We start from the raw sequence: 62,026 nt of genomic DNA on the forward strand, positions 1-62,026 counted from the left end.
CTTACATGTGGAAGAATCTCGTTGCCTTTTTCGCTCGATTTTAAGAGCTTTACGGCTCGCAAGATGCCACTGCCCTCTGCCGGGAAAGCACGAGCGGGCATGAGAGGCGAGTGGAGAAGAAAAGCAAGGGGGAATTTTGTAAATGTGTAATTTTATTGCATTTATATTAGATTATGCAAAATATTATTGCATTTACTGCACCTGGAACTGGAGCGCTGTGAAATGTAGCACGACAGGGATGGCGAGAGCCTTCCGCCCGTCGGGCAGGGCAGGATGCACTCCCCTACCCTGCCCTCTTCTTCCTCTGCTTCGGTGGGCTCCCAGGATGGGAAAAACCTGGCAGTGGAAGGAGAGATCAGACCAGAGGTATCAGCATTCGCTCTTTCTCCTCCGCTTCACATACGGAAATCAGTCAGGATTTTTGAGAACTCTCTTCTATCTAAAGCTCTGGTTTTTGAGAGCTCTCACTAGCATGGCCTGGATAGAAAGTGCCCAGTTTAGGCTAGCTATCTGCTCCATCCTAAAGATCCAACCTGGCGTTTAGTTTGCAGGGTAGGTCATTCAACACACCTCGAGAAAACCATGTCGTTCCAACTGCTGTCAGGTGGTTGTGGTCATACAATCCATACGGACATCACCACAGCGTGCGCTCCTCGTGAGTACTAAAGCTGGGCTTAATCTAAGCCCAACAGCAGCATTGGCTTTCAGTGAGAAGATGTACCTGAGGAAGTGCTATGTTTCCAGACAATTCCATAAGATTTATTTAGCTATCTCTGGTGTGGTGCTTGAACCTTATCAGACTGATTTCTCACCATGAGGGGCATTAGGTTCTTCCTGACCTACAGAGAAATTACTGCTGGGTTAGTCTCCAAGCATGGAAACACTGGAGTTGCTGCCTTGGGGAACCATGGCAGATCTTCAGCTTAAAGCTGGAGACTCCAAAGTATTAGTTTTAATTGACAGGTGCACAAATAGCCACGGCGGTTTGTTCCACCTACTGCAACGGCCCGCCTCCATCACGGGTCAGGGTGACGTATCCTGGGGAAGGGACAAGAAATCCTGTGGAAAGTGTAAGAAGATGCAGAGCAGGCCATGACAACTGCCCTTTCCCTTCCTTCTTTTTCAGTTTCCCTTTCTCTTCGTTCTTTTCCCCTTTCCCTAGCACTGCAGCAAATGACTGCCCTGAGGATGGGAGTGCCACGATGGGGCCAGGAGATCTGAAAACTAAACGGGCCAAGGAACCCAAGACGGGCTTAAGTGGAGGGCAGAGGGGAAAGGCTCCTTAGCAAGGCAGCGGCTGGGGCTCTGGGCATCAAACAGCTGCTCCACAGACTGGTTTGCATCATTGGTTTCCCTGACGTTACCTTCTAAGCCCTTTGCCTAATTTGCTGACCCATACATGGTTTTACATCTTTATACGTAGTAAACGCGTAACAGCTTTTTTATAATGGCTCGGTGAATGACACACTGCTGCCCTGTAACTGGGTAGCTGTCCCTGTGCTCACATAGATGTGCCTGATTATAGATCAGCCTTTCAAAAGTAATAAAATGAAGTGGCATTTTATGTAACTCAATGGGTTACAGTAGGAAGCTGTTAACAGTAAAGGATTAAAATAAAATTGTTCTTGGTATTTAAAAAGTGATGAAACGAGGAGAAAAATAAATCCACCCCCAAACGCTGCAAATCACTCCTTACAAGGTTGGCATCTGCCAAGATCCTACTTGGGAAAAAAACCTGGGCTCCTTCCCTGAGGGTCCTCCCACACCCTCCAAGGCCCAAAGCCCAAGGGTGGGTCCACTGTCCACAGACACGCGTGGACAGACCGTCCCCAAGCAGGCCCAGCATCCCCACTGATAAATGCCACTTAACACCCGGGGTTTTTTGGATTGCTTTCTAAAAAAGATTACTGCTAAATCTTCGTATTCTGTGCATTTTCTGTGACAAGACTTAAATACAGGGGAGCAGATCAGACACATTTCAGCAGGTTTCCATGTTCTTTAAAGGCAAACATTTAAAGGTGGGCCATTAGTGTGTCACATTTAATGTTTATACATTAGTCTGTATTCACCAAGTGATTGGCTCACTGAAATATTTCAGTAGTGATCAGGCAAAGTATGATTACAAGTTGAATCAAGGTATTAATAATGAGGGACTACACTCAGCTGGAAAGGAACATATGAATAGAAATAACACCCGAGTTTTAGATTATTCATTTGCATTACTTCTAAAAGATCATCCCAGCGTATTGTCTGTTGCCTTGATTTCCCTTGCATTTCTCTGACGTGACTGCTACCATAAATAAAAGAACTTGCATAACTTTCAGGTCATTAACTGGATGTGGCATTGAGTAAATCACAAAAAGGAAAAGCATATTCTGCAAAATGTGTTCCTCTGATGAGACGGAGTTAGTTCTGCACATTTATTCCCAACATTTTGGCTAGGCATGTACCTGTCTCACATACTTAATAAACACAAGAATATTTTCCAGAATTCCACTGAGTAATTTTTGCAATTAAACACTAAAAAAGAAAAAAAAATAAAATCAACCATTCACTATTAGAAGACTTTAATTATTTGGAACACTAACATCAAGAATGTTTACTTGAAAACGTTTCTTTCCACTTTAGTCCATCTTCAAGCCTGTTACACTGTATTTCACTGACTAGTATTAAAAATTACACTGACATGTTTCCTCACACTTGTAAAAAGAGAGAACTACAGTAAATTGTTTCACAAGGTGTTTGGAAAAAACGTATGTAAGAAATTACTCTTTCCTTCTTCTTCTATGATGAAGCAGAAGCTTAAAGAAACAAGAACAGTCATTATAGAGGTAAATATATTTGACATATTTAACCTCACAAATAAATAAATATATACAAGGGAGGTTACAGCATGTCACCTACAAAGTAGAAGCTTTACATTGTAGAATTGAGAGCATTCAAGAGCATCTAACTGACACAGACAGTTTAAGATTACTACATGGTAGTAAAAAAGGAGAAAAAAAATCTTAATTCGGCAAAAATATAGATAGTTGTACATTACACTGATAGGTTACAGCTCAGCTGGAGTCAGGATACTGTGTTTTTTATTTATATTTTACTAATCTACTATATCGGTTCCTCATTTTTTCAGGAATGTGTAGTTTTCCTTCTCTTCACCTCCAAACACCTTAATCAGGTAGAAATCTCACAGTAAGCTGCTATGTGAACGCTATTATCTACAGTAGTTAAGCATGTGGGATGATAAAATAGAAGTTCAAAATGCTTGTACATAATCTCTCCCTAAATTATTTCCCTTATTAAAGATACCTGACAACGCTCATCCCTGTTAATTTTAAGTGACTAGGGCTGACTTTCATTCATACCACCACGTAAGTATTTGCAGTAATGAGACTGAGGTTTCGTTAAGGTCCGTGTAGCGACCGCAGTGTTTCTGGACGGAATCCCGTCAGGCCAGCCTCCTCCCACCAGGTGTTTGCAGCCAGGGAAAATAGGTCGTTTGTGCGGTCACAGCGTTAAATGATCTCTGCACGTAAAAGCGCGCGCAAAGAGCAAAGAAAGGCACAAATCCACATCCCTAATCACTGAACATCCACCTGCTTGGCAACTGAAAAACCGCAGCACAACTTTCTGAATACAATTAATTAAATATTTGGCTAAAAATATTTTTGTTAAAAAAAAAAAGCCTTTTTTAAAATGAAAATTTCCATTAGGAGACATTCTCCTCTGAGAACAGTATCTGAAAATACCTTTGATGTTTCGGCCCTTACCTTCAGTGACACGTGCAGTTACAATTTTTATAAAACCTGCCATGGGGCGAGACACGCTTCGTGAGGAGAGGGACACTTTTGGCAGCCATGGCCACATGCTAATGTGTCACACATTTAGGGACATTAAAACAAGTAAGCATTTTATGCTCTTGTCTGTTCTCTGCACACCCCCACCCCCACCGCCCCCAATGTAATTATACACAATGTGGAGCAATGCAAAATTCCCTAATGCTGCCTGAACACTGTTTAAACTCTGTGCCTCCAACAACCTCAATCAAGTCAATGAACAGAGGGGCAGGAGAGGGATACTGATACTGGTAACGTTATGTGCCCGGAAAGATGTTATTTATTTATTACCTGTAAATTCCAGGTTATTCTGATGTTGCAATGCAATTTGATGGAGGTGTCTATACATACAGTATATCTGAAGTACAGAGACTGACAAATGAACCCATGGGTTTACAAAGTATTCCTCTTGTATTTAAATACTGAAGTTTTAGCACCGTTCATTGTTCTTAGATTGTCTGTGGTACACATTGTGGTTTCCACTGTCATATTTACTGTGTGCATTATAAAAATATGTGTGGACAGAGATCTAGGTATATAGTTATGTATCTATATATAGTTGAATGTCTTCTATTTTGTTTAATGAAAAGGAACATTAAACATTGAACTGCAGTGGGAAATGCCGCATTTCATACACACCAATCAATAAATGTTGAACCCTGACTTTGTGTAAACGTTGGATTTACCTGCGTACTTGTTCTGCACAGATGCAAACGATACGTACGACTGTCTGGTTCCACACATATCGATGGGCTTAAAATTTGAAAGAATTACTAGCAACCTGCACGCCCTTCTCAGCCAGCACATCTATGTAGTATGTGTTTCTATGTACATGGATACAAAATAGCCTGAATTTACAGCACATACTGTTTTGGTAAGCAAGGTTTGCATGATTAGGTCTATTTAGTCAAAAAATGGTTTAAAATAACCCTTTGACACTGGTGTTAGGGTTTTATTCTCTTCCGAATAAAGAACAGACAGCACTAGACAGTCAAGAAGCCAGAATCTAACAAGTGTCGTAGGGAAAATCCGTATTTTTCAAAAGCAAAATACCATCAGTAAGCTGTTCAATAAGAGCTTGCCTGTTCTGCGTGACATGTCTGCTATTTTCTCCAGGAGTCAAGACTTGCTTCTGTTTGGACTATATAATTTAGAGTTAGGCTTGTGGCTCTTCAATCTTAAAAAATATTTACACAGGATTACAATTAGCTGTCCAGGTATCATGTTGGCTGGCACACATTTAACAACAATGCCATGGTGGAAAACTGTCTTTTTCCACAACAGTAAAAACGTAGAGAAATTGGTCCTCAAGTGGAAGCTGTTAACAGGAGAACATTATAAACTGGGAAAAAATAACGAAACAGGTCACATTTTATGACATCCAGTATTCTCAATTCCAGGCAGACTTTTTGTCTTCCTTTGGGTTTAAAAAATTCAGAAGCCCAGTCAGAACTTTGTGCTGTGACTAAATGAGTCGGACATGATGATATTTTTATAGAAGTTGTCAGAGTGAGGATTGCAGTACCCCTTGACCTTGTCGATAACCTGGTGGACAGGGATGATTGATGTCTGTTCTCCATCCTCTTGGGCAAATTTGGAAGATGGTTTGTCAAGAAAAACATTATCTAGGAAGAGGAAAAAGCAACAACAAGAAGTTAGGGCTTCTTAAGCAAACTCATCGTTTAAGAGGTGTGTCACTCCCACATAGATATGCCTTCAATTACCACTACTGCTGAATGAAATTACTGCCCTAAAAGCCACCAAACAACTTTTTGGCTTGGCATTGCTTCTTCTAAATTCTTTTGAGACATCTGGTTTTGTGGGCAGACCTCTCAGGTCTCTCTTGAAATTATCCCCTTATTCTTTTGCCTAAAGAGTAACTGACTCCTACGACCTTTTAATATATTAATTTACTGTTGATGCTTTGAATCTTACAAACTAAAAACATTTTGATAGCACTGAAATAGGGGTGACCTCCATAACATCTGGAAAATAACATCTCCATGTCATAAAGTAGTGGAAAATGACAGCAAATGGATTTAATTATTACAACAGGGGAGGTTTTAAGCTATGCACAGAAATAACGTACTCCGCGCAGAATGCAGTAGAAGATGATTTGTGTCTTAAAGCAGATAACCAGAGCCAAAACTGGCTTCAACTTTGTGCTTGCCTTGCATCACTGTTTTTTCCATAATGTGGAGGGTACAGACTGAACAACTGTAGGGAGGAAAAGATGCATAAAACTGGCATCCCTTCAGAGTTCATGTGCTATAAGCCAAAGAGAAAAGAGCAAGGCAATTCCCAGTCAGGCCAGGAAAATCTGCTTCAGCAGCTAACACAATTGCTGTTCAGAGAACTGTCAGTAGGTAGAGCTCACGTAGTGAGCAATGAGAAGGAGAGAGCCTGTATCTCATTTTCTCAAGTACGTTGTCCTAACGAGCTTTCTTATCTCTGCCACTGCAGTGAATCAAGCTGGAATGAATTCTCTTAACCCAGGCAACGTTTGGACCACTGCAAGTCGACAGTAAGATGGAGTATTCTGTGAAGCAATGTTTTCTACAAGTGATATTTTTGATGGCTGTTTACATGACCTTGGTGAAATTACCTTCAAAAATTCCTTAGTAAAGGATCATTTAAAGAATTTAGCATATTACTTAAACTATGATTTCACACAAAACTTTTTTCTTATAGAAATAAATTAACTAAAAATAAACAGACAAGTAACCCACCCCTGCAGAAATCATGGTATCAAGCCATAAAAGAGTATGAAGGGTTGCAAAGGAGAAATGGATTGCAGAGTGAGAAATCAAAACAGTTTCACTCATGAAAAAAGAAACAGGCATGTTCAGGCATATCAGGATGATTTTTTCAAAGCACGCAAGAATATCCATGAATTGCAGCAAATAACTCCATGTCCAATAGCAAACTGCTGAGTACTGTATGCCTTTCAAATGTATGCATTTACTAGCCAACAGTTCTACATGTTGAAGCTTTTCTACATATTGAGTATCTTATTAATAGGATGAAAGGTTAATTCTCAGTCTTTAGGGGAAGTTTTTGAAGCTCTTGCAAATAGGTACACTTTTTTTCACAAGGCATCATTACACTGTTAAATACCAGCTATTTCCTTGTGAAATTTGCATGCACAGGAATGACATAAGGCCTCTGAAACCAGTGGGGCCTTCTTTTTTGTTTAGCTCAGGGTTAAAAGCCTGTATCACTGAAGTAAAAGGGAGTTGTACCACCAAATTCTCTGCAGAAATAATCTTAACTTCTAATTCACAGAAGTGTGATATATGGTATTTAAGTACTATCTACAAGTTTGTTTCAGACTCGTAGACAGCAGGACCACAAGATGCCGAAGTGATTTCTTTTGTCCATCCAGTAGGGTCCACCCAATATTCCTGTCCCAATCCATGCATGCTGCAGTCAACCAGCAGATCACAGCATGGGTTCCAGGCATATACAGTTTGTCATTCACAGTTATTTTGGGTGTGACTGGAGATGAAAAACAATGGCTAGAAGCCTAACTCCATAATGGCCATAGACAAAATAGAAATAAAGTATCTTAAAATTCCTGTAATAACTTTTATAAATACTAAAAAATTTTCCAGGACTCAATCAGATTTTTGCTTTTTAATATATGCTTTGTGTATGAGTATTTCAACTTAAGCTCCTTTCCACAGAGTACTGTACACAGGCATTAATGTCAGGACATGGTCTGTTTTCTAAAACGGTATCTTCCAAATGCTTCATGCCCATGCAGAGTGCAGAAACCCAAAATGTGAAGCACACTTATCCTTTGATTCAGCATCAATGGCGCAAGATGTAATAGTGAGAAACAAGCAGCATTTCTGATTAGCAAAGTCCTTTGTGTCAACGAGGACATCATGCAAGTGGCATCCCTCCACCCTGTTCAAACCATGCATTCAGCGAAAGCAATTCTCACTTTACCTGTAATGCTCCACCACTGAAGAGGAAAGGGCCTTAGAAGACATTATCTATACCACAAACACACGAACGCTTGTGTCAATTCCAGAGAGCACATTGTAACCATATTAACAAGAGCTGCCAACACATGTAGCTATTACATGATTTGCCTGCAATTCAGCTAAGACATCAAACTAAGAAGTTCAGCTGTATTAAAAATCAGAATCTCAATGTTATTTTCTATTACTTTAACACGTGAGAAGATATGTTAGTATTTAAAAACCTAATGTTAGTAAAAATTCCTTTGGAGCATTGCAATAAAATGTGTATTTTCAGAAGTCAAAGCAAAATGTGTTAAAATTTTTAAAATCTGGAGAAAACTGTGCTATTTCCTTAATGTCCAACAAACCACACATTACAAATTATAATTACATTACCAACTGCAGTCCCTTTTAGGAAACAATTTATGCATGGGATTAAGCTCACCACTTTTGAAAAAAGTATATGAGCATGTTCCTAACTGCAAGTTTCTTTTAACTTACTTCTTATCTGGAACTGTTTTATTGTTTTGCTACAAGAACACATTGCAAAAACTGCAGCACTAAAGTCTCTTTAATTGTCAGACTGATAAAAAGCCCTGACTCCAACAAAACATTTAATAAAGCGTATTTTTATCATTAAGCCCAATACCAAGGGCCTAAAGGGTGATCTGCCATGAGTACAAAAGGGAATTCTCTGTCTGCAGAATGGAGAATGCTCTGCAGCAGAACAGGCACAATGGTCTCTTCCTCTACTATCAAATTAATAGTAGCACTGTGGTCAGTGGGTATTACAGATGCTGTTGGTGAAAGACTGCTGACAGAAGTGTCTCTTCACAGGAGAGAGAGCTGAAGAGAGCTTGCTCAGGGCAGCTGGGTGCATGGCCCATCAAACCTAAGCTGGCCGCAGGGCCAGGCCCCAGCTGTGTGCTCCCAATGTGGCTGTGAACGGCAGTCCTGGGTGGAAGCTCAGGTACAGCCAGGAATTTCTAAGATACTGCTCGTTTTTGCTGTATACCAAGCAAATGTATTTCATGTACCTGTTCAATAACCAAATACGGTTTACACTCTGAAAATGTCTCACGCGCAATCCCTCATGCTAATGGATGACTGAATATTGGTTAGTGAGAAAATAACAATGTAACTCTTAAAACTGACAAAAAAACGTGTGCTTAGCTGAACCAGGTATTGATTATCAATAAAAATAGGAAGGTGTTTCCTGGAAACTATGCCACGTATCAAGAAAGGAGACTGTACCATCACAAATGAGACCTTGGGGCTTCTGAAAACAATTTATTCTTAAGAAACAACGGAACTTTCCTTCTGGTAAAATAATCTACTTAATTTCTAAAACATTGTTTCTAACAAGTATTTTAAAGCAAGAAAATACATCTTTGGGTCAAATATGTTTGCAGACTTTATGTTCACCATGGTTTAGAAGAGGAATTTGCAATCATGTTATGTGACTTTATACAGTACAAGAAATATGACTTCACAAAAAGCCAGTAACAAAAAAATCTAAACTATTTAAGTGATTTTCTGAAATGTTATATCAGACATAACCAAGCAGACTTGCAAATCATTCCATCGCCTCTCTTTTTGTGTTTATTTAAAATGTTCTTAAAATGAGCACATTTTTACAGCATGAGTGGAATACAGATGATGCATTTTATGACATACACTACTGACATCTAAGTAAGTAAGTGGTAGATATGGCATGCTATTTGTAGAAGGGAAAGACAATGCATATTCTGGGAACACAGTATCCATTTCCAAGTAGCCTCCATTTGTCACTTTACCCATAAATGTGTTACAGTTAAATGGAAACAGTCTGACCAAGTGAATCAGCTGTGGACTTGGATTCAGAACACTCGATTCCTATTTCCAGCTCTGTTGCTAGCTTTCATGTTACCTTGGGTGACGAACGTCATCTCTCTGTGCTTTGGCTACCCTATGTTTACAATGGGATAATAAGACTTGCCTTCTTTTTGCCAAAAAGGTCAAAGTGCTACAGAAAAAGAGAGATTTGCTTTTGTCACACCTACTTTGTTTAGTATGGGAACATACTGAGATCAGAACTATATGTTGGATGTATTGCATATTAGGTTAAGAGTCCTATTAAACAGTAATGTGTGCTTTAAAAATACTGAAACTGTATAAATTGGTGAAATTTTCTCACATTACCCTTTGAGTAGAAATCCCTACTGTACCTTTAACATGAAACTACGTATTTACAGATGCACTGTGTTACAGTTCAAGAACTCACCTGTATGGCTGTTTCGTTTGCAATATGTATTTGTTGTAGATTTTGATTTGGATGTTAAGTAGGTTGAATTGGAGCCAATGGAACTAGAGGATAAGGATTTCCCAAGATTATCAGAACTCTTCTTTATAATATTGGTTGCTGTTTTGCTCCAATCTAAAAATGATTGAAAAGTTTTACATAAATAATTACCATAGGTACTAAAGGCATGATTTATTCAATTATGAACATTTCAAGTATCAGATGCATTTCTTAATCTTGCTTGTAACAAACAGCTTATGCTTTTGCTGTCAGGTAGCCTCTTTGGTTCTTAAGAAACACAAGAATTACTCCAACTTCATTTACTTTGCTGTTTTCCACAGTAGTTAAAACTGCTGGCTCTAACTCTCTAACAATCATTTGGCTGGATGGCAGAACTGTAAGATTTGGCTTTCCAGGATGCAGGAGAGCCGTGAAGATCTGCAGCAGTATAAGGATGCCAAAGTTTCATCAACTGAAGAGACAAATCCAAAGGGATGGATAGGAAAGGGATGGATAGGAGCATTTACAAGAGGTGTTATCATTTGAGGGATAGATCTGCTGAGGTAGATACTACATACTCATGGATTTGCAGTTGCTGTTACAGGATTTAGCATATTGGTGCACTATTAATAACAATGAATAATAATGGTTATTCAGTAGTTCACATTTTTGAAGAGTTTTGTCTGAATCATTAACACAATAGGCTCTTATACTGGGACAACTTCCAAAATTAAATTAAATAACTAATACCAATAAACTTATTGAGGAAAACTGACACTGAAAAACTCATCACAAGTGTCCCAATACCAGTACATTAAAGCATCTGAGTACTTTTGTATCATATACTTGCAGGTAGGTACAAGTAGTTGCACACCTTAGTCTTGTTGCCATTATTCACTGGACTGCAATGATATTCACAAAATGGAAGAGAAGTCCGAACCAAAGACAGATGGGCCACTTTAGCCTTGATTTAAATCAAGACAAATATTTTATCCTAAATCATTGCTATAGGGTACAGTTTACTATTTCTCTGATCTAGCTATGGCAGTGTTGCAAGTCTTTGGCTTGTTTGTCTCTTTGCTTTATCATAGCATGCCCTAAAGTACACTTCAATTGCATAGGTATGTCAGTTCACATTTGGCTTATATTTCACTGTTCCACCCAAAAACTGTGTCAGGTTCATGGAGAATAAAACCAGGTGGTGGGGATGGACTGGCTAATGCTAGGCATAATGACAACACATTAACTATACCGCTGAAGTACTAAAATCCTTCAGGTTTTTATTTCTATCATATCCGCAAACTGCCCAACCACAGCATAAAAATCTGGAAATAATTTGATTATCTGTGTTTTCCAGTTCAGGAGTTACAGTGTGAACCACATGGAAACTCAACACGCGAAACAATCTGGATGCCCGATCAGAATGAATATGCATTTCCTAATTTGTATTAACTCTTTGAAATCACGAATCAGGTTTACTTACTACATAGTGAAAGCAGAAATGTTTTATAGTATATAATGAGAATGCATTCTCTAAACAAAACAGAGCAAGACAAAGAAAAAGTCTTGATGGCAAAGCAGTTACTTAAAACCTTGAAAAAAAACCTTGGATGCAAAGAGAGAAAGGACACAAGGGTATTCGGAGTACTGTTATTATCCAGGATCGACTGGCTTACCTTACTAGGCAATGAGCTCTAGGCTCGTGCCACCTTACATCAAGTGTAGATTTCAACCTTGGTCACTGAGCAAGAACCATATGAGTAAGAATTATATGGTCCAAAATCACTACATCAGGCAGCAAAAGCAAGATCCAGCTGCCTGAACACAGGAGTCTAATGCCATCCGACATGGCCAAAGGTGCAGGAGACTATAAATGCAGTGGTCCAAGTGTTGCACTTTGAAATGTCCAAACCAACTGCTCTCCTTTGCCTCCGAGAGTTGCAGATAAAGATGAACTTCAATTCTTGAACCTAATCAGGCTTCTGCTAAAGGAATTTTCTGGTTTTGAGTCTCTAATGGTCTCTCTGAATTATATGGTGACAGATAGAACAGTTTGCAAAGGCAAAGATAAAAGCAAAAGAAGTCAGAGTATTTCTATCTGTCTTTTAAGAATTGCTGCTACATCAACCTAACAGTCCACACAATTCAGTCAACATACTGTAACGTAGGAGAAAAGGAATAAGATTGGCTTTTGAATGACAAAGTTTGAATCTCTGGATCTTTATTTAATTTTTTTTTTTTCAGGGTCCAAAGGGCCTTCCAAAACCATGCTTATAGCACTACAAAATTTACCAGCTGCCTTCAGTGGAAAACTGAAAGAGAAGACTTGAGAATTTTTATGAAGTGATATCTGAAAAGTCCCTTGGCAATTGTTACGACTGAAGTGAAGTGACAGCCTATGATTAATTTGTTTTTCCACATCTCTGGCTTACATTGTATTATATTAAAAATAACATAGCACACTGTTCACCTGGACTTTTATGGACTACTGCAGCACCTAAGGAGGGGAGCTGTGAATTGCTTTTACCTGAATTGTCTGCCAGTCGGAATCTGCCACAACAGAGATGTCTCCTCCACTGTTTCTGCACATTTTCTTTCATAGCGCAATGGAATACAAATATAAACAAACCTGTGACAGAAGCAAATAAACAGCAAATTAAGCACGTATTTATAAATAGATAAACAGATTAACTAAAGTCTGCTAACAAAAGACTCTGAAGTATAAGCAAAGGAAAATAATCTTAAAGTTTTTTTATTGTCATCTATCCCTCATTTAAGAGGTATGGAAATTAATTAAAGCTTTCCTATCCTCTAGTTGCTATGTAAGTGTCTGGGATATCAGAAGAGAGAGAATAGGACCCCTTTTATTGACACTGTTGATTTAGATCCATCTCAGTTTGGATCTTTTAATTATTTTTTTAGCTTAGAGGAAAATAATTAAAAGGTTTTGTCTTTAAACCAAATTAATATTTTGCACTCAACAGGACTGCAAGAGCCAGACTGCAAAGTAAATACAGACCCTATTATATTAGCAAGGAGATATTTTATCTCCTCCTGTTCCATATCTACAGAATTGTGGGCTGTATTCTTTTAAAACCAGAAGTATTGTAATTGGCACTAAAAAGTGCCCTGAAAAAGCACACTTGAATTTATGTGCATCACATGCATACACTTGAAACGATTATGAAAACGGTAAGAATATGTTCACAAGTACTAATTAGGTGTCCAGCTACTTACTTCTAAAGAAAATTACCTGGTTTGTGCATGCAATTGCAATAAATGCGTTTAAGAATGTTTTTGTAGAGTTCATTTTTCTCATGTGACTGTATAATCTTTATTTTCAAGACAGAAGATAAGCATCTACCATGAAGTAAAGAAGGTCTTAACCGGGTGTATGGTATGATTTCATCATTCTACAGAGATATTTTGGAGCTAAATATAGAAGTTGGAAATCTCATATGCTCCTTGCTCTTCCCAGGCAGGCACTGGCTGTGGAATCTTCCGTCGCTCTCTGGCTTGGCCTGTTCTTGTTTTACTCTCATTCTCGGGGAGAGAGCCAACCTGAGGATGAACACCTGATGGCAAAATGTTACTGCCAAATCCCTCATGATTATATCTTAAACATGACTAAATGCTACATAATGTGGGCGAACGTGGTTAAGTGCCATTCTCTAAAACCGTTCCTGTATGATCATCATGAATAGTTCTGTATACTAATGCCTACTATGTTTGAGCTGGTAGAACACAATGGCAGGGTACAGCTTGGAAAAAAATGCTCTGGAGCACAGAATGATCCTCTCTCCAAAGTGCTGAGATCTAATTTTGCATGACTGCGTGTCATTGAACTGGACTTGTATTTGCTTACAGCCATCAGGCCAGGCTGAGACCACTGAGATCAGTTACCTTCAGGTAAAGGTTGTGTCATGAAACACATTTTTTGGAACATTTTTCAAGAGCTGATGAGGAAAAAAAAGGAAAAGCACAATTTAAGAAAGGAGAACATACCTTAATGAATCCCACTCGCAAGCTCTGTTGCATTATGGTTACTGTGTTTGCATTTAGTAAAATATTTGTGTGTGTGGTTTGTTTTAAGCACAGAGTAATTCCAATGCAATCACTAGCAGCTCTTATAGGCTTAGAGATACGCAGTTGTTTGTGGCCCAAAGTACCTCTTAGGACTTCTGCACAGCTACAAACTTACTAAATTGATGCTTAATTAAATTGTGGTGAATGTCTGGAACATTCTGAATGGTTAAAAAAGAAAATGCATATGTCTATAGTAATACCAAATGAATGTACTGCATTAAGTACTTTGCCTTGGCCCTGTCTGGGCTTGGTCTCTGAATTTTTTTTCTCTGTATTTCATTATTCATTAAGTTTACAATGTGCTTTAGTAATACAGCTTTGGTTTTGTTTCCCAGAGTCAAATCAGACCCTAGGTTTGGCTCTAGGTTGGCTCTGACTTGAAAGCATTTGGCTTGCCCAGGCATATATATAAAATGAGCAGCCAAAAAAGAGATGTTCCCAGATTTTTTGCTCTGAGCGTCAAAGACAGAAAAATCATTTCCTATGTAGGTGAAATAGCAAAGTACAGTAACACCAGTAGTTGCTGCAATTTACTTTTCCACTGCCAGTGAACAGAATACTGTTGATGGGGGCTGCTGGTATAGCTTAAACTACTCGTGCAGTTTTCAAAAACTTGAGAGAGAGAATAAACATATTTACTCAATAATTAAGCTCGCGCTAATACTGATGAAAAACTTGCCATACTGAACTGCTTTTTGCTGCGAGGAAATGCTTCTTGATACAAATCCTAGCTTTTTCTTTGCTCCATTTCATCCCCTTCCTGCTACAGTTACTGCATATAACTGCAGTAGTTACACATGATTTTAAACACCCTCTTCCTTGTTTCTTTAGCTTTGCCTAGCTCTTTCTGACACAGCGATAAGCATTTTCACATACAAGATCGTTATCTTCCTGTGCTTGATACGACATGCCTGAGCACATCCTGTGTCATCATTGCTACCACGATCGGTGAAAAGCTCATCACTTCTTCTGTTTGCATTTACTCCTCAGGTTTTTCAGTTTCATCTTCTGACTTAACTGCCTTCCAAATACTCATTTTCCATTGAACAGTGCTATTATCCCACAGAGACTTAAGCAGTGGTGGTCAACCTTGTGTGCACTCTGCACATACAAGCTTAACTGATTGCACTGGAAATTCCAGTTACAGAGAACTTGTTCAATTTGACTCCTGGCATGCTTTTCTGAGTTTTAATCTTTTTTCATGTTCTTCCCATACTTCTCATCTCTCCAGGCCCTTCTGAATTTCTCACACGGACACACTGCAGCAAATACCTCATTACGCTGCTAGGGGAGTATCAGAATGTGTCCTCTGAAAAATAGTCTTTAGTAAGAACATCACATCCAAAGAATTTTTGCCATTTTGCCTAGCATTTTAGGTTGAAACTGAACCAAACCAAAACCCACAACATTATTCTCTTTCCACGAAAGCTCAATAAATCTTTTAGCGCAGTAAATACATCTCAACTGTAACAGATAATATCCACACAGTGTAACATTAAGTACTTTTTCCAAAAAGGGAAGATATTTTGCTGACCCTGGGAAAATTTATTTTTTATCTCTGTATTTGAGTGGCATAACACATGCTCCTCCAATGACATTCTTGGGTTTGTTTTTTTGTTATGGTTATTTTCAGGTAAATTTATTTTTTATAGCAATATGTGTGTGGTATAACACATGCCTTTCCAATGACCTTCTTGGGTTTTTCTTTCTGTTATGTTTTTACTTGTTCTTTATTAGTGGGTAGGGCAAGCAGAGGTGGAGATTCTTATGTCATTTGGTACATACGCAAATTTCAGCTCTGAGCTGAAATTCTTTTAAATGTCAGCTATATAATTATGTAATTTATAACTGTTTGATTACAATTCACAGCATTTTTCAGAAGGATGAGCTACATTGGAAAGCAAAATACTCAAAACTTCAGTAAAAGAAACAAAAATAAGCTGACTATAACAGTCGCTGGGTTTTCCTTAAAGAACCAAAGAATATCCCGTCTTTCTGTGCTATCTCTCCACACTAGAACAGGACTGAATTTTGCATCATGAGCTTCTCATGCCTTAATAAAATAGTTATGAGCTTTACAGATTCCCTACAGGACCAAATTAAGGAAAGAGGCTTCCTATATTTGTTATAATCAGTGAAAGGAAATGCTGAAGGTCATACAGCATCTATCTCAACAGAGATCACTGCAGACTGTTAGCTAGGAATAGTAGTATTCATAATACAGTGCATTTTACAGGAAAGACCTTGAAACATTAACTAATTTAACTAAGATATTCAATCCATATGTAGCTGTTATCATTATTCCACATAAGGGGAAACTAATGATGGCTCAGGATCGAGGAAAAACCTAGAGAGTTTGGATCTGAGTTCCTGAGTCAAATCACCGGATATAGTATGTCCTAGAACAGCAACAGCTCAAATATTATTTGTTCACAGAACAGAAATTCAGCTTACCTTGCAAGGAATTGAAAATTGAGAAGAGGTACAGGAAAGGAAGAGTTAAGGGACCCCAGGCAAAAAAGGCAAAGCCCCACGTCATGCCCAGGAGGAAGGTCAGGCTGACCACGCTACGGAGATTCCTCAGGATCTCTTCTTTCAGGCTCCGATTAGTTCTTTTCCCATTCCTCCCACAGATCTGCACCATCACCACAATAAACATGGCAACATTCATCAGAAACATGATTCCAAAGTAGCCAGCACAAGTCACATAGAAGACAACTTCATTCTTGATCCAGCAGCTGTAAAAAAATAGGAAAATATGATCATTTTTAGATAATGCAAACTATCCTCCAATTATTTATATGACTACAAGAAAAATCAGTCTATGTCTGATGCCACTGATATAGGACTATACTTTAAAATGAAACCTTGTCCATTTTCTGTTTGTAAACAGGATGAAGCCCAGTGGCATCTTAAATGACCACAGTCCACAGTATTATCATGTCAGAAATCTGAGGGTCATACCACATTTTAGTTAAAACTAATGAAAAAGGAAATCCAAGCCCAGATACAAACTGTGGGAACTGCAATCCCATCATGGAAAGTTTAGACAGTATAAGTAGCTTCACCACTTTCATCCGTGTGAAGCATAGGACGCTTTAGTAACAGAATGGCGAAACTGGATCTTGAGTTTCTGCCACTTGAGCTAAAGGAGAACTCGTACATCTCTGGAGAAGCAGCAGGACGGGTAGTTCTTTGAGGTAGTCATTTCAGTCAGCCATGTGAGAGATCTAGCTTATTCCTCTAAGCAGCAAATGGACAGAATGCTTAGCCTGATACTATAGTAAAAATACAGAATGTCATTTTTATTTATCATGATGAAGCTTTGCCAGGCAAGGAACAGAAAATGAGTCATATAAAAGTTCTGGCATTTGGCGATTGTTACGTGAACATCAAGAGAAGACCATAGAAAGCTATTGAACTACATTGACAAAAGGTTGGTTTATTTACAAAGGAGACTATTTTTATACTATCTCTTTTTTTACTCTTACCTAGAAGATATAGCTTTCATTTCAGATAAACCAAAACAGGTATTTTTATTTTATTTTCATGACAAAACTTACGAATTATTCTTCTGGCAGAGGAGTGTTTGTACCTGGCACTGGGTAATGAAGATTTCCCTCCAATTTTTCTTTAAGCCTTCTTCACGCTTCAGGTTCAAATAATGTAGAAGACGATTTTGCGCACTTTGCTCCTTTAATACATCTCTGACTTTTCCAAAGCCATCTGATCGATGCTAATTTTTTTTTTTTTGCAGACTGTAAATACTAAATTGTAAGAGATTAAAATAAATACTTACAAATCGTCTCCTCCTTGCCCGTTAGCATCTTTGCCATATAACTCTTTGCCGTAAACATGACTTGCATTTGTATAAGCACTTGCTAAAATAATTGCTATCACCAGAGCTGGCAAACCTGTAAGACAAGAAAATCTGCAGTTTGCTTTCAAATCTCCTAAACCTTCAAAGTCACCATGCAAAGCTGAATTATTGATGTCTCCATCCCTATTGCTCTAGTACAGAGTATCCTGAGGTAGTTGTATGCCAGAAAATTGCACAGAGAAGTAGAAGAAAACAATTTTTCAAAGAGTACAAATGTATAAAACTTGCAAAGCACTTTATGAGCATTAAGGAATAAACCTCATAATGTTCTGTAAGGTAGAGAACGTTATTTTATGGATATGGAAACTAAAGTAAAATAATCGCCCTTAATTACCCAAAGTTAAATTTGCAATTGCACACAGACTCTCATAATACATTGAGAAGATTAACCAACTATTACAAAAATGAGATCTAATGGAACAATGGTATTGGGATTTTTTTGAGGGAAATTTTTCAGAGATGCTGGTATCACTTGATTAGGCTGGGGAACTGGGGAACATGAACTTGAACCTGTAATTTCTCCACTGTTTCTCTCAACTGTAAATGTCTTCCCTTTTCTTACAGCATTAAATATCCTTTATTTAAATGTGTCCCCAAAAAATGAAGCAAACCATGTATTTTTTAATAATAAGGTAAAGGGAATATTTTGGGAAAACAGATAACTACGCGGGAAAGAACTCTGTGCAGAGAGGTACAGCTCACACAAAAGAAACGTATGTTTCCTGACATGCCTTATTTACATGTCTTACCCTTGCTACGACAAAACAGATTCAAAGGGGAAGAGGTTAATTTGCTTTTCCGACCACGCAGTCCTTGTCCTCTGCTGAGGTTGCCAAAGAGGATGCTAGTTGCCAATGGAAAGACATCAATTATCAGTTGGACTGAGGTCAGTGCTCTAGCCATGAGGTTAATGGTTCTGTATTGTGTTGCATTATTTCAAACACAATATGTGCATTCAGACAGAAGGCACAGACTCCTGATATAGAAAAAAAATGAAGAATAAAAGTCTTGCTGCTTGAGCCTCGCAGTTATTTTTCAGTATTACATTTTCCATTTCAGTCCTGCTGTGTACACTGCTTAGGGCAGGCAGGATCTCTCTGTGGTTTAAACACTGTGCCGAAGCTCAGGAAATTTTGGTTGTTTCTGATTCTGCCATAACCTTTGTACTTGTTGGCAAGAAACTTTAACCTGGATTGAAAGGTTTTTTGAAAGTCAACACAAAGATCCCCATAGGCTTTGTAGCAACTGCAAGACTTTCTGAATGCATTGTGTGCCATGGTTCTCCACCTCTGATACGACACTAACATTTCCCCTCTCCCATTCTGGCCTCTCTGGAAAGTTAAGACCAGTTTATCTGGTCTCTCCGCTTCTCCTTGGGCTGTGAGATGCTCTGGGCAGAGCACGCCAGTTATGGTGTATTTGCACAGAATTATATAAGGGAACCTGGTGACAGAGAGGGCTGGCCACACGCCGGCACTGCCACGGGGCAGAGGGAAGGAAACGCCACGCTGATTTTGATTCTGCTCTGCATTTGCGATAGACAGTTTTTATATAGCATAATTTCAAAATACATGCTATGTAAATACTGCATCTACTGAACTCACCCCAGCCAATGATGCAAAACTTCAGTATGTATCGTCGTATATAAGTGTTGAACACTTTCACTAGAGCAATGTACATATGAACAGCTTCTAGTCCCATCCACGTAAAGGTGGCCAGAAGGAAAAAGTGCAAAAGTGCAGCTACAGCTATGCAGAGGCCATCTATGTCAAACGATGCGATCCAACCATCAAGCAAGAAGATCAGGTTAAGAAAGAGCAGGGCTGTGCTCAAATTCATCAGGATTTTTGATGGATAATCTCTTCGCAACTTCCTAATGAGAGAAATACAGGTGCATATGATTAATTGCCTTCAATCACGCAAGGCACTTACAGCAGCTGGCTTTACCAGTTTACAAAATAAATAAAAGCACAGGGATCTTGTTCTAGCTGCAAGCTTTTGTGGCAATAGGGTGTATTTCTGTGTAATCATTGAAGGTTTCTGCTGCATGTGGTGGGGGAAAGCTACCACTTCTTTGGGTTCTTAATGAGCTAATTAACTGCCACAATATTTTAGCAACTGATTTATTATTAAAAACCTTTCAAATGAAATATAATACAATGTGTTTTGAACTTTAAATGAAAACTGAAGAAAGAGAAAACTTTCAAAATATAGCTGATAAGAAGCTCATCTCTGACCATTTTATATGTAAATATTGCTTAATTTTTGGAATATATTTTCTAGTGTGTGTTCTTTTCTGTTTTTTTTTTTTTTAATAGGATGTTAGGAAGAGTGAAGATCAAGTCAATTTTCTTTTTTAACTGATACACATTGAATGTATGAAGTGAGAGGCAAGCCAACAACTTCTGCCATCTTGGACCAGAACATTATACCACAGGTAATGCAGTAAGACTGCAATCACTGGAGATATTTAGAACTCGAAAACCCCCTTCAACTCACCCCTCGGCAAACTATCTTTCTTTAGCAGCTACTCTGTCCTATCCTGTTATAGGCAGAATGGTTCCTTTGTGTTGACATGACTTCATTTTCCCTTTTTGCTCTTCACAGAACTGCATCACTTCAAAACTTTTGCATTCCCTTGAGTCACTTTCACATTTCAGTAGGACTGCTGTTGAAATGGTTATAACACTTCTCAATTCATATTCATTTTATTTCTCTTCCCACTTGTTCTGAAGAGCTCTAGAATGTAATTGTTCTAGTTGGAAATTTCTCTTTTTATACTTAGGATTTGTTATGCTTACACAGGCAAGTTTTGTTTTTACAAAAAGCTTGGTTGTGGATTTTAAAATAACACCTATCTGTTCAGAATATAGAGGATACTGTATTCCCAAAAGAGAAAATTATGAGACACATTAACCCTATTCCCAGGCCTGAGCAGCACAGCACAGTGGAAACAGGAGGAAAGAGTCTAAACTTCTGTTGCCTTGAAAAAAATTTCCACTTACAACTTTGACCATGATTTTGCAGGGTTTTTTTAAACATAGATTTCCCTTCCTAGACAGATAAACCACACTAACCATATGACTAAATAATTTTATTCATCACACACAGGTACTTTCTTTGTGAAGCTCTTCACACAACTAATACTTACTCAAATGCAATATATGTTAGCAGAGTTGCAGCTGAAAATATAGCAGATATCCCACAGCCTATGTACGTGATAAAGGTGAGGACCTTGGTATTCTGTGGGTCTATTTGCGTAACAGTTCTCTGCAGGTCCTACATGAGAGAGAAGGAAGAGGCATCAGTCATAGCAAACACGTTTTCCACGAGCACAACCCTTTCTTGGTAATTAGTCAAGTAAAACTCAAAAGCACTTTGGCAATACCACTATAACCCTGATGCTAGGGTTCATGTTTACTGAGTATACTTAGTCTACAGTTGTTATACCTCTCGCTTCCTTCCCATAGTTCTTCAAAACATTGTGCTTTAAGTATTATAACTGCTGGGATCAGCGAATAGACAGAGCCTGATACCGATCCTTATAATTCAGTACCAGGAATTCAAATGTCCTCCTCCGGAAAAATCTCCCCTTTTCAAACTTTTTAGTTCCATTGCTTATAGACAAATCTCTTTAAGAAGATGTAAGATTTAGGAAAATGTAATTTAGAAGTATTCATATGGAAATGTGCAACATTCTAGAGAGTTTTTAACATTACTTCTTGTTATTATTAGAAGTCTGTAGGAGTCAATGTCGCTAATCATCCACAGGTGAAAACAAGGGCAAGATATTGCTTTTTGGTTTTATGGTCTGTTTTGAAATGCAAACTACAGTCATAAATAGAATTGGTCAGAAAAATAGTGACAAAGACAACATTTAAAAAAAAAATTGGAAATGAAGCAGGAACATTCTGAGGATTTTTTTTTCCACTTTTCTGTCCAACTGTAATTGACACATAGTACTGTCTGAGAATAAATGCCAGCGTCATTTCCTTTTTTAAGGACAAAAAAAGAGAATGTTTGGATCTATATCACTGTGGAGTAAATGCAAGCAAATACTAACACATAATGGTGTCCATTCTGCAGTGTCACTGTTGTCCCTAGCAAATCTCTCCAGCAAAAGAAATGAATAAAATGCTACAAAACTTGCCATTCTTCACAGGAAACGGAAAGAGCAGTTTTTTTACACCCTCTCCAGCCTTATATGACAGTTTATATATAAAATGTGAGTGAGTGTTACTTGAAAACAATTTAATTCTAAATTAAAGTCAGAAAAGACTATTAAAATGGAAAAACAATTAGAACGGTCAAAACTGTGTAAAAATCTATTGGAACATAGCCCAAATTCAAAGAACTTCTGCCTTATTTCCTACTGTCACAAAAGCGTTCGGGGAAGAGAAGGGACTCATTGAATACAACCTAAAGAAAGCCCTTATTTTCTCCCTTCGAGGATGAAAGTGAAACAAGACCACAATTTAGCTTGCAAAAACACAAAAAGCTTGTGGCTTTTTCATATCTACATCTGAACATGACATGAAGAGAACAGCTCTATTAAGAAGAGTCTGGAAGGCCAAAGCTGAAAAAGTCAGTCATGCAGCTCCCTTGTGCAACGGTTAAGTCCTATGTGTAACTGCAAAGAGTTACACCAAAACCCAAATACTTCCACTAAGAGCACTGCTGTGATCAGGAGTAAACATCTTTTCTACAGGTAGATTTCAGAGGCCAAAGAATGTTAATATCAGGTGGAAAGAAATGTTTCAGCCCATTACTGAGCCTAAAAAAATCACCAAATGTTAAGAAAAGATAGCAGTATTCCATCTTGTTCACGTGGCGATTTTTTTTCTCTCAAAATCACTTCACACATGCAAATTGCTGGAGGCACCTGAATGCTTGAGGAATTACGCTACTAAGGCTGAAGTTCTCTATATGGTTCACTTTTTCATCTCCCTGATAGGCTATGCTCTACCTACCTCAGCCACCCAGTCTGGAGCCTTTGCTTAAGGTTCTGATAGAGTACAAATTACATGTTTTGTACCAGTAGACTTTTTCCAAGAGAAGGCCTGTACTGCAAGGCGTCCCTGAAGCTGATTAAAGCCATTTATAAGAAAACAGCAAGTATGGGTTAACACATTGCATGAAAGATGGCACTGCATTATACTTTTTGACATTAGATAAATATAAATCTAGTCATATTTGCAACCTAAATCTGCAAAAGGCAATTTAGCCTCTTGAATGTCAGGATGAAAGGGAATTATTGTGCTCCCTGGACTTTTCATCCTCCTTAGCAGTTTTACTGACTGTAGAACATTTCTCTTTCATTTCCCTGACAATACATCTCTCTTTTTGTTCTGAGAACAGCACCTTTAATTTTTCTCCTACTTTTTTTTTTTCTGCAACTTCCCACTTCCCTGATCTTGAAATTTCAAATCTACCTAGACTTGTTTCTCATTCACTTCCCTCTTGTTACACCCTCCTGTCTCAGCTGCAGGTCATTTCTGTCAGATTATATCATTAAGGGAAATTACAGGGACCCCTTGCACCTTAGGAATCATTAAGATCAATTTTTTCTGTTTTGCTAGTGGAAGTGTTAGTACTGGGCCTCAGTTTTACAGTCGCCGACTTTCTTTTTCACTCAGACATGTCCCAGCTTTGAAGCTGGATGTTGTAATATGCTATTTGTATTTTGGTATCGCTCACAAGTCTTTTGTACCCAGGTCTTTTGTGGTACAGTATTATCAGGATTTAGAATACTCTTATGCGCACATTTTGCTTTTTATTTTATAATATTTAGCCATTTGTAAAGAACATAATAATAGTAATATACTTTCATTACTAACTTTATTCGTTATCTCATTCCTGAATCCTTATCGCTAGCTATTTTGTTAGGAAAAGACAACGTTATGATAATAAAGGGGAAAACGATGTATTATTGTTAAAAATCATGTGCAAAAGGAATAACACAAGCAACAAAAACGAGATTTGTCTTGACACAAGACATTGTAGCTTCTAGGAAAGATAACTTAGTGAACAGTGAGTTTGCCTACCATTAGGACCCCAAAGTGCGTGAGGTGGTTGCATAAGCAAACCGTCTCATTTTCATCAGACTCTGCGCCCACTTGGCAGCCCGCAGGGTTCCAGCCACCATTGCCACCTGTGGAAATGGAACAGGAAAAACCATACTCTCCAACAAGCTCATGTCACCCTCTCTTTTAACAGATTTCTCACTTCACCTGGTGCAAATGCAGAAGTGCTTTCTCAAACTGAATGACTGAACATTAAGATTTCCTGGTTTCCTTTTCAGAAGCAATAGATGGGAGATCTATAATAAAGGTAGGGAGTTTTTTGGTTAATTAGGGATGAATAAGACCTACTATGTGGATCAGGCATTAAGACACACCTTGGTTTTACCCAACAATAAGACGGTTTTAGCACTCCCTTTTACCACACTGATGTGATGTCTGCACCTGCCTCCCTCCTACTCATACATCCCCAGGCACATGTAAGCATTTATGGCCCAGGAGCAGAGGGTCCCGCCCTTCCTCTCTGCAGCGTGTAAGGCAGAAGGTCAGCGTGGGTAATCCCAATGATCCTTTGTGGCCTTAAGAAAAAACATGAAGTAAACTTCCGAGTAAACATGAGTAAACTCCCTGACTCACCCCACCTGAAAAGGCAATTCTGAAAAATAAGTAGAGATATTTTATTTTTAAAAACTAAATGTTAAAAAGTAAAATTTGCATTTCTGATGACTTCTCCTTTCATTTTTCCCTGCTAAATTACGAACTAATTTTGTGAAATAGTTCATATTCTCTGAACTCCTAAAGACATTTTTGTACAACTGCAGGCAAAATCCAGCAAATTATCTGACAAGCCCTATAACTTTCCCCCAAATTCATGACAGAATCTCTCAAAAGTCTGTGAAGATAATCCAAACCCACTTAAAACTCTCCCCTACTCATGCAGCCACTCAGAATAGTTTCCTTCCAGTATGTTTGTCCTTTAATGTGTTTCTTAAGTTTAGCTTCCTAACTAGATTTTTTTTCGCTCATTTTTATCCTTCTGCATTCTCCTCAATTCTTCTGTCTGAATTTCCTGCTTGCAAGTTCAACTTTGGATGGTAAATTTTATTTCTTGCAAGACCCTCTGTACTAAACCCCTCTGCTCAAAATCCTTCTGCTAAGGACAGTTACTTCTTTGCTCTCTCTGTTCCATCATAAGGAAGAGTAACATCTCAGTAGCAATCTCTAAAATAGAAGGATCTGGAAAGTCATCCCAGAGAATGGCTTTGTCTGTGCAAAGGATGAAGGGCCTGAGTGTAACACCACACACAGGTGAGGCAGTAGCAATGAAGTAGCAACGGGCTAAAATGCTGCCCTGTTAATGTGTGTCTGCATATGGGACCTCATCAGGCTGACTGTCATCCATTTACAAGGTGGATGAAGTTTGTGTAATGTAGTTCCTAACCTTCCACGGAAGAAAAAACAGTTGAATATTGGTAACAGGCACAGTCTAACAACTGAATACCCCAACATTTTAAAAATGATCAGTAAAAAGAATGGCTAAGAACCATTCATGTGTCTGAGTAGCATTACTATTTAATTTGCACATACAGACACATCAGTGGAAAACTGCTATCAGATACAGAAAAGTGGAGAAGCTTCATTTACAAATTCAAAATGTTAAACAAATGTACATAAAAAACCTTTTTAAAAGAATATTTAACATCTGCTGTTACAAGCAACTGTACTAACCAGAAGAAATTATACAGTCTAAAGACTTCATCTAATTCTGCAACGATATGATTAAGAAGCAAAATAGCCAAGACTGACTGATTTTAAAACTTAGACACCTTTATTCCCCACATAAAAGAAATTACAGTATTTTTAAACTTACCATTTTTATTCATATCCCAGAAGACACAGGTAGGCTTAGGATCTTCCTAAGAATACATGCAAAAGTAGACTTTGTATACCTCTTCAGACATAAATCTCATTAACATATGCATTTACAACAGATGTTTTACTACATAACTTTTCGTTTAATGAGCAGAAGAATAAATATCATTTGGATTGTTGAAATTTTGTCTAGTGTCAAATTAGAATTTATTCTGCTAGAAAGACAGATCTGCCTAGATTATAAAATCTAGAGCACTGTTCCTCTGCACTGTTCCTTTTCCATATCCTCAGAATAACGAAGTTTTATTGTCTTGCTAAAGTTATCCACGAGTATGATGTCTTTACAGAGTCTAAATACTTTCTACTATTCACTTCCTTAGGACTTCTCAGTGGATCTTCTATGCAACTGCCCTTGAAAATGTGCAAAAGTCTGCTGAATCTAAGTGGAGGTTGTTTTGCCTGACCTCAACATAATCATTATAATGAAATGCAAGATAAAGTTAATCGAAAATTACAAACCAGGTTCTCATTACATAAAAAATTTACTTAGGTATTGCATTTTAACATCTTCTTTCTTAACTTCTATAGTGCTATTGTCTCTTTGGAGTAGCTACTGACAACATGTCTGAGAACAGAGTCAAGCTCACATGTTTTTTAACTGAAATAGTATGTGCCAAAAGGTTGCATTTGGGCTGTATTTCCTAAAATTAATTGCAGTCTTCTTTTAACAACCTGGTTCTGTCCATTCTTCCTTCACTGAAAACCACATAACAACAAAATAACTTGGGGAACTATTAACAAAGCAATTCATATTTGATCAAAGAATTTAAGTAATTTTAAAGTTCCAGTGTAATAAATCTTGTCCCTGGTCACTGGTCATGAATATGGTCATGAACAGAGATTTTGCCTACAGTTATTGGCACAGAAATTGTATCTGAGGGGCAGAATCAATAGTCTGTCAGATAAATGTTAGATCACAAATGGAGTAGGAACGTGTGAAGCTGGGAGAGGTTGTTTTCACTTTTTGCTTCCTTGCTTTTGTTCTAGAGTTTTTATTTCCATTTCAGTTTATGTTCTTACTCAAAATCCATCCAAATCAATCACGCTATATGCTTAGCCTTCACTATATATAATCTGCATTCTTGTTCCTCTGAATAATCAGTCCTGTTTTTACCTGAATTTTGGTATGCTTAATTGTAATCTTCACATAATCCTGAAGATCCTGAATGGTTGTGTTTCCAATACTGCATGCCACCACAAAGCTGGTCAAATTGGCAGGATTTTCTGCATCCTTTGAAAGATTCAGAAAAATCTAATAAATGCTTACATAGCACATAACATAAAAGCCAAAGTACACAGTTTCATTTTTGTAGCATGCCAGAATAAATAAGTTGTCAGCATTTCTACACTTTTGATCACGCAATCTAAGAAAATTATGTTTATAAAATCAAATTATGGGTTTGCCTCATGGAAGTTTCCCTATTTTTCTTATAGTCATAAACATAGACAGGCACAATTATAGAGAGAGGTTAGAAGGCATAAATTCCCCTTTTAATCATTATGTCTGATGCCAACAAAACTATAACTCAAACAATGTAGCAGATAACAACCCATGATATGATTAGCTCATTTCCCCAAACAAGAATGAACTAGCTTTCTTATCTTATTGTTGACACTATCCTTTTTTGTAGATGCAAAGTTTTTTGGAGAATAACCTGTTTTCTGTGTATAGTTGCTAAATCATCCTCCATCTAACAATGAATGACTAAGAAGTAGTAAACAAACTGAAAGTAATGTTACATACTGTAGGAGATAATATTTTCTACAAGGTCTTATTTAATGGGAATTTAAATAGCAGACTGATGTAATCACTGAGCAATACTATTTCTAACCTGCAATGAAAATGTCCCAGGTTGAGAATTTTCCAAAAGAGAAGCTTTCCTTGGAAACTGATGATTTATTAAAATAGAAGTGCTTTGGAAATACTGTTTTCTTTTGATGATCTTTGAGGTCTCTTCCAATCATAATGATTCTATGATTCTATAATTTCCTAAAAACCTAAAAATTGCCGAGGAGTGAAAATGCAGTTTTCTAGATAGTTCTTGAGCATTGATACAAGAGAAAACCTCTGGACTACCACCTCAATTTCAACACCTGACAAAGTCTATGAAAGCCTTTGGACAGATTTCTATAGGTTTCAGTAGATTCTGTCTCTAGCAGACAACAAAAACTAGAAATAAATATCAGATGGTCTCTTTAGGGAAGGCGATTGAATATATTCTTATTTGTCCTTAGAAAGGAATAGAAATAATGTGTGCATTAAAGTAAAATACAGCTAACCGTTTATTTAGCTATAAGGCTGTGCTCAGCTAAAGGCAGGGGTAAGCTTTTAGCTAGTAAAATATACAGAGCTACAAAGTAAAACAATGCTGAGGCTAGCATCAGTGACATAAATCTGGTCTAGTCTAGATAATCACTACAATTCATGTATTTATCATATTTGCACATTATTTTCACGGCCTCAGAACTCATGAGGAATATCCTTCCAACCCAACTTCAGACATGTAAAAAGAAGATTTCTACAACCGAAGCAGCCATTCTAGCATTTCTTAACCTAGTTAATGAAAGGCACATTCAATGCATAATCCATCTTACCTATTCTATACATCTAGGCCGAATATGAGTTGCCTCAAAATAAGTGTCCATTTTAGAGGCTTTAAGGTATCCTGCCCAGTCTCCAACTGCTACTGCAGAAGACCTCACATCTCTTACAGGTTCACTGCCACATCTGTTGGCCAGTAGAACCTTGGGGTGTCTCAAAGTGCATTATGCTCCTTTGTGCAGGGAACTGACGCCTGGTCCTGCACTAGGATGAGATGTGTCACACCTCAATGGTGTCCATTCTTCTCTATCAACCGGCTTTGAAGGCAACTTATGGACAACAGTTCAGGCATGGGTATGTACACCAGACACACCTGTCTTTGGTGAAATGAATTCCACCCTGCAGAGCCTACATCAGTTTTTCACAGTCTTCTAAGTAATGTAACCATCAGATTTCAAGGAATGACAAGATAAAACTTACTAGCATTCTCTCACTTGCAATAAATAAAACAACCTCCAGTGCTGTAAAGTATGATGGTTCACTGTTACGCTGAATGCTTATAAGAAATACAGCTAATAGCATTGAGAATTTTTTTTAAATTGCAATTGGAATAAATATATTTATTAAATACTTTAATACTAATGGATAAAGTTAGAAGGTTTGAGATGGCATGTGGATCAATTTATTTTTAGGCTTGCTTGCTTGATTTTTTTTAGACTTACTTTAGACTTACTAAAACGCGAGTTTTACATATTTTTGATTAATTGTGTTGAACATGTCACCCATGAATAGTTTGGAAAACACACAAAAAAATGGAAGGAATTTTAGTTGCAAATTTACATACAAATTTCCCTTGGTTTTGCTTTTCAATGACTTATTAAGTATCCCTTAGAAACACATTCTAGCACCATTAAAGGACGCATTCTGACTTTGTAAGATTTTATGCCATTATAACAAGCCTATATCTGTATTCTTCTGGTTCCTTTATTAAATATATCCATCCTGTTTTTCTCAAAAGCAGACGTAAAGTCAATACTATTTAAAATAGTTAAAGATACTTCGGCGTGTATTTCAAAAGGCAACTGAGGGTCATAGGTATTTTCTTGCCTAGATTATCTGAAGAATCTGGATACACTGCCAATAAAAACGATAATATAGGGACAATACAATACTACAGAGTTCTGCGGATGCGTAAGAGTCAAAGGTCACTTGAAATACTAATGGGAAAACAAACTCAAGTCTTCTGAGGCTCAGTCTACAGGTCACTATGAAACAATGTTTCCTTCTTAATTAACTCTTTTTTTTCAAAATAGGTATGTTTTTGGTTGTTTTTTTCCAAGCTGCAAACTCTTCCTAATTTTTTTGGCATCTACCATACAGGAACTACTTATAATTACCATGTGATGGGACACAAAGGATTAAAAAATCAAATCTACCTGAGTCCCTTTAGTTTTCAGGTACAAGCATTGTTGTCCTTATTCCATATTAAAATACGGTGTGCTTATGAGAACATGTGTATGAAAAGAAAAATAGTATGTATAGAAACAAATGTTCTCTGGCTGATGACCATCAGCCCAGAGTTTTCAACTGAATGTAAGTAGTCAGTTGGATATGAGTGCCAATCAACTCTTTTAAGGAAAAGAGAAAGAAAGAGTACTTGTTACACCCTTTAAGTTATACCCTTTAAGTGGCCTCGCTACCTTACTCTGATTATAAGCAGCTGGGATACAGTTTTCCATAGATGATCCTGAGGAAAAGTTTATCTTCTGCGTGACAGGAATTTGCAGTCAAATCATTGACTTGAATTCTACTTGGGCACTTTGACTATTTTGTCACTCTGAACATAACACTGTCCCTAGTGCCTACATCTGCTATCACCTTCTCACTCCTATAACTCATGAGATGCTGTGAAATCATCACACTACAGGAAACTTTTAGCAGCTGGCTTTGACTCACCCTAACTGACACGACTTCAAACACATTAAAGTTTACCTGAAAAAGACCATTTTTATTGAAGAAAGTAAATTGAGCCCTGGATATAACTTCAAACTCATCTTGACTTAAATTCTTCAGTAAACTTGGTGGCAGAACAACAGAAGCGAAGGCATTTGTCTGATCCTTGTCAAAATCAATCTGTTAAATAAAAACAATAGCAGAACATGTTCAAATAAAAACCAAACCATCCATTGTCCACAACTGGGTTTAGATCCTTACACAAAGATATCTAAACAATGTGACCTATACTTATGTGAGAGTTAATGTAATAAATAAATTTAAAAAAGGCTTAGGAGGTTCCCCACCCTTCTGGCATGAGATAAGCCTTCTGCTACAAAAAAGTATTAGGTAAAACAAACAAACAAACTCCTCCACTGCTATAATGATGATTTGGAAATAATGAGATGGCAATAATGGTAGTCATAATAATTTTCAGTAACCTTCAAGATACTTTTCCTCATACCAAATAACGATGAGAGCTGAAAAATACGCTCTGAATCTTTCTTTCTTGAGTTGTATTATTTGGCTTGATCTGCACATCTGAATTAACTCTCTTACGAGCTTTTCTAGTTTCTCTGTTACAGAAGGGAGATTTAAGAATAATGACTAGTGTCACCTCTCTCTATCATGCTATGTAGCACAAAAAAAAGACACTTTCTGCCATCAGTACAAGCTTAATCTATACTGGCAACATGTCAGACAGCTGAAAGCCCTCCATGGCATAGGGATGTAACCAGTGAGCCGGAAATAAATGAGGATGCAAACTTGCATTTCATTAGCCACCAGGCAGCAATTCTATGACTGCATGCTCTCCCACCATGGCATATTCATGTGCCACCCTACCCACCAAAGGAAGGGGAGCAAGCCGTCTCACAGTGGCTCTATAGTAAAAGCATGTAAGAATTTTACTGTGAGATAAGGAAACTCACACTCCTGACTTCTCCAGAGGCAACCTGGTCATGTATTTATGGCTCTCATGATTAGTCGTATGATTCTAAAAGAACCATTAGCTAATAGAAAGTTAAAAGCCATAGGCTACTGATACATTCATTTAACTTCTAAATTTTCACTGATTTACTGTGAATAACAGGCACCCTTGAAAATTAGTAAGAAGTGGTTCATAGATATCTCCTGACAGGGTGACATGCAGGTGAATAAAAGGTTTTCAAAGGATAATTCTGCCACATTAAACAGAAAGTATGTGTGTGATAAAGATGTCCCACTAGGTATTGTCTGCAAAAAGAGTTGAAGAGGCTTCTATGAAGAAGTATGGATATATTACAGGAACAATTTAATAATATGAATCACCAAAAGCTAACTTAGTCAAAGCTTTGGCAAGAAACATAAAGACACAGGAGACTGAAATAGAATCTTTCCAAATTGCCATGGATACATTTGCTTGATATCCACTTTAAGAAAAAAAAATGAAATAAAATCTGGAAACATTCTGGCATACAGCTTGAAGAGTTTAATGCTCCCTGATGAGCCTGGGATAGATTATCACGTCACTGGTGAAAAACCTGGGCTTTCACAAGGGAATCTCCCTCCAGCAGGGATAGCAAGTATCTTTCCTGATAGGCACGGAAAATATAAACGGTGACCACAGCTGCTGCAGACTTTTCTGGTAGGAAGGATGCTAAGAATTCTCAATCAGCTGTTGGAAATGTGAAAGTCTCAGAACAAACTTATGTTCCAATAGGAACATTATAAATAATTTGACAGAGTTTGGATTTTATGATTATTTAGACAGTGCTGTAATAAATGATTCCAGGGCAAGAAAATTCCTGGATGTCTTCAAGCCACAGATGGTAATTCTTATTATACACGCGAACATCCCAAACCTGGCTTCAGAATTTTTCCTTTCCTCTTTCCATAAATACAGGATGAAATCTGGAGGAGAAACGTTCCTTTGATAACGATAGCTTCATTAATAAGAGAGCTAAACAAAAGTAGATTTACAATCATCAAAAATTTCTAATAAAATTGATTCAAAGAAATTTTAGCCAAAATGTCTATGAATATAAATATGTGAAAACTCAATTACATTAAATCCATTTGTATCTATTTAAACCAGCATTTGAGTTTTGATCCAAAGTCTATATAAACAGCATGTAAAAGGCCTGCAGCCTATTATATTATTACTTTTTCTAGCACTGTGTTCATCACTGTTTTTCATTTTTACAGTACATAGTACTTTATAAAATGATCAGACATTTATTAGGATTGTTGTCTTGCCAATTTGCAGTGGGAATTAATTTGGTTCCATAAGATGCTTATACTCTAGTGATTATTCTTTAACCATTTTCATAACGCAATGTTTTGTTCAAATTCTGTTTTGGTTCCTCTGGCACAAATGATAGTAGATTTTTTATTTTTCTGTTTAATCTTTTCTGTGTGTTTCTCCAAGTAAAGCTCACTGTATTTGAATGGTTAGACTCCCAGGAAACTGAGATTACATTATCTCTGCCATAGACTTCCTATATAACTGTGAAAAAAAAAATTGCACTACATTTTTGAAAGCATTTAGGTGCCATAAGATGCAGACAGGCATATAGTGAAATTTAAAAAGTCTCAGCACCTCATTGCTACTGATTTCAACAGAACCTTTGGAAAAATCCAGCAGGTGCTCGTGTGCATCTCAAATGCTATTTCATAGCTTTTAAATTTCTGAGTTTTTCTATTTGTGAAAAAAAGAAGAAAAAATATTTTTGAGGTGATGACAAATATCTTAACTATAGCAGTCTGTCTAGATACTGTGGCACGGGAGACCATTCTGCACTTGGAGTGATTTGTGTTTATTTTTCATGTCTAGGTTGGTCAAGCTCCACATGAATGTCCTGATCCCCTCGGACATCCCAAATGACACAAGCCTATCAACCTGTGTGTGGACAAATGGATCAGCCTTAGGTCTCTGTTAGCAGTAGGTGTTTAAACTATACTGGAAGGTTGAAGACCTAGTGTATCTGCATGAATCTACATGTAGATACCTACATTTAGGTGTCTTATTCCAAACCTGAAATGCATCAATGGAGTTGTTAGCTAGTGTACAATGGGTAATACAGCAGACTGTTAAAGATTATTTTCCCTTTTCATTAGTAAAAAGAAACTAAAAAGGATAAAGTCTGTTCTGGATTTGTAAGCAAATTACTTTTCATCTGTATGGAACACGTGAGTTTATCTGGATTTCCTGTCACTCAAGGAAATACTACATTAATCTCTTTGGATGATTGCAGGAAAAAGGAAATAGAAAGCAGGGGGAGAATTGGGAGTTGTAAGTGGTTTTATAGGAACCACAGTACACATACTTGGAACAACAGGCACATTTCATGTTCAAATACAACTGCTTGTTCTGTACCTGGAAATCAGATGCATTATTCTGTGGACTGACACTGAAAGAACCACCTTTGAATGAAGTTGAGTTTATAGAAGACACTCCAAGTGCAAGGTTTCGTGTTGAAATACTCATGGATGGTCCAGTGAACTGGATCTTTAAAGCCAAGGCATCAATAGTTTTTAGAGCTCTAAAAACAGAAATAAAATTATTCTAAAAACTGAACACAGGAAAAAAAATACTGTGCTCTGTATGCTCTCCACGTTTAAGATGATCCTCTTATTACTGACTATGTTTCTATCTCCCATCTGTGTATTCACAAGGAGACTGTCAGGCTGTAAATTTATGCATCTCTGTTGAAGACAAAAGCTTTTAGTTGACAGAAACTATCTGACTACATATCACTGGTCCTGAAATAATCTTCGACCAATACTTAGATCTATGCTGTGTCATGTATCAGGAGACTTCTTTTCCATCCAAATGCTTCATCTTTGTCGTGCACACTAATTTTAGTACAAGAAGAAATATTTGTATATCTAATTTGGAAAATTCTTTTTGATGTAAATCAGAAAAGTTTGATTTTTGTACTGCAATTGTTTGTCTACGTATGGAAGGACGAATCCTTCCAACCTTGCAGGTTTCTCTGAAAATCTTGTCTCAAATGTAGAAATACTTACTCTGAAGACGATGCTGCCAATACACTGTCTGAACTGGTTAGAATATTGGAAAAAATTGTCACCACGGTAGAACCCAGAGATTCATCAATTTCTTCATCATTCACAATTTTTTTGAGCTTCTGCACAACATCATTTACTTTGTCTGAGGTTAGCTGCTGCCCTTCACCAGTGAGATTCAGAAGCTGATTGGCTATATCAGCTGCATTTTCTGTAAGTTTACACGTAAAACAAAATAGAAAGAGAAAATAATGCGTATCAGTCCTGAAGTAATTCAGAAACATAAATCTTTATCCTCATCGTTGAAAGCTAGAGGATATTCTGTGGTACTTGTAATGAATGTAGAATATTATGATTTTATAAAATCTATAATTTTATGAGAAAGTATATAGAACCTGCCGATTATTATATACTGTCCTCATTGGCTGTGTCTGTCTTTTCCTTACTTTGATCTGAGTTTGTAAATCAGAGCTATTATTGAAAGGGCTGACTGAAAGAAAAAAAGGGGAAGTAAGAAATAAAAAGTGTATTTTTCTCTTTTTTCCTCCTTATGCTATCCTTTCTTTTTTACTGGGAAAACCAGTTTCACTCTTGAAGTGAAAGAAATGCATCCAAAGTCACTATTACTGACACAATATTCACTCCTTTAAGCTTTGGGGAGAAAGTCTGACCCCACTGCAGATGTTTCAGTTCTTTCAGAGGATTGTGCTCTTACTCAGAGGGTTGGCAAGCACAACACACAACCCAATTTAATGAAAAGAATCTTCTTGGTAAGGAAAGTTTGACAGTATGTCCAACGGCAAAATATTAGTGTAAATCACATGTTAAACTGTAAGTTTGATGCCACCTGGATAGAAAACTAATGTAAACACTAACATTTTACAATATCAAAATATTTGAGATTTATTGGAATTCGCAAATGAGATTTTGAAAGAAGATCAGCCTTTAGTCTGCAACTGGTTGTGGTTTTTTTAATGTGGTGTTTTATAACATAGCTTTTGCCACATTTACTGTAGAATGTTCATTTTACTTGAAACGATGTTTTCATGTATCTTGACTGCAAATACTCAATCAACTAAATCAGGCAGCAGCCAGGCTCCCTAGGACCCCTCTATCAGTGGAGAAAGAAAAAAAGCCTTCTCCAAGAAAACAATTCAGAACAGGAGCCTATTGCAGGTGCTCCGAATTACTTATGACAGTATCATTCTCTTCACTAGCCCTGGCACAAATCAAAAAAGCCATAAAATTGTTGTCTGTTTATTTAACTACTCCTTTAAGTCCAGAATGACATCAAGGGGTATTTTTACCACTGAGAATAAATCTGAAAATGTCTGATCGTAAGACCAGTGAAGAGAGTGGGAGTCTTTCCACTGGGACCTACAGGCATTGGAAATATTTTAAAATTTGTCTGAATCTGAGTATCAAATTGAGGCAAGCTATCACCTGCCTCTATTCATGCCTAAATTACCTGAACAGTTTGATTTATTTCATTAATTGGTATCCAGAGCTTTTCATGGGTGGGCTGAATTCAACTTGGTGCATTTCCCTAGGGTTTAAATATTTACTTTGTACTGATTTTTTAGAAAGATTTTAAACAACTTAGCATAAAGGCTGAAGTTATTCTTCCTTAATGCCACTTCCTTATAGTAAGCAGTAACCAAAGTCTACAAAACTATTCCTTCAGCCAAAGACAAATACCAATATACCCACCTGTGCAATTTCTAAGATCAGGCTGGCCCCAGTATGATGTATAATTCTGCAGACCCAAATAGCTAAAGAGGGAAAATGACAAAATTCACATGAAATACAATAGCATAATTATGTAAATGTTTCATAATTCTTTTGTAGGTGTCACAGTGGTCCACTCTTCTCAAGTCACAATTTCTCTAGCAACAGGGCCCCTAGTGAAATGAAATATGTATGCTTGACAGTGGAAATATGTGATTAATTAAGTGACAGTGCTGAGAAAAACCCTAGTGTTTTGGGGCAAATTCACAGCTAGTTGCTATACTGATTTGATAAACTGCATCAGTGGAAATTCTGGCCTTGAACTTTCAGGAAAGTTTGTTGACACAAACTATTATGTTCTTAGTACGGCCTAATCAGATGCTGTTTCTATAATTTTCCTTTAATATAAACGGCTTTGATCAAGTCAATAGCAAGCTGTAATTCCTCTCAGAACATGCAGAGGAGCTATGTGGAGATAGAAACTTATGCCACCCATGAAAACTACAGTAGGTCACTATCAGATCCAGGTCCAAGGTGAGGGGCACATATAAAGATTTTTTTTTTCCAAGACGCTTTTTAAAAATGCCTTACCATAGCAAAATACCCAGATATGGCTCCAAATTTAAACACACTTTTTCCTCAGTTTTCTTTAAAGACAATCATGTTATCATAGCATGGCAAAGGCAGGATGGAGAACAGGAAAAAGTTATCCTTTCACTAGGCACATGATGGAATAAAGTTATTCCTCAGTTGATCACCTTTATTATAACAGCAGGTTATAATGAGCAGGTAACCTTCTACTGTGGAATGCATGGGACTAGATGAGACTATTAGAAGAGCTTCCTCTTCTCTCAAAACACATCCCACCTGTGCTCCAGATTGGCAAAAGCTAGTGGAGGCAGAGGCAAGGAAAGCATAGCACAGTGCAGAACACAGGAATTTTTTTTCTGAGCAGTGCTGCACACAGACAATCAACGGTATTGTGTAGACCACAAATGAACAATAAAGATAAGCAATACTGGGGCAGCAAAGGCCAGAAGCCTTAATTTTTAATGATTCTGAGGCTCTGACAAAAAAACAATTTGATTTCTGCACTACTCTTTCTACAACAAAAGTTGGTCAATCAGAATCCAGCAGTTCTTGTACAAGATTAAGAGGCTGAGGAAGTGAGTTAGTTAAATATAATGCTGGTTGCTTTCCTGTTTGGCACAAAACCTCAAAGCTGATTCACATCCATGTTGCCATATTGTTTTCAAAAAGTAAAAGATCTGGTCTTCTCAGAACATGTTCCAGATGCAATGTGGGCAGATAAGACTACTATATTGCATTTAATGGTGATCACACTAAATACTGAAGAAATTAATTAACATTCCATCATCGTAGCCATGTTCAAGGCACTCAAAGGAGATCAAAGCTATATTGTTTTGGTAATGTATCAAAGGAAGTAATAATATTCCCATTTTACAAATGGGAAATACAGTGTCTAAATCTTTTGTAGATGTTCACAAAGAAAGCCTACATTAGGGAATATTTATCCTAAACCTTAAAAACGTAAGTTCAAATCTTTAAGCATAAGATTATCCCCACCTTCAATTATTACTAACTACTGGCAAAATGCTTGTTTCACAGAATTTCTTTTACTTTCCCTTAATGAGATGAGAGGTTCTGGATTAAATCAAATACATGTCTCATCTCATAGAATTTTGTTGAGAATTTCTTATATAAGTCAGATAGTAGTAGCGGAGTGGTAACAAATGTGAAACTTTGGTTTCAGTAACATAAACAACATGACTTGAAGAAAGCAGTTTCATTCTGTAAGAAGGTGCTATTTTTAGAGTCACTTTGAACATGTATGAATTGTGGCCCTCAATATGCCCTACAGAAGCGGTAGATGAGCATTTGTTCCGTACCAATGAAGTACATACTCCTACTGCACACACATAATCTCATAGTATAGAAATCATCCTCCTGAAATACAGTACCAGTCAATGGCAACCATTACGGAGGACACAGTTTAACTATATAACCAGAAAGTTGCATTTGAAGCTCTCAGCTTCTCAGGTATTTGAACACCTACCAGGTTCTTGATGCAGTCTGAACTGAGCTCCCATGGCAAAATGTGTAGTTGGTCACTGTTGGTCTGGTATCTGGCCAAAAATAGTTTGGAGGGTTTTCTTCAGCTAAACATTTTTCTGTAAAAAGAAAAGTATATCAGTGTTAACGGTAAATTCCTTCATCTAATCATCTCCCATTTCTTGTCCTCAGCTCATCAGCCAGCCTACAGCATAAACCTGTCTTCAACTGAAATGCTTGGTTGTTGTCCATAGAGTAGTGGTAATGGAGGGGTGCACAACGGGGGACAATATACACTGCTGCTGCTCAAGGGAAAGGATTAAACGTGCGTGCTGCATCCACTTGCACTCCACCAGCCCTGACCTCCTCCCTCCCAAGGGAAGGGCAATCTCTAACTGGAAGAAGTTGAATGGGAAGAGATGAGAGCTAAAAGGAGACAGATTAAGGGCAGTAGCTGGCAGGAGCACAAACAACAGGGTTGAGGAGTGGTCATGAGGGGCCTTGGAGGTACAAGACGTCTCATTATAGCTCTGGCTGTAAATCATACTTCTTTATCCTCAAACTACTAGAGGAGCCGTCAGGAACTCTGTCCCAACCTCTTTGAACCAGACAGCAAAACACTGACTAAAGCAATCTGGACAACTGTGTTTGTGTTAAAAGAGAGATCTTGAGCACAGCTCTCTGAGATCAGTGGAACGAGGTTTAAAGGGACAATTTGAAATCTGAAACAGTCATACTGTTTGCAAATGTGTGATTATTTTAACACAGAAGATGCTTATTAATGGACAAGCAAACAAAATCTGTTGTGTAACAAAGTCAAAAACTACTTACCCACTGGATCAACATCCACAGTATGAAGCGTATATCCTCCTTCTATGGTTCCATTATTATTTATGAGCTTCTGTCGGATGTCTTCCTCTTCTAAATTGATGTTGTTGGTAGAATTATAAACCAGAAGAGCCAAAACCTCAAAACTGCAAGGAAAATTATCCGACTGTTTGAGTCAGAACAGCAGAGGCCAAATGCGTGGAAATAAAAATATCTGACAAACTCTGGTTTTCTGAGTATGGAACAGTGTCACCAAGACAATGTTGCTCATTATCTGTAAATTGTTATTTTTGTATATATAGGGCCACGAAAGAAAGTACGGTTGCAAAATGTCATCCTTTAGTTATCATTAAAGAAACATCTCATCAAAAGAGCGAAGAAATATTTTCAGAAGATTTAGATTATTTTAAAACATATTAAAAGATGAAAGCATAAAGTTGTGAATTCGAAGTTCTAAATGGGCCCTAATTGAATTTAAAAATCTGGTCAATGATGGCTTAGGAACTTAAGAGCTGACTCATGCCAGTTTACAAAACTTGTCAGGATGGGACGAGACATGCTCCAGAGGGTCTATCTCTCCACCGACTACAGAGAAAGACTAGAATATTAATAAAGAACAGATGCCTAACATTTAAATATCTGAATTTTGATGGAGTGAAAAACACCCTGACACATTTCTGAAACTTTTAGTCCTAATTAGGAAAGTCTAGTTGCTCAGATGAGTAATTCAAGTTTAAGCACTAATAGCTGTTTTGTACTATAGCCCACTGCTACTTTCTTGGGCATAAGAAGTAGTTCAAAGTGCCCAAGCCTCTTTCCTGTGAGAGAAATAAAACAGTCCCCACCCTTGTCCAAAAACATAGCTTTTCTGGAAGGGAAATAATGAACAGCAAAGCAGTTCTAGCAGGACACAGGAAAGAAGCCCAGAGTGGAAGGCTCAAAAAATTTCCTCCTGGGACACAGAAAACACATGTTGGAGAAGAGAATATGTCGGTACCCAAGAGCATTGCTTGGCTCAGGCTAGTAGGAGGTGACGCCACTGAAGCATGGAACATTGGATCTCCATGGGAGCCAAAATGTGGAAAAAAAGAAAAAGCAAGCCTGCTTTAGGCTGTCTTCATCTTAGCCTTGCCCTTGGATACCCAGCAGCTTGAATAAAGACAGACCTTTGTGGTGTGGGAGCAGTTCCTGGCAGGCTGGGAAGTGGCAGCCCTGCCAGCACACATGCAGTGAGCAGGGCACACACCGAACAGGGCTGCTTTCACTGGTTGCCCCCAGTGCAAGAACGCAGCAGTGAGCTCAAGGGTCTTGTCATCTACCTGAAGAAGAGTAGGAGAAAAAACGTGTAGGGGCCCTATATGGGAGAGGGCTAGTAGGGTTTTCAGGTACCCCTGCCGAGACAGACCAGGACTTCATTTCCAAAAGTCTTCCAGAAAGACATCCCCATCGTGACAGCTCCGAGTTGTACTTTCCAGAGGTGCCTACTCTAGTACAGTTTAAAACTACAGCTTAGTGTAGAGATGTTGCTCTTAGATGGTAGATTTAACCCTCTTTCTGTCAGACATCATTCTGAAAACTGAGTAACTCCAACCAGTAATTCTGAAGTACTCTAATTAGTGAAATGGCATTAAAAGAGTTGGCATCAGAAAGCAACCTCTCAGTCTACGAAAAAAAAATAAAAGCCCAAACCTCACAAAGAAATCATGAATGTGAACTAAATACTCAACACTCCACACATTTGATTGTTGCAGATGTAAAAAAGTAAATAAATCTACACAGTCCCTGGTTGGTGGGGTTTTTTGTTGAACACTAGTACATTTTTACTTTTTTCTTGCCATATCTGCTGTTTTACTGGTAACATGTTGCTGGAGAAGAAGATAAAAATGTGACTACTGGCTGGCTTGGCTTGTTTTTTCCCCAGAGGTTGTATTTTAGCAGAGAAACTCCAGCTATCCCTGACTAGGTTGCTCCTGCCATGCTCCCAGAGATACTGAGTTCCTCTTAACATTCCTTAGGTCTCTGGGGAATGTTTAACATATGGCAATAGCCTCAGTAGGGTGGATGTGCATTAGCAGGCTTTTGCTGTATACCTCGGATATATTACGAGGCACAAGTTTATTATGGCATTTATTTTTAGCAGAAGCATGGAAATTGCCTACGGAATTGCCAATCCCTTTAGCCCTCCAGTACTTCAGCCCCAGAGTCTCCTGGCACTTAACCATCTTTCCTAAAAGATTCTGGCTTCACTCATCTATTCCCCTTACTTCAGAAGAGGAAAACTTAATATACTGATGCCACTCCCTACCTCAGCACTTTGGCTGCAAAACAGAAGTCATAAGTGAACAGTCACTGCTGCTGTGCTATGCTGTCTATTGCAAGACTCCCAACTAACCAAAATGGTATTTAGTACCCATAACTGTGCAGAGGGATAATGGCAACAAAACAGAAGGGATAACGATAGATGGGGTAGAACTGGTTACAGTTATCTTGAACAATCATAGAGAAAGGTATTAATTATGAAGTACTGATAAAAATAATCTGTTAAACCACTTCATTATTTGTTTTCTGAGAAACTCTTATAGCACAAGTCATGTATACTGTGTAGTAAGAGCCTGTTCCATATCGTGATGAAAATAATTTCTATAAACTTTTCAGAATGACTCATGCTAGCTTCCCAAAGTAAATAAATACCTTTTAACTTGACAGCTGACGCAATATGAAGCTGAGTGCTTCCTTCCACTTTTGTCACACTCACATCCCAGAAAGAAAACATTTTGATGGTGAAGAACAAAATTCTCGATTTGGGAAACAGTAGGCCTACACTCAAAGAAATGGCAACACTGCCATGCTCTGCCAGTGTCACCAGATTTGCTACACCCAACCTTACATCTTTTATTGTGTGCCATATAAAAGCAGATAGATTCTCACAGCAGTAATCAATTACAAATTCCACATCACCTACAGTAACCTGTACTGCTAGTATTACTGCTGTCAATATAAAAGAATGGACAGTGCTGTAGGTAAACACAATGGGGATAAGTATTTATGCCTCTCTTCTCTTTGACTGAAATGGTGACAGCTGGACCAAGCAGGAAAGCAGGGGAAAACCGGCATCTATCCCACTTTGTCCTGGTTCGTTGAGCTAAGCTGGCTCAGAGAGAGGAGTTTACGAAGCTGCAGCCTCATCAGAGGCACAGGAGGCGGCGGGGGCCCCTGAGCTGCCATGGCGCGTCCCACAAAGCCGGCTTTCTTCTCCAGCAGCGTGACTCAGAGCTATTCCAGGACAGTGTGCCTACACACGGGCTGTGGTCTCACTGCTACGCCATGCGAGGAGCCTGAAGGAAGGATTAACAAACCATGCGAACCGTGCAGCACAGACTGTCTCATACCTGAAGATATGTGGTTGATAATTAGCAGTGCATATTTCTCCTCTTATTTCAGTTGCGCTAGACAGGTTAAACTAATACTGAATTATTGTGGTTCTCAAACTGTTGAACAAATCACTGTTAATTTCTTTTGTAGTTAATGTTACTTGATTTAAAGTATATAAAGAATAATTTTCAAAGCACCGAAGTACTCAGGGAATCTAAACTTCCACTAAAAGTCACTGGGAATTTAATTCCTAACTACTCTGGCATATTTCAAAAAGTCAGCATTAAATTCTTTACAAATCTTGCTGTTACGTTGGCTTTGAAGATAAGCAGCAACAGGTAGCTGTAACTCAAGACTGGCAGCACAGGTAGGCCCATATAGTCACCTGCAAACAATACTAACTTCTTCACATTAACTGGACAGACAGAATAAGAGCTGACTCTTGCACAAGTCACTCTGGAGACGTAATGCAAACAGCAGACAAAATGTTAGAAAACACACAGAATGAGACAGAAAGAAATATGAAAGTAGAGGCAAACTAAAAGCATTCCACAAAAGCATCTGAGTCATGGATAAAGTTTTACTTCAGGTGATTTTGACTGTGATACCATTAAAATGTTCAGAAGAGAGGGTAAAAAAATAGCACTGGGCATAATAGACACATTCAAAGTAATGCCAAGGATGAAGAGGTTCCTTTCTCAGCAGAAGGTGACGTTAAAGAAAAAGTATAAAATTTGAGACTTCAGGACATAAAATTAAAAATTGAACTACTAAAAAGAAAAGCATTCTAAGCCTTCCTTTTAAGTTAATGGCCATTGTATCAGAACAGTGCTGTCAGCAGCATGGTCATACTCCTGTGCCTGTCCTTGTGTCTCCAGGCCTCGCTCTTCCTTGCGGATCTGGTGTGGGAATACAAACAACTATGGCTTTTCAACAGAAAGCACTTATAATACACGATGATTTGGTATGAAGACTATTCATTAGTAGAGAATGAAGCAGAAAGGCAAAACAGAAAGGGCTGGAATCCCTCACATTTCAACAGCTGGTCTTTCCTGAAATGAGTTTTTGGTTACGCTTGAACTATGTTCCAAAACAACAAAGAAAACCCCCATTCCCCAATACATTACTTTCCTAAAAGCGGCATCTAACAATGTCAGATCCACACTAAATCCAGTTAAAGTCAGTGGAAAGGCAAAGGAAGTAACTGGAAGCTGGATCAAGAGCAGGCAGAACTAAGAAGGGATCATCCTTCAGTCACTCAGGAGGAATTCCCAAATTCCTCCATCTGTGATGAAGCCTTTCTTTACAGGTCATGGACACAAGATGCCAGCAGGGCACTGTGGAGAAGAAACCTGCAGATTTCTGCTTGGCTCTTTGTTGATTTGTTTTTCAAGCAGCAATATTACACATAATGTACACATTATGCAGCATTTTGAAATGTTTCTCAGCACTGGTCAAAGCTGTCTCTTACTGCCTTCAGTAACACTGAAGTTGAAGTTGCGGGGAGTAGGGGTGGGCCAGGTCCAAGTTGATCCTAAAACCTCACCAGTAGAAACTAGGAAAAATTTTAAAATAGGAATAGGCGTCACAGATGCGTTCATTTATAACTAGAATAGCATTATTATTTCATAATAAATAATTTGAAGTAATCTACAAAGAATGCAAAAGCCTAATACTTTACTCAGTAAAGATACTTAGGACTATAAAAGCAAAATTATGCTGCTCTAATGTTGCTAACTCCTGTCTAAAACTATTACACAATCTAATTAGCTTAAGTTTTATCCAAGTGCATTAAACTTTCCATTAAGCAACACAGCATCCAAGAACACAGCATGCAGGAGCCTGAATCTGCCTCACTGACACTGGTGGCAAAACTCCCACGGACTTCGAAAAAGCAGGACTAGGCATGGGCAGCTCTGATTTCCTGCTTACCTCTCTATTCTCATTCCTAAGAGAAGGGATTTCTGTTTAAGGTTAGTGGTCTTTACACAGATGGCTACCACTGTGGTTTTTAATTCTGACGAGTTGCTTAACAGTACTAACATTAATGTTGTTTCACATAGTAGAAGCAATTGAACACAGGAAATAGGCCAAAATTATGACAATCAAGTAGTGGAAGTTGGAGCAAGCATGATCTTATTTGTATGTTAAGTGGAGGAAAGGTTACAAATGAATTGGGGCCTGAATTCTCAAAATTGCTTGCAAAATAAAAGAAAGGAGAAGTGGGGGAGCTGACCTGTTTAATACAGACCAATTCCCCCCCTGAGGCAGGCCTACACAGTCATCTGACAAGACCTAGGATCAGTAGGATCATTCTGAGAAAAGCAGGAGCAGCAGTCATAGAAAGTTTTGACAAAGCTGCAGAGTCATAAAAGGCAAAGAATTAATGAAAGAAACGAACACATTTATAATTTATCTACATAAAACCCACCAATCGGCTTCACTTTCAAATGTTTGTACAAAATAACGGGGGACAAAGAAACAGCTATGTTCATAGCCCATTCTGAGCTCCTGTCTACTTTATTTTGAACAGCTGCCCTCTCATTAAGAGATGGAAACAGTATGACCAAAGGAAAAAATTAAACACAAAGTCAAGTATAGCTGTGATAAAATTCTGTCTATTAAAGTAGTTAATAATCTACTAAAGTAGCAGAGCTTGATATACTGCTGTCATCCAGAGATCTCACAGTATTAAAGGTGCTGATAATAATATGCACTTTTGGACTTGGCACTCTGTTTGTCTCTCATCACCGTGCACATAAACGCATAATGAGCACAGTGTACTTTGGATTTATGCAGCTCATAAAACACAGCAATGAAAGAATAATAATCCATTTCCATAATTTTGTTTTGTTTTGCTCTTCTCCAGAACGCAGTACAGTTTAAAATATTTATTTGGAAAACACCTATTTTTAACATGCCAAAAAAAAGCCAGCTTCCTACCTCCCATTTCCAGCTTCTATTTCTTCTCTGAATCATTCTCTCTAATGATTCTTCCTCTTTCACTTGCAAGAAGACTAGGTGGAGAGTCTGATAACTGAAGTTCCTTGATAAGGTAGCAGTTTGGTAAATAATGGTTGAAGCAAAGCAAAATGCATAGAAAAGGTTGGGAAAAGTTGTTTTGGTTTGGTTTTTTTTAACTGTTGTATAAAATGCTAATCCAAAAGGTAAGGAAAAAAGATGCAATCAGAATGAAGAGAATATGAATTCATGTAAAGAGAAGGAAAACTTCTCAAAGAGCAATTTAAAGAATTATAATAGTGCCTTAGAAATAAGGCGGCCATGATCTTGTAGAAAATTCAGATAAGAGAGGTTAAGATAAGATAAGGTTTAGTGAGTTAGACTAATATGTTCACTTCTGTAGAAGATAAAGTTAAGGCCATGATACTTATGGGTTGGGTCTTAAATCTTAACTGTGGAGTGAAATTCTATTCAGATGAACATGAAAGTAAATGAAATAAGTAGTACTTAAAAATGAAGGGAAATAGTGGAATGTCTAAAACTGCAACAGACTTATTCTTGACTATCCAAAATGGAGAAGTAAGAACGTCTTTGGACAACTATTCACAGAAATGATTTATATGAATATTTCATTAATAGAAACTGTAAAAAATCACACTATGAGCAAGTTACACACAAGAACTCAGCCACAGCATTTCAGTGGATCACCTGAGTAGTGAGAAATTAACATTACTTCCATCAGGGATTAAAAACTTCCAACCTGTAACCTGTTGATTTTTTATACCCCAAAATGTTACTCTGGTGTCTTGTAGGATTTCCTTAGATTCCTACCCAGGACAAATCCAAGAAAGTGGAAAACCTAAAAAAGTATGTTGAAAGCAATGACCGGGAAGTAGTAGGAAAAAAACTTTGCTTTCTGGATGTTAGAAATTCGACAGATTTCTTCCTCACAAAATCTAGAAACAGCTGTGTGAACCTCAAAGAACTGGAAACCTGGTGACTAAACGCAGGAGCAGCAAAGAGTACTGGGAAGCTGACCCTTCTTTTGTTCCAGAAGGGAAGCAATGTACAATGATAGACATACACTCAGAAGACCTAAAGCTGGGAGAACACCAACTTTTCCCAAATATTTCTCCTGTAAGATGTAAATGATGCATGAAAATATAAGACAGACATGAAAAATACATGCAAAACCAGCAAAAGATCCTGTGTATACAGATTTCTATACATGTATATGTGCATATATAATGTGTAAAAAGCATAATTTTTGTTAGTCATATATCATGTAGCTCAATTAAATTTTTAATTATCCCTGTGTCACCCCAACCGGATTGCTAGGTCAGGCGGAATCTTGACTTCTCTTTTTTTTCCTTTTCTAAGAAAACATGCAGCATAACAATCCTGATTATTTCAAGAACAGTAACATTTTGTGTGACATGATTAGCATTTATACTAAATTATTCAGAATGATGACAAAATGCCATTTGGCCTTGACACAGCGTGCACTAGAGCCCAGGAGAAGACTAGATTCTCATTAGACCAGGCCTCCCTGGAAAAACTTTATGACATGACTTTGACGAATGGGTAATCCCATTGCCTCTGAAATTACATACGATTAGCAAAGTAAATAGGAATGGGGTTACTTCCCCATAACAGTGATACGTTATTAGAAGTAATTTACTGCCATATCGACATGTCAGAAAGGGAGGGAAAGGAAAAGGAAAGGAAAGGGAATTATTAGAATAATTTCTCCCTCTTCACCTCCTTTTTTTATAAACCAGGAAGAAGAAACAAAATCCAGAGGACAGGATGGTGGGAAGGTGAGACAAGAAGAAATCAGGTGTGTAGTCTAGGGGAGAACAGATGCTGACAAGCTGGGCTGCTAGCCTCGTAAAAGATGCAGGAATAAGGATGGGGAAAGCTTACATTCCTCGGCAGTCTTGGATTGTTGGTAAGACCTGAGGCATGGCCTCCACTTAAAAGGTTTTGCTGGCACAACCGTATCATTTAGAAGTGTGAAAAAAAATCCCACCCACATCACTACACTCTACTGTAAATCCAGGCCAAGCAGCAAAATAGCCCATTCAGAGACTGGGTTTACACTATATCAGTTAAATGGTTTTGCTAATAAAAGCTGTCTTTAATGTGGGTGTGTGGGAAGGAGATAGTACCTTTTATAAATCTCTTCACGTCTAGATAAACTCTGTTGAAAACTGGAAGCATCAGTAAGTACCTGTTGGTAAACTGGGAATACTGGGCTATCTTTGAAATTAAAAAGCCCAGCTGTTACCATGGCAGCTCTCAAGAGTCAGCAGTTACAGTCCTTTCCTACAGGACTTTTGCCTACGCTGCAAACAGACACATCCCATACCCACTTGCTGTCCCTTCCTCACAAGACTAATTATGTTTTGGTTTCCTCTCCTTAACTTGGTCCTAAGACACACTCCTCCCCACATATCCCTCAGAAATCAGCCTGTTGCTTTCAAAGAAATCCCCCGAGGCCCAATTTTCAGGGGGTGTGACCCATCTAACTTTCTTTGGCTGCCTTTGAGGCCATCCCAACCCCAGTGTCTCCAAGCCCAGCAGAACTCAGGAAATGAGAGCATATGATAAATAGTTTAACTCACACTAGTTTGGCTTTCCATTCTAGCATGATTTTTCAATGTTTTGCATTTAGTAAGATGTCTGTTAACTCAAAAGGCTCTAGTTCAAGAGAATAAATGCAGTGACAGTGGATAGAGACCAGCGTACCAAAGCTTGTTGCTAAAGAAAGCTGGGTGTGCCAGACCACGTATATATGATATATCCATTCAGTTTTGTGACAGATGAAACCTGAGCTCTGAAAAAATTATCTGCCGTGGTTTAAAGCTCAGTAGGTTTAAATCAAAACAAACATGATAACCAGCATTAGGTTTCTGAGCACATCCAGAGCACTCAGCTCACCAGCAGTCATATATTTACAGACTGGCAGCATATGCCCAGTAATAGACAATGAGTCCAATAATAGACAATAAAGCCTGCTGTACAGCCACGTGTAATAGCAACTGATGCCTCTCTCAAGAAAATGTTTTTAAAAATGCTACCTTTTAATACTTCTTTTTTCTCTTACTCCCTCTTTTATGGAGCCAGGGTGGATGCTATAAAAGAAAGAAACATTAATTAGGGTTGTTAAATTCTTAAAAGGAACGTAGCATAAACATCTTCCCCCTTCATTTACCTGATATTGACCACATAGACAGTGTAATTCCAGTTCTGGAAAGTACGGTTTAGCTGAAAAACAGGAAGACATTGATCACATGAATGGTGAGATGTTAATGGGGCTCTTGGTTGCTTAAGACACAGTGAGAATTTCACCCTTCTTCCCCTTGAGAAATCCTCTTCAGGTTTTAAAAGCAAAGAGAACACTCCCATTTCAGTGAGGTGACTGTCACGTTAGATGTACAACTGGTAGTGAGAGGTGTGGGCTTTTTTACTGACAGAAGGAAATCTCTATCAGGTCACGACATAGTGAATAGAAGAGCACACAGGATGCTGAACCTTTCCTTTTCTCCCTCTCTTCCTCATCTTAAATTCTCAGAAGCACTTTGATTAGAAAAGATTTACTGACAAAACTACAGGGTCAATTTTCACCTAAAAGTCTCCAACCTTATGATGATCTTTTTTTCAGACCTTTGTACTATTTATTCTGAGTGGGCAACGGCTGCTCAGTTTTCCCCCAGGATACACTTTTGCATACTCTGCTAGGGCCAAGTGACATCCTTCTAGATTCTTTGGCTCAGGCACCTACATACTTCGCCCGGCTACTGCTGCTAAGAGAATAACCTTGGCAGGTGTAGATGGCTGCATTTCTGGTTTGTAGGTGACTATAGGTGGTTTCCTTAGCTTCTGAAAGCCTCCAGGTTTATTAAAAGAAAAATAAAAAAGAATTGCTATATATTTATGACATCATATTCTCATGTAAGTAGTTGGTATAAAGACTACTTACAGATTGTGTGAGTGCCACTATGTGAACTGTCAAAAAGAACAGAGAATATCTGTATTCAGACAGGAGGAACTTTCAGAGGCAGGAACTTCAACAATCTTTCACCCAGAGGGCCCAGAAAGGAGCTTATGTCTGCTAAAATGAACTGAAAAACCAGGGGCTACAAGAAACCCCAACAACTGACCTATGGCAGAAGACTTCTGAAGTAGAGAATATTAGGGTAAACTGGAAAAGTGTATTGCCTCACACAAATGATCATTGCCTGTTTTTTTATTATTTCTATCACAATATAACTTCAAAACCACATTAGTATTTGGAGAGAAAAATTTTGCCCAATACAGTGATGTTGGAACTTAGACATCCACCTCTTTCAGCGGACAATTCTGATTTCTCCATACTTTCCAAAATCTCAACTAGTATCTACATTTCTTAAGAAGCTTCCCAGTACACTGGAGACATTTCAAAAGTTTATCCATAGTGCCTAATACCCCCAGCTAGACCTGAATTCTTTACTGCACAAATCAGTAAGAGAGAGATCTTCAGAGAACACATATTAATTTAAGAATTCATTTGGTATTCTCTCCTTTTTTTCCTTTTCAGATTGATAACATCAATGGGGAAGATTCATACATGTAATCACACAAGAAAAGAAACTTAACTTACCCATTCTGCAACTGCATCATGTACTTTCGCCACTGAGTTGGAACTAAAGACAGTTATAGATATCCTGTAGAATAGCCCACCTGTCCATTAAAAACAGCATTATAATGTTAGAAACTGAGCAAATGTACCTTTTTAATAATGAGACTTTAATTTCACAATGAATATAAAGATTGGGCTGAAGCCCAGATACAAGGACACCTCAAGCTCTTGTTGGTATTATACAAGTTTGGAGTGAACAAGCCCTGCAGGCTTGGGCCCATTTTCACTAGTCCTGTCCAATTAGACAAGAAATCCCTCCCCCTCCGTATTTTTAGAGACACTTGAAACGTGACATGGAAACTCACAAACTATGTACGTAGAAATAGTATTTTGCATATGCCTTTAATGTGGTGTGTAAAAGCAAGATCATGAAAGTGTCATGAATTTAAAAATCAATCATAATTACTGAAGTCTAACATAGATAAATTCTGCTTTCAGTCATATTGTTATAGTCTAGAATTCAACCACTGCAGATTGGACTTAAAATTTTGTGAGAGCAGATAAGGCTCATCAATTGAGAGTAAGAAGATAACTGAGGACAGAATTAGGTGGGAAAGGGATATCCAGCTCTTGTTTTCACAGCACAGTCTTTGCTCTCAGGCCTGGTGATGACCCAATAGCAGAAGAACCAGCAGCTGAAAAAAAGATCTTTCAGCTACCAAATGTGCAACACTTGGCTTGCAGCAATTTTATATTCAGTAAAATTGTTTTGAAATGGCACCAGGTAAATACAAATTGTCTTTAAGTTCATGAGTTTTGGCAGCATTACAAGATTTCACATCTAATAAATAACATCAAATCACCTCATAGTTATGCTCTATGTTAAAAGTCTATCCTTTTCACAAGTCAAATTTTTTTCATTAAGCTACTAAAAGTTCTGTACGTTCCAGTTGGATAAAATTTCCCAGGATGTGGGGGACGTTTAAGAGCTTCTGCATCAATTCACTCGCATGTATGTGCACATGTGGCATTGCCTGGTTCAGGGCTGTTACTAAATGAAGTTGTGGGTCTTGATCACAGATACCTGTACTTATATAAATCTTACGTAAATCCTACAGAGACACTACACAGGACAGAACAGGACGTGACAACAATTATACAGAAAGCCCTTTCTGTCTCTTGATTGTAAAGGAACTGCTCTATCTTTCTGAGTCTAAATAAAAGACCTTTTATTCTAGGTGGAGCAAATTTAATCACTTTACAACTTCCTAGATAATCATTTTACAAGAGCTTGAAATAAAAGTATCTGGAAAAAAAAATTGAAGTCAGTATTTTCCAATTTAATTGAGCATATTGATTATTATTCTATTCATGAGCTGGCCTGAGTATTGTTCTTACAGAACTAATCATATGATCACTGAGATTAGCATGAAAATTCCTCTGCAATAAAATACCAAAGGATCAATTTCTTGCAGAAAGATGGTTTACCAGTTACCTTCTTTGGTAAACTATGATAAAATTTTAGATACAAGTAGAATGAACTTGCTTGCTTTTTGATTCATTGTCTTTTTTTCCCTCCCTTAACTCACAAATTTGGTGTGCAGTTTAACCTGAAAATGTATTTTAGTTTGTTACTATTACTAAAAGAGAAAAAAAATAAATCTTTGGAAGTAAAAAACTGGGCAAATTGAAAACATTTGCAAGACCTGGATCTCATTTATATGTATATATCTCTGTATATACATATATTCAATTTTAGATGTATAATGTACTTTTTATATGTGCTATACAGATACACACATACAGAAAGTGTGCATTATATATATTCTCACATATTCATATACACTCATATATATAATTATAACCTTATTTATATAATTATGTATATGGACAAAATCACTTTAATATAGGTATATGCAAAGTATTTTTAAAATCAAACATAGTAACTACAAACTAGTCAACAGCTTCAAGATCTCCACCAGATGTAGACCCAAAGCATGTTTTAATGAGGCGAAAAGAGAACAAGAACAAAGAACTAATCCACATTTTAAAACACTCTCAGGAGACTGCAGTGGCAGATAGTGAAAACTAAAAATGATTTCTCGCTCTCCAAATTAAACAGTGGAAATCCCACCTCAAAATGCTGAATGAAAAAAAAAATATTTATATGGGCAGAAAATTGATGAAAAGTAGCCAAAGATAACTTGAAAAAAGAGGAAAAAAGAACCTGCAAAAACAATTCTCCCCACACCCACCACCAACTACAAAAATATAATGATCAATGAAATACCAGGATTCGTTTTTTTTAATTATGTTAGGTAAATTATCCAAAAGTTTCTTTCAGAAAATCTTTGCTTTTTGAAAGTTAAATGCTCAAAAACATATGAATACTGTAAGTGAGAAACATTCCTACAATCTCAAACAATAAAATGGCACAAAAGTATGAGACATATGGCAACACAATCCTCACAGTCTCATGAGAGTTGTCTTAGAGAAGTACATAAAAATTAGAAATCACACATTAATGACATTTACTATCACTAAGATGTTACAAATTCCCTTCTACTGTAATTAAATTACTATTCCAAAATCTTTTCATATGCGAAATGAGTCTATATCTAAAGGATGAAAGCCAGCTACTTCTATGTTCAGTCTACCAACTGAGTATCTAATAGATAAGATGATTTGGTTTTTTTCTACATCTAACTTAACGGTTTGACATACTGTAGTTGACCTCAGGTCGACACAGGCAGCCCAGTTCAGCGAAGGAGTAACATAAACAAGATAAAAAGACTGCAGGAGAGCTAGTAAGTTGATTCAGTGGTGGGTAACGGGTGGTATTTTGGCTTGTCCCAGATGATAAACTGGCCAAGGAATGAGCATGTGTTGAAAGTGATGACTGGTGGGATGTTACAGAAGAAAATGGCATTTGGGACTGCATGAAAGAGTGATGCATTGCAGCTGCAGGTGTTGTCAGACTGCCCTTCGAGGTGGTCTCTTTGTGCTGAATAACTCCTCCACTGTATGAAGATAGCAAAGGTATTGCATCATTCATTGTTGCAGTTTGTGATGATTCCAAAATAGAAGAGAGATTTGCCAAATGTCCATAATCAGCATCTTCAAAATCCAAGGCATGAGTACTAACAATATTCAGAGAAGACATTCCTTCTCTGTGCTTGCTAAAGGATCCATACACCTCCCCTTCCGAATCCCATTCGGAAAGCCTCAATATGTTTGTTGACGTCAGAACAGCAGAATTCCTTCTGTTTTCATTATCACCAATGATTTCTTGTTCTACAGCCCATAGAGAGTATCTCAGACTGTCCCTTTGTTTTTCAATGGAGTTTTGTTCTAGAACAGTTAGATGACTTGTCGGTGTTACTGCTGTTGGCAACCTTAACTCTGCTACATCCCACTGAGGGATCAGGCTTGGAGAAATTGTATCAAGATGGTTCTGAAAACTTTGTGGGAGTGGAGGTGTGGAGTAGCTGTTGGGAGGTATACTGACTTTAAATTTCAAGTCTGAATGAAGAAGGTACCTTAATTCCAAAGACAATGTCACTGGAAGGAAGTCAGAACTCATCAAATTGAGGTTTTTTAAAAAAACATCTGAATCTATTTGAACTTTACTTCTTGCTTTATCAATAGCATTTATTACAGCCTCATTTGCTGAAAGACTTTGAGACTGCAGTGATCCGTATGTTCCTGTAGTGTTTACCAAACTCTTAGCTGGTGTATTGATCAAGACAGCAGCCTGGCTATCTCTTGAACATGAAGGCTGCATTCCTGAATGTGTTGGAAGGACAGAAACAATCTGCTGCCTATTGCTTAGGAAGGTCACGTTGGTTTGATGACTTACTATGTCAGCTCCAATTTGCATGTGCAAACTATCAAATATCGCTAATTTTTCTGTGGAGTTTTCAAGTACGTTATCAAAGGGACTTACCTGTACCTCTACAGAGGGTTGACTCAAAGGTGCTTCCAGGGAAGGAAAAGGAAAATCAAAATAAAATTCACTGTTGGAAGACACAGTTAGGTTTGCAAAGTTCACATTTGACTGCAACTGTGATATTGTCCTGCCATTACTTTCTGAAATTCTCTTTGAAATGCCTGGAATAAACAAACTAAAGATTTGTGTTTCCAAAGCTGATGCATGACTATAGAAGTTCATTTCTTCAGCCCTGTGACCTAATAATCTAATGACAGATATTTGTTCAGAGATACTGTCAGACTTAGCAGGTTAACTAATGGATGGCAATCTCTCTGTTGGGGAAGAAAGTAGTTTATTAAATGAGAGCCACCAATTTTCTGACGGCTCCCCAGAAAACACTTCAGATGCTTCCTTCAAATGATAGGAAACAGTCCAGAAACTTGCTGTTAAAGAAGGGGAAATATCTACATATTCTGTTGGAAAATCCAAGTAACCTGAGTCCCAGGAGTTGCCAACTCTATTTATGTTGTCTGGCTCTAATATGGAAAAAGCTGAGTCTTCATTTTCATTACTATCACGAAATGCATCTAAATTGTTCTCCAGTACTCCATTTCTGAGGGTCTCACTTGGCTTTTGAAAATATACTGAATGTTTTAAATAATGAGACCAGTAATCGCTATTAGATACAAATATGCTGTCACTTTCCAAATTTATGTTAGTCAATGATTGTTGGTAAACAGGCCGGGTCGTTACAACATGCTTAAATGCTGAGCTTGTCCAGTCTGTTCCTAATGGAAGTGCTGAAAAGGTTTGTAGTTCTTTACTGTGTTCTAGGATTGAATTTGTCAGTGGGATGTCAGGTATAAATTTTGTGTATGTTTTTTTCATGTTTTGAAAAAAAGTTGTTGGGTTTGCACATGGAGTCTCCACAGAGGTTAGATTTGTAATGCCTCCTGGGTGATGTTCCTTAACGTCAGTAGATCTTCTAAACTGAAATTCACTGTTTGCTGCTAACATAGAAAAAGTTTTCCTATCAACATTGCCTTCTATCATTGCTAGGTAAAAATTTTCCGGTGTGAAGTCTAGCAAACCTAGGCTACTTTTTTGGAATGATGATTTCTCCTCTGTAGGTGACATAGATAAACTAGAAAGAGAATTATGTCTGTCTTCTTGAATGTCAGAGGTCATATGATGATGGAATACAGTCTCACTCCACCAACTCACAGGCTCCGAGACGTTGCTTATATGCATGAAATTGGTTGTGCCACTGCTGGAGGATGAAATCCACACAGTTTCTTTTTTGTCTTCATAAGCAGTGCTGCTGCTGTTAATGGGCGAGTGGAACGCTGACTCAGAGTCAGAATGATCTAGCCCATCTGCCAAAGTCCGTGCTAGCTCTGCATTAGGAATTCTGCTTTGAAGAAGAGGAACTGCTGCATTCACAGAAGGCTCTGTAACAGCATCTGCTGCATCAGAACTGCCATGAAATGAACTTCTAGAATCATTCAAAATATTTTCATTTGGTAACTGATTCATCACAGTATTATCTAGGTCAATTTTTTCTGTAAAAGCAGCCAAGGTATTGCCGGTCTCCTCGGAAGAAGCTGATGTGGACGTAGCTGGATGAAACAAGTTGTACGTGGTTCTTCTCTCTGGGTTCTCATCTGCTGAGTTTTTACTGAAACGGAGAGGCCTTTGTTTCACTGGCCAAATAATTGGAGTTGAGATAATTCCTATGTTTTTGACCCCTTCTATCTTAGACTCTTGCTGCCTCTGTGGTCGTGAATGGGAGGATTCAGGTGAATTTCTCTTCATTCTGAAGATAACCGTAGCAGGAAGTCTGAATTCCTGCAGGTCTGTGTGTAGTAAGCCACATAGTTAATAGATTAAAGAAAATATACGCAACTTAACTGTCTGTTCTTGGCTGTGTGCTCTGGGTCTAAAAATCAGCTTACCAAGAGTGGAAAATGACGCCAGTTAGCTGACTGAAAGTTTAATTTGCTTCTACTGTAAATGAATTTGGCTTATTTTTCTCAGTCTTTCTACTTACTCTTGGGAGTTTCAAAACCAAAGAAAGGACTTATTTGTCCAGTTTTTATTCATACTAACAGTAATAAGACATTCAGTTCCTTCCGTAGTTACAAAAGTCAGAGTTAACTGCTCACGGTGAACATAGAGTGAGTAGCTCCACAAAAAGAAAAAAGCACAAATTGGAAGAAATTTTCAGTATTTTCTTCTTACTTCTACAGCTTAGTAAATCCAAACGGGCTGAATTCAGATAAATTCTTTCACTTTGTCTACTGTACTGCCTGATTGCCAAATGTACAAGAAATGATCTGCCAAGAGAAAAAATACTCCAAGAATTTTAAATCCTATGGTAACAACTGATGCATTTGGGGGAAAAAAAGAACAACAACAAAAACACAAGCCCCCTCCCCCAGATTCTAATTTATTCCTGTGGAGCACAGTAAAAAAGTAAATCTTTACAAAAAATATGTTTAAGCCTCAGATGAAAATTGCAGAAATCTATCTCTGTGTTGTTAATAATGTTTAACAACTATCTTTAACAAATTAATAAAAATTTTAGCAGCACCTCACAAAATGATGCTCAGTCTCTAGGAGACAGTGATATCACAGAATTTCAGAAAACCTTAAAAGAAATCCCTGCTTTTTCCCTGTGCTAATAATAGGCTCATTTACTACCTTATTTTTTCCCTTAATCTTTCTAAATGAAAAGTAAACGATATCTGATACTGTCAACATTTTCCCTAGTAAATTCTGATCCAGCTCTTCTTGAAGTCAGTGGAAAGATTCCTGTTGACTCAGTGGAAGTGGCTTTGCTCCACAGGAACGACTCCACTTGGCTCCTGTGCCTGACTAGTGAGGAACAGACCATCCCAGCATTCTACCACCCTGGCTGCACAAGCCGGAGCTACACAATGCCTTATAATCTGCAGCCTTAAAACGTTTCAACAGCATGGTTCTTTTTGGACCCTTTTTAAAAATCCCATTCCTTTCCCTCGTTCTTTGCATGCGTAAACACAACAGGTGACACAAAGTGAGTCCCTTTTGTACAAGAGCCAGGTAAACATGATACAAATAAACACTGAGTTCGGTTCTGTTCTCATTTACACCATTCTTACATGGTCCAGTGAAGTTACTCCTGATTTAATTCAGTGTAAATGAGATCAGAACCAAGGCATGACCCTTGACATTATGATAGTACGAAAAACACACCTTAAAATACAATAAATTTGCTCTAGACACAGTACAAGGAAAAATGTAACACAGGATTTCTTACCATTGTTTGGCTTATCGTTTCTATTAGTATCGGGCATGTTAGTGGTGACAGTGGGTGGTGTAGGAGTAGTAGCATTTACAGTAGCTGGTAACAAAGATGAGAAAGAGGTGAACTTGAATGAAATATGAATGTTAATAAGGTAAGACAAAATGGGAAAAACGCATGACAATGTAAAATGAAACCATCTACACACAATGCCATAAATGTTAAATAAACATTTTTTCTGCACAAAGTGATGAATGGATATGAACTGAGGTCCCAATCCTGCAATCTTCACTTTGACTGACTTCAGTGGGAGTTTTGCCAGTGTAAGGTTTGCAAGATCAGTCCTGTACTGCTTTCATAAACTCAAAATCCTCTTATGAGAGCTTCAGATCCAAACAGCTGTGCAAAGACCAGAAAGTAGATCTTGTAAGTTCTAAGGTGCATGCACTTAGAATATTGCTTGTGGAAAGAATAATTGTCCTTACTCAGGTACAGAAGATGACAAACAAATGTGAAACTAAAACACCTGTGTAAGGATCCAATTAACTCCATTGAACTCCGTACAATGAAGAGAATTGAAATCAGACTTGGAATAATTGAAGCAGAATATATACCTTGAAAGCTTCATGTAGGATCTCAGCTGCACTGTTCCCACTGACACTAACAGGAGTCACTCCCCAGAACCCTGGCAAATGTTTCCCAGGACAACCAGCTAGAACACTTTTCAAAATCAGACTGTGGAGCCAAAACTGCAAATTTCCCCCACAGCAGATTGGGAAGGTATAAATGGTAGAGGAATTCGAACATCATGCCACTAAATTTTCAAATACTAGTTTGGAAAATAATTTAATCTTATCTAGTAACTCCCTGGGAATGCAGATCCACACACTGACAGATTTTTTTTTTCCTGAAAACTTTTTAAAACCTGAAGGTTGGTGCAGCTTAATCTCAGAGTGTTACACGGCTCTTGCAGATTGCACTTTTGATTTTTTGTGAGGTTGTTTTAGCTAACCTTTTCAGTCTGAAAGTCATAAACTCAGGTCTCAGCTTAGGGACCAGGTTCATGTTCAGGTTTCAGTGAAACAAGAAACTTGGGGAAAGAGAAGGAAGAGTTGGACACTGCAGCAAACAGGTTCTAACTGGGAAAGTGAGTATATAAAGTGACATCCTATAATACAAAAAAGCTCTTCTTCCATGAAACTTCAGGGTTGTCTATATTCTCAGAATATATTGTCTGAGAAACAAGTTATAATGCTTCTTACTGATTGTGTCTTCCAGTCAACACTGTTAAAAGAGGCATCTTCCAATGAATGAAAATATTTACTAAGCATAATGGAGAAAACAGCTCTTTCATCAGACACTAGCTGACATAATCTGGCATCCACAAACTTTGTTACTGGTGCTATTGCACAACACACAACAAACAAACAAAAAACGAATCCAAACTGGCCTCTCAGTTTAAAATAAGTCTGCGGCGGTGACAGAAATTGACAGACAGACATCTTTTTATGATTTTCATTATTACAACAATAATGATCATGATGATGAAGAGGGTAAATCTGATCTGCCACTTCCAAAGTGACAAACATAGAACACCAGTGACACTGTATCGAACACTCTTCAGAGAAGGAAAGAGTATTACCTTCACGAAAGTACTCATAGTCTTTATTGAAATGTGATGGTCTAAGAAGTTAAAAGAGGCAAGTTTGAAAGGAGGCATCTTTTATTAGAGGCAATTATCTTCTACTAGACAAGTTAATAAAGCTGGAAAAAAGGATGAGGTTTTTAGAAAAGCAGGTTTGTTTCGCTGAAAGTATGTCCATCTCTGCAGCCATATTAGCTGACCTAATGAAAGATATTCTCTCTCCTTTCACACCATGTCATTTTGATAGAGGAAAATGCTCAGAGTTCTTCCAAGAGAATACACAAAGTTCTTTAAATGGTGGCTGTATTACTCTTTACATACAAATAGACTAATACTGAACAATTGTCGCTGTCACATTTACCTACAGTATTCAAGTAGTACTATTTAGATCATACTATGCTTTGTGAATATGATACCTGAAAAATACTGTTTAAAATCTGACTACGGACATAACTGGCATTCTACTTTCCCTGTGGAGATCAGTACAACATGCTCCAAGAACTTGACGCAAATTTACCTCAGGAAAATCTGGGAGAAGTACACTGAAGACTGACATAGATCTCTTACTAGGTCCCCAAGAAAGTGCATTTTCCTTTTTATTTTTAAGCTAAATCTGATTTACTTGTAAATGTCAGTTTTGAAAGAGTTCTGAGACTTCCTCCTCCTCTTTTGTATTTCATTCTCTCCCGTCTCCTTCTTCCACCATTCAGCCTGAAAAGGGTTACAGAGCTAGACATTGGTTTTGGTGCACCTGCTGCTGTGATTAAAGTTTAAGGCAGCATGCCACCTCATTAGCAGGTCTGTGTTCATGAAGGTATTGTGGAAATGGGCTGATGTCGTTCATGTCAAGCATTTTTATACAACTTCAGCCTCCAAGAAGAGCAGAAGGAATTAACTGTCCTTGCATGTCCAACGATTCACATGGCATTGAAATCTCTAGGGTTGACCTATTCCTTGCATTCAACTGAGCTGACCTTTAAAGACATCTCATGAATTCTCATACGTGATGATTTTTACACTATTAAACCATCACTAAGTGCTGTAACAAGTGTTCCATTAACTAACAGCTGCTGGATTTTGCAGTTTGATGTTAAATTTTTACCTACTAATCTCAAAGTATCTATCCTCAAAAGAGCTTATTGGAAAAAAATGAGTAATAGTCAGTTCCTTTATTTACATCTGCTCATTTTTTATTTACAGATGTACCCATTTCTTATCCTGGTTAATATTTTACTGTCAAAATGTGCAGAAGGAAAAGAGATTGAGAAAGAAATGAAAGCAGTCAATTAATTCAGTTTTGATATAATGGAGACTATTTGGAAAACGTATTATCAAGGGAGTGATCACATTTTTTCCACATATTGTACGTACAGGACACCCACACACTTGATGAGACTGAAGAATTCCTTTCCTTGCTATTTTTTATTGCAGTTCACCCTTTTAGAAACAATAATAAAAAAGAAATGGAATGGAAAACCCAAGGAAAATAAAGATTTCCCAAAGATGGAACTGTGAGAATGACCTGGGCTTCTTACCTTGGCAAAGGCTTCCCAGGTTTGCACAACTGGTTGGTTCAATTGCAGAAGAGGGAATTAGGTATGAACCTTTAGAAAAAGAAAGTAAAATAATTAGAAAGGTTTGGCTATTGGGCATAAAACTATCATGTCTCAAAATACATTGTATCTTGCAGTGACACAGTCCTCTTAATTTCTCTCAGTGGCAAAACTGATACTGCCGTTTGCCTATAAAACTTATGGTTTTCATTTTTTGTTGCAGCTGAGGGATCCATGAAAATGCCGCTGACTTGCACGTTACAGTCACTTACGTATCCTCCCCCTGTTTTCTTAGCTTTTGCTAAATAACATCACATTAAATGACTGCAGCTTGTGTGTACTCTCTGAAACGGCTTTAAGCGGAGGGGTCAGTATGGCCATAGGATTCATGCAATCTTCATGAGTCATAACGCGTGCCTTGGAGAACCAACCTCGCTCTGCTGCTGTAGCACAGGTTACCCACCACACACTTCTGAGTAATCTGCCTGTGACAGACACCAACCAGATAAAAGCTGATTAAACTTGCTCCTCTGCCCAGGGCATGGGTGTGATTAATATTCTGGTATGCGTGATTTATAAGGAGATAATGTTATAAGTCTGTATCTCTACTGAATTATTCAGAACAACACGCACACACTTTGATGATCTGGAGACAAAACCAGGGCATATAAGAATGGCTACAGAAAAAGAACTGGTGAAAATGCATTAATTACACTTTGTGTATCCCAGCGGTTAAGCTGCACATACAGCTGCTTTTGCACACTGTGTTGAAAATAATGGGGCCATAGATCACGGCATAATCTGAACTGACTGGGAGCGTTGCCCTTTCAGCTTTTGCTTTACCACTTCATAATCATATTGACTCAATGAGGTTCTCTCATGAAACACTGTATCCTTCCATAAAATTAAAGAGCCACCACCCATCAGCTTGTAAAGATAGCTAGGGAAATATTTCCTGTGATGCAAGAACAGATGAAGCATGGGGCCTTGACACAGAAATCATGACACGCCACAGATACCATTACATATATTGCTCACAAATACAGGGCAGAATTTAAAACCTGTGATCCTCAAAGAATATTAAAGCTTGGCTTTTTTTTTTTTTTAATGGATTAAGAGATACAGGCAAATTCACTTCCTTGGTACGCTTCCTATGAACTCCAGGAAGGACGTTCTAAGTGAACATACTACCTCATGCATGAGGGTTTTCTTTTTTTTTTTTTTTCCCCAAAATATATTTGCTAATATTAAACAGTTAATATCAAAATCTGCTGTGAGTTATCTCCTCTTGGTTCTGTATGACGGAGAGATCACCTGAAAGTTGGCTTGGAAAAATCTGTGAACTTTCATATTTTCTTCAGTAAGTATTTAAAAAAAGATCATGATTTCATTTGGTGAAACTAAAATAAATCCAGTCTAACTTACAAAACACTCAAGTCAGAAGACTGATGTATTGGGTTTGTATGGCAAGGTTTTG

At 37.8% G+C, this 62,026-nt stretch overlaps 1 protein-coding gene across 1 annotated transcript; it reads right to left on the reverse strand.

Moving 5' to 3' along the window:
- Positions 1 to 5,249: 5,249 nt before the first annotated feature.
- Positions 5,250 to 60,600, reverse strand: GPR126 (G protein-coupled receptor 126; the record flags this gene model as incomplete). Its single annotated transcript, XM_009695098.1, has 21 exons — positions 5,250 to 5,461; positions 10,071 to 10,223; positions 12,616 to 12,717; positions 16,629 to 16,912; positions 17,974 to 18,088; positions 19,659 to 19,927; positions 21,206 to 21,333; positions 24,099 to 24,205; positions 25,945 to 25,990; positions 27,121 to 27,237; positions 30,541 to 30,681; positions 33,899 to 34,064; positions 34,552 to 34,759; positions 36,259 to 36,320; positions 38,354 to 38,468; positions 39,181 to 39,323; positions 48,594 to 48,647; positions 48,728 to 48,780; positions 50,156 to 50,235; positions 57,367 to 57,450; positions 60,532 to 60,600. Coding segments are annotated over 21 exons (2,675 nt in total), but the record flags the coding sequence as incomplete, so codon positions are not given.
- Positions 60,601 to 62,026: the final 1,426 nt, after the last annotated feature.

The sequence above is a fragment of the Cariama cristata genome, unplaced genomic scaffold (assembly GCF_000690535.1).
Source record: "Cariama cristata isolate BGI_N322 unplaced genomic scaffold, ASM69053v1 scaffold9182, whole genome shotgun sequence".
NCBI lineage: Eukaryota > Metazoa > Chordata > Aves > Cariamiformes > Cariamidae > Cariama > Cariama cristata.